The sequence below is a fragment of the Drosophila simulans genome, chromosome 3R (genome assembly GCF_016746395.2).
Source record: "Drosophila simulans strain w501 chromosome 3R, Prin_Dsim_3.1, whole genome shotgun sequence".
Lineage (NCBI taxonomy): Eukaryota > Metazoa > Arthropoda > Insecta > Diptera > Drosophilidae > Drosophila > Drosophila simulans.
In genome coordinates this window covers 10,666,520-10,734,817 of record NC_052523.2, presented here as the reverse complement: position 1 = coordinate 10,734,817, position 68,298 = coordinate 10,666,520, and the positions used below count along the sequence as shown (strand labels likewise).

Here is a 68,298-nt window from a genome sequence, read left to right as displayed (position 1 = left end):
AAACAAAGGAACATTCAATGATCCAATCGATGGGCTCGAGTGCCATGTTGGTTCCCCAATTCGCACAATACTCGTATCCAATTTAATTTCCACCTGCACACTTCTTACATTCCTCTGTGCAGTGCTCCGCCTTCGAATCGCAATGTCGAAATTCCATAATCAGCAAACAAATAAATAAACAGCTGGAAAACTTTTCAAAAACTTTTGCACCTTGTGCACATAAAGGGTTTCATTTTGTCTTGGCACGCCAACTTCTCAGCCAAATCAGCGATTTCGCAAGGCGAAATTTATTTAATTTGCATACGTATTTAGGTGCTAAATCGGTCCTTCTAGGTCTTTAATGCAGATGAAGTTTTATTGCATTTATCCTAATAGAATTTAAGTTAAGTATATTTCAAAGCCGCCAACTTTTGGAAATTATATTTTAACTAGCACAGCACTGGTTCTTTCGCCAGTTTCGTTTTTCCACACCACGCAAGATGTCAAAAGGATAAACATGCAAGTGTTGGTAAATAACAAAATGATTGTTGACCAAATCTAGTCTGTTTGTCATGGAAGTAATTGCCAAACACATTCTAAAAACAACTTTTAACACTCGGAAGGGCAGCGCTGCTGTATAGTTAGAATTTTAAGTCAATTGGGATATTGTAATTATTCTCGAATTTTCTACGGCAAGTGTTTCCCATTCCGAGGAAAGCATAAGATGTCGGCGGTCATCAATACCTTTCCTTCTATCCATAGACCAAAATGACCAAGAAGGAGTCAACCGTCCCGACGCTGTGCTGGGGATACGCCGGGATACGCGGGATGTTCCAGACTGGAGGCCCAGTGGATCCGCCCCCTTCTCGCCCTGAAGTGCGGAACAAGACGAACCTGATCCTCAACTACCTTCCGCAGGACATGACGGAGTCGGAGTTGCACCGCCTCTTCTCCAAGTACGGTGAGATCCGCAAGGCCAAGGTCATCCGCCACCGCGATACTGGCATAAGCTGCTGCTACGGATTCGTTGACTTCGTGTCGGAACGCCAGGCGGCTGCTGCCGTATATAACTTGAATGGCTACGAGACTCGCGGCAAGCGACTGAAGGTGGCCTTTGCCCGACCTACGGAATATGAAAACACCAACCTGTACGTAGCTAACCTGCCCACGTACATGGATGAGAAGAAGATACGAGAGCTCTTTGCCCCCTACGGCAAACTCTTGGATGTGACCTTGCTGCGCCACAGGTTCAACAATAAGTTCCGTGGCGTGGCCTTCTTGGATTTCGAGCTGGCCCGCGACGCCGAGGAGGCCAAGTACGGCATGGATCGGTACATGATCAAAGGCGCCTTCAAGCCCTTGAAGGTCAAGTTCGTGGAGCGCGCGAAAAGTGGCCCAACCTCCCACTATAGGCACAAGGACAAATCTTCCACACCACCCTACAAGCGTCGCCAGAGGACGTACGATCATCATGGGTCCAAACGTTTTCGCGATTCCGACTAATCATTGTGCGTATTTTTGACAGAACTTGCTGATTAATTTGTTTCTTTTCGATTGAATTAAAAATAAATAAATACCTTATATCCTATTTCCAAGGGAAACCTTCTTTAAAACCTCAGCCGAAGAACAAATTGTCATTGTGATTGTGCACCTTTGGCGGGTACCCAACTTCCTTTAGGTAGTCCAGTCCAACTAATTTCGGTCTTAACGCATTTATTCGGTTATGCATTTGCCCGCCCTCTGCTTTTGGCCTTACATAAATAATTCATTAAATTGCCGCAGGAGCTGGGCTTATCGTTCGCAAACAAGCCACTCCTACGGACATGAGATCCTCGGCTCCTAAAAAACATTAACAGCTTTATCAGTCGCCGGGTACCCTCGATTTGGCCAGGGGCCTCCAGTTGGCCAAAAAAGGTGCGTCCGATTCGGTTTCGGTTTTGATTTCGATTGCGGGATGCATGCAAAGGATTGGCGGTTCAAATAAATAATGAAAACAAAGGGCGCATAAATATTTGAAGATCGCAAACCGAGCGAACCGAAACGACTTACGAAAGTAGGTGGGAAACAAGTGAATTGAAAATTATTTCCAATTCGTTTGCTTTTCTCATTATAATTGAGGCGCAAAGTTGCCCCTGCATCGCGGAATCGGTATCTCCTCCTCCTCCGGTTCCCCAGCTGGTATCCCCTTCGACTGCTGCTCTTCTTTTGAGCCTCCGCTTCCAGTTCAGATTTAACTTACAGATTTAGCTTTACAAGGACACTTCCTGCACCAATGTGGCATGCACTTTTGACGGTCGCCGTTTAAATGAAGTTACATAAGCTCTGGGTTGCGTTTGGGCATAAAATATGGAGGATTTTGCCAATAATTACATAATATTAAACAAATTTTTGTATAGGGTTTTATAGGTTGTGTTGCTCTTTTGAATTAACGTGCCTGCTGGACTTCCTATGTTGCATAATACCACGCTTAATACATAAAAATTGGAAGAAAAATCAGTAGTTTAAAGTTCAGTAGTTTAAAGTTCAAGAAGTGAAAATAGTTCGCTTTATAAAAAACAAACAGAATTTTATGAAAATGTGTTGCACATGAATCCTAAAAATGAGAACAATTGAGTTCCAGCTTCATCTTGTGTTGGAAATGCAAATCAAATTTTCACATCTCTTTTGTTTACAGTTTTCATTTCAATTTTCTTGGAACAGTTGAGTTCTTCCCTAGTTGCGTTAGGAAAAAAAGGAGGAGACCTCCAAGAAAAAGGGCTGCAGCCTCTTGATAAGCAGATTATACGCTTTTCACCATTTTCATTATTTTTCTTTACTTGGCGTTCTGGCTGCGAGTGTTTCGGGGTTTTCCTTTTGCCATCTTGCTTCGTGTATTGTTTTATTGACATTTGTGGCATATTGTTTTCAACAGAAGTTTTTATAAAATGTGTTATGTGTAAATTATTTTCCAGTCCTAGGAAGAAGCTTTCAGTTCGCACACTTTTCGGTGCAATTTTTGCCAGTCTTAAAGTATTTTGCTCCACAATTTTCCCGCAGTGATTCCGACTCATTTGTCTTGCTTTGTCCGCGAGCATTAGGAAAACAGACTGGCCACAAATTGGCAGGGGTAGGAAAAGCGGCGGAGGCTAAAAAGCTTGTCAACCAAGACGCCCACAAGCGTCACGTCAGGATAATTAAGAAATTTTTCAGTTCCCGCCTCTGGACCCCACTTTTGTGGCCCTCATTGGGTCCTTCGGTGGTGCGACTTTCGCTATCGAAATAAATGGAAATTGATTGAATTCCATTAGGCCAGGAAGGAAAGCAGGCGAAATCGAACCAAGCCAAACCGAACTGCCGGCTGCCTTTCAAATTAGGCAAAAACTAATGAGCTATGCACATGACCATCGACAGCAGGCATTAAAAGTTGTCCAGCTTCCGAATATCATTTCCAGTGGGGGGAAGGACTGACTCCTCCCCAAGGAACACATTGAGTCATCAGCGTAATTCCGAGGGAGTTTCTTGGGCTTGGGGTTGAGTTTGACCGTTGCAGGTCCGGTAATTGATAGCCATTACAGGGTTCACTCGCCTGCAATGTGTAATCTATTGAGTTCTAGTAAATGAACCTGGAATATTGGATGTTCGTAGAGCAGCTGGCCAATGGATAGGGTGCTCCATTATCCTTACATTCTTGGCGATCGTGGCACCTGAGTACATTATGAACTTGGGCACCCGAAATGATAAAGTAGCTGCGTGGACCTCTGAAGGGTCATATATGTAACTCGCCGGAATCCGTGACGGGATTGTCAGTCAGGCAGTCCGTCACACCGCCAGTGGAATCAGTGCAACGCATGCGTGCCCCATTCATCATCGTCAGCGGCACACACTCGACTCGACTCTAACTCAACATATTGTTGCAACATATTTTACGTGAGGGGTTACCGTAGTAGCTCCAACCCCCCATAAAATACCCCACCTCAATGCTCAAAACGCTCCTGCTTGCGTGGGGATTTTTTCAATTTTTAGCGAAAATTACATCATCACTTATGCCGAATGAGATTTCCGTCCGCTCGCAGACTCGGTGAATTATTAAAAAATTTCTTTGTCAACAAATCACTTGGCTCTGGTGTGCGGGGGGCGCTTCACTAAATAAGGCGTAGGTCATACACACAGCACATGCGATTTACATTAGCCGCTCCCTTCCATCAAAAAATAAATATATACATATATGTGTGTATGTCTGAACTGAAATTTAAAAACGTCGCAAAGAAATTTGTTAACGTTGGAGGGTTGTTTTGCCAGGCTTTGTGGCGGGGTGGTGCCCCCCGATGATGTATGACGGCAAAGGTGGAAAATCGTTTCCAAACATAATTCTGTTTGCCTGACACCTACAACAGTCGCATAAATCTCGCAGCTCTTTAATGCTGATTCCGGCTGGGGAAGCTTAAAGTCCTCGTCCTTCGTCCTTCGTCCTAATTTTTTTTCTTTTGGACCCAGCGCCTGTGGCAGTCGTTGACAAATTCAATAATTTTTCCCATTACAAAGGGAAACGCTGGTGGTTGGGTTTTCCTGGGCGGCTGAGGCTTGTTTTTGTCTGACGAAAGCGACCAAAATTGATTGACGCTGATTTGAGTGTGTGGGGGCAGGGGGAATCCCTGGCTAAATTTAATTTCGCCCCAAAGAAAAATCACACGAAATCGACACCTGCCGTGGCGCCGGAAAATAATCAAAATAAAATATGGATTTTTCTTTGTTCCACGCACCCGAAGGCGAATCGAGTTAGAGACGGTGAGTAAGCTAGATGGCGCGATGGTCCTTCGAGCCGAGTCTACCAATCTGCAATTTGTCTTGCCGGATGTGGGGGAGTGATTGTGATGGCAGTGCGTGAGCTCGTGAGTCTTCTAAGCCGCCCGGCAAACAAGCGGAAGTTTCCCCACGATGCGTTAATACTCGAAAATTTGCGATAAGACCAGGCGGGTTGGCCCCAACCACCCACAAGGAGATAATGCAGGAAAGCTGCTTTCCCGGCGGCTTTGGAGCTATTCAATGGGTAGGGTTAAAAGTTGGCTTATAATAACAATAAGTTCATTCGCAGGTTTATGCTTCAGTTGGTCCAGAGCCAGTACTAAGCTGAAAAGATTTAGGATTTGAGTGTCTATTTAAATATATTGGGGGAACTTCCATCTAAGCTTATTGAATTAAACGTGATCTGACATTTTGACATCATCCTTGGCACTTTGGGAATTACTTTTTAGACTCTAATTATTGTTGTTTTGCAACTATATCAGGTATTAAGTTGTATCTTTAGATGGGTTTTACTTCCCTATTCCCTTGCCGATCCATTATTTGCCTTTCTTATCGATATGAAGAAATTGCACTTGGTAGAACGGAGCACAAAGTTCGGGCCACAAATAACGCCAAAAGTTGCCGAGATAAGCGCGGAACATTGGCAGCCGAAAATAATTTGCCAAACGCGGAATGCGAAAAGTTGAGCGGAAAGGGAAGCCCAGACCAAAAATTGCAGACACATTACCGCGCTTCAATTTCAATAATGTGGAACACTCGAGTGTGAACACAAACGTGCTCCGAAAACTATTTCTGGGCGAAATAGTTTGCCAACACATCTGTTGGCATCTCCGGCAAAAGAAAGGCCAAAAATTGGTATTATTGAACAGCAATAAATTTGACTAGGAACACAGGAAGTGAATGTGGATGGGTTGGGCTGGGCTTGGGTATTGGGAATCCAATTGGTATGGGCATGCCAGGGGATTGGGCAAAACAAAAACCAACTTTCAGGCAAAAATGGGCAAAAGTTTTAATTACCCATAAAGATGTTGGTACACGAAACAAGAACTACTACAAGGGGCAAATCTGGAGCGGACGGGATGGAATAGGATGACGATGGCATTGCCAAAGTGTTATGGCAAATGATTCGGTCTCGCCTCGTTGGAGAGCCTCAAAATGTAATCGACAGGAGCAGGCTGGCAGGTCCTAGAAAACACTTGCCTCGTAAAGATCATAACGCATTAAATTGGCCCACAAATTGGACTGCTCCACTCACTAGACTGGCCCATTTTTCAGAAATCTATGGCCAATAAGTAGGCAACGGCCAAATCGTTTTCTGGTCAGTCAGCCGCCTCTTCTTCTGTTGTTGAGTAATCACAATTTGGCAAGCCACTGCCCGGCATCCCGGCATCCCAACTGGCCAGCTCCTTTGCACTGTCATCCGTGGCCGGGATACACGCCCTCGAGATATCCTTGGCTGTTGTGTGTCGGGCTTTGAGAAGTTAAGAATTCAATTGACCACGAAATCAAGATTATTGTACGAGCTCGAGAGCTGAAGTGGGAAAGTGGGAAGTGGGTGGGCGAGTGGCCTTCTCCATTCTCTCTCTGGGCCCCGGGTGGCGTTTTGAAGTTTATCCCTGGGTAGTCGGATGTGCCGGTGGCTATCCGAAGTCCGCCGACCACTGACCACTGACTGACTGTCTTAACGGCTCCGAGAAGTGGCCATTGAAACCATCGAAGCCCTCGAAGTGCGGCGGCGGGGCGATGAGCTGGAAAGTGTCGGATAAATCCAATTTCGTTTGCACCATTCGACTTATTAAACTGTCAGTGGGGGATTCATTAGGTGTCAGGACAATTAGAGTCCAGAAAGAGTTGGAAGCGAGATGATTAACTGGGCACTAGAAACGTGGATAGTATGTGAGGTTGGTATCTAAATCTTAGATGCCATTATTAACAGAAATTGTGATAAATTGCGCCTTATTAAATTTCAAATAAATCTTAATTTATTATAGCTCACAAATGTAGATAAAGTGATTTTAACGCCGAAGAAATACAGATAGATCTTCAATTTAAATTAAATTATTGCGTAAACATGTGCTGGATGCTAGATCCCAATCAAATAGAAATCTAGTTGCTATTGAAGCGAAATGATTACTTAATTCCCGCTTTAATAGCTACGTCCAGTTGATTCCCAGGCCAATGAAATATCTATTTACACTTTCAATCATATTTCACTCGACAGTTTGCTCAGTTTCCGAAAACATTATGTCTGCCAGCACTCAATTAGCAGGCAGTTGGCGACCATCGACCAGAACCAGGACGTTGTCCGAGCCCACAACTCCGTCCAATTGGGCGATGTCCTAGTCCAGTTTTGGTTAATTGAAAGCAAACAAAACAAAACGCAGCGGAAATGCTGCTCAAACACGCTAGACGATGCCAGCGAAAGTGGCAATCGGTGGCAGCCAACCCCTAAATATTATTTATGCCCTCCCATATATTGACCATTCTCATTCATTTCGGGGCTTTTAACGCCTGGAACGGGCCATGTTTGCCCACTTTTGCCTGGGTGCGCCCACTGACAATATTTATTAACTCGTGACCAGTTTTTGGTGGGCCGAGCATTTAACATTCGCCGGCCGCTGATTGTTGGTGTCGCCTTGCACGGAAATTAGTGAAATTGTATCGTCCTCGACTCAGTCCGGTCGCCTCGAGGTTGTAACTTAATTAAGTCGCAGTCGATCTGGGCGGGGCAGCAGCTGCTCCTTTTGGGCCAGGAGTCGAGCAATTGACACAGTGACACCAAGAAGCCACCAACCATCCTGCGGTACACATAGCCGTGGCTGGTCAGAGTGCTTGCATAACTCATCTTGGAAGTTTAGGTTTTGGGAATTATGAATATTAAGTGAAAGGATTTTTTAGGACAAATGCTTTATATTTAGTCAATGAACTTGCAATGTAATAACTAAAATTAAATATATATACTGATGATAATTTGCATATAATTAATGTGTCTGCATATATATTTCTTGTTCATGCTATCAATTGTAAGGGTATTCAATATTCGACGTTGTCTGTCCATCCTTTGGCATTAATTTTTTGTGTACTACGGCCCTCTCGCCCTTTCATGTTAAGGTATCATAATTTTCGGGCATTTAACCTGGCCAACCCGGAAGCATTTGGCTTAAATGTCTGGTCATTTGTAAATAGTTCGTGTCGCAGCCGCAGACGCAACACTTGACGGAAATGGCCAAGAAATGAGCCCCCCGTTTGCCAACCGCACGAAAAATGTCACGACTTTCCCCGTTCCAGAGTTGTGAGTTACCTGGGGTGTGTTTTCCCATCCCGTTGACTTGGCCAGAAATTAGCACAACATTAAATAACACGATTTTGCCGCCGTGATAAGCGAGTCTCGCATATTTGTTTGCGTTGACCTGCCCTGTGACATGAGTTATGATCTTGTAATAATTGGGAAGGGGCGCTGCCCATTACCTTATGCATATTTTATGGTATACGCATTAATGGGCTGAGCGGATGAGTTATGTCTTAGTTGGCCATAGTTTGGACTAATTAGGTTAACGTCGTGTGGAGGAGAGTCCCGTTTTAAGCCTACTTGCAACTTAAAAGTTGTAGGGAAGTTCTTAAAATGGAAGCATTCCATGATGAATTCCATTCCTTTTCCTATGCCCATCAATCGTTATATTTTAATTTATCCTAATATAATTTGCTTAGATTGAACCCTATTATAAACCTATTACGGCCTGTATCTCCAAAGCACTTACATAAAAGTATTCCTCAATTAGCCAGACTCCCACTCATTTGGAACTAAGACCTAGGAAAACCTAACTTCTTTTCGGCCAAATGCCGGGCATTTGTTCCCACATTCAGGACAGTCAGTCAGTCTATTTGCCTTTGGGAGGCCAAGGAGTCCGAGGAGTCCGAGGAGCAGCGGTCGTTCATTTCACGGCCCGGATCATCAATAACTCATGCCAGGCCAATTTGTATACTTTGGACAGTTTTGTGTGCGGCGCTCCCTTCTTGACTTTTGGCCAGCAGTGGAGCAATGGAGCAATGAGCGGAGAATAGGCTCACTCGCCGAGACTGAAGCCACATTTCAAAAACAGTTTCCAGGGCATAAATCACTGGGATTGGGAGAATGGTGCTCCAGGAGTCCGAGGAGTTCGAGGAGTCGAAGTGGAAACGGGAACAGTTCGATTTGCCAGCTTCAAAAGTTTTCCCAGTTCCCTTCGTCGCTGTCTTCATTTCGATGGAAGTGTTTTTTTTGCCGGCCAGTCTTGGTTCTTTATCATAGGGTAAATTGATTTTTTGTTTTGGCCCAGTCCAGAAATAACGATAAATTGAGCAGATGTCACCGAGCGAGAAGAGAAGCCGAAACTACCGAACTGAGTTGAGTTATAGTTGTGTCTGATGTGTGGCTTTCAGTTACCTGCTCCGGAAGTTGGCCTCTGGTGGTCCTCTGGTTTTTGGGCGGCTTGGCATATCGTCGCCTAATTTGGGGAAAATTTAGATTTATGGCCAGCAGTTCGATTCGTCTAGCGCTTAAAGTTGCCAACCAAATTAAAGAGTTGAGCAGATCCCAGTTAATTATGATTAATGACCGGCTAATGACTGCTTTCGCTCCTCGCTGGCGAATCAATGTCACACATCAGCACTTTTCAGCAGCTCGGAAAAGTTGCAAATTTATTGAAATTTTCCGCAAAGCAGAAAGCAATCAATACCCGATATGTTTTCTCTAAATACGTTTAAATCCTAACATATTGCTGCTCAAAAAAGGAGAACAAACATAACGACAATTTCACGCTACAAATGTTTCGATTAAAAATTTCCCCTTTTTTTTGCCAATGTCGTTATGGGGTTGCCAATACTCGTAAAGCAACCACACCCCATCCACGTCACTCCACCCCGCCCCGCTCATATGTGAAAAATAAGAGTAACTGGGAAAACAAAGTACGAAGGATGCCGTGGCGAAAGGATCCTGCAACAAGGAATCCCCGCCAGCCACTCTTGCAGCGCCGGACTCCATTTGATATTTGCTGAAGCACGACAATGAATAATAACTACATGGAATCCATATGTTGGCTAAAAAGGGACGAGACCGAGGAAATCCAAAGGGGTTGACAGAAGCTGGCTTTCATTTTAAGGTCTTTCCTTTAGCTAGCATTTGATATATTTTTTGAATCCTTTCGATATGCGGCTGATTGTGGGGTGAGAGTTGAGAAGGCATACAAATTCATTTTGTAGTGAATATACTACCACTTTACCTCCAGTAAGCAAAGGCATACTACTCACTCATAATACAAACAAATTACACAGAATTAAGATACTGATAGTTGCCTTGTTTTTACATGTGCCACATCAAATCTTCTCTGCCGCACGGTAATTACTTAAAACAGTCTGCACAAAAATTGCAATAAAACTTTGCCAAATATTTCGTATCGGGGACAAAGTGGCCCCAGCATTTCAGTTTGCCGTTCCTGTATTTATTCGCCATTTGCCAGAGACCTGTTTCATATTTATCAAAGTCTGTGGCAAATAATTTTATTAACTTTTGCGCAAAACTTCAGCGATGCAATGTCCATGGAGTGGGGCAAAAGGGGCAGGTGAGGGTCAGACAGAGTGCGAACTGTTCGCGAAAAGTTGCAGTAGGTACAGTTTCGACGGAGGAGTCGAGCAGCCAAAGGGGCTGGAAGGACGAGATTGGGACACAGGAGCTGGGACAAGTTTGCAATACTGGCGCAACACTATCTGGAGCGCATATTTTATTATTATCCTTTCGCACAAATAAATATACTTTTGCGCAAATTACAAAAGAGCGCAACTAACTGGTGACTTTAAGTTGGAAAGGCAACTATATCTATGACCGTTTCCCCTGCCACTCCCCGCACTCCCCACTCCGGCGCCTTTCTGGACTGTGCGACAAAAAAGTTTCGTTCAGATCTAATCAAAAATTCACTTAAAAAGTTTGCACTGCCAGGACGAGGCTGAATGACTTCAAGTGCAACCTTGCCGTTGGTCGGGCATTGTTGCAGCTCCTTTGTTGCGTTTCGCAGGACTCGAGGATGTGGGATGGCGGCGGCAGGACTTCCACGACCGGCACTTAATGAAATCTTCCTGGCCCAGGTCCTTTTGCCCAGCCGGAGGAGTGTTGGAGTAAATAAAGGCAGCACGCTGGGCACAGCCTGAAAAAAAAAAACCAGCGAGGTGGGCGAGGATCAAGACTTTTTCCTCCATGATAACTACAAATATCTCCTAAAGTAGTAATGAATTTTCTGAAATCTATAATAAGTTGATGAATATCACAATGTGGCCACAAATCCAGACACATTTGATTGCTTCCGTTAAGACCTACTTATCAATCCATGTTGGCCAAATGGAGCACTCAACAGAGCTTAAGTCAAATCCCCAGCCACAACAAGGACACCATTTTGAATACAGTGCTGGAATCCTCGAATGCAAATTGCTGCACAATCAACGGCAATCGACAACAATGCAGCCGCTTGAAAATCATTTAAAAAATCCCTTAAACTTCGCTGCCACGCGGAGTGACACAAATGAAGTGTCAATTTTAATATCCCGAATGCAAAAATAAACCAGCAAATTGAGCAGCCGGCGGAGGAGGAGTCTGCCAATCTCCTGGGCACAACAATAACCCACCAGCTCCGCCCCATTTTCATTCGGTATTCCTGCTTTTCCGGCACAAATTGCATAAAAAATTTCGCGCACACTTAAAAAATTTTCAAGTGCAGTGCCAAAGTCACTGGCTGAAGGTGAAGGTGGGTGGGTGGATGGATGGTGGTCGTCTGGCTGGATTTTCCTTCATTTTCCTTCGCCTTCGTCCTTTTGCTCCTTTTAAATTTGCACAAAATTGCAAATAACTTGCAATCAAGGTGCAAGAAGTACGCAAAAGGGCTGGGGTTGGGAATGGGGTTCCAGTGACTTTGGAGTCACAACAAAATGGCGAAGCTCGAGAGTTGAGTTGGGTTTCATTTCGCCGGGAACGTCTGGGAATCAATTTAAGTTAACTCGAGTCTATTGTTTCATCGCCGTTTGGTCCGCTTTAAGTCCGCTCTCCACCGCCACCTCTAGGCCCACCAATCTCCTCCGGAGTCCTCAGCTTTTGTCGTCAACTAAGGAATTTTTATGAGCTGCCTTGCCGGCGTCCTTCTGTCCTTCGGCTTTCCGTCCCGCCAACTTTAGACCCGAGACTCCCGCTTGTTAATATTTCACCTAGATTGATACAGCAAAAAACCAGCGGAGGGATATATACACACATACACATACATATATATGAATATATATGTAGGGGATGGATCAGGGATCGGGACATCCCGCCAAGTGGCTTCGTCGTGGGCACAAAGCAGCTAGGAATTTCATTATATGCACCCCGGGCCAAAGGACAAAGACATGTTTTTAATAGTTTCGCATGTTTGTGCAGCAGGCTTTGTTTTTTTTTGGCCCCTCCGGAGGAGGCTGCATGATCCCCTCTTCACCTTTTAGTTTCCTCTTTCAGTTCCGATTGTGTGCAGTATGCGCAAAGTTGGCCAGATTTTTGTGCTTGCACTTTGAATAGTTGCATTTTTGAGCAGTTCGTGGTGCAGAGCATAAATTGTGAGTCTGTCAGGAGTTAGTCGTAATGAGTTAGGAAAATCTTAAAGATACAGACCCGCAAGCGGTTGATTATGACATTTACGGATTTACAACGAATCCCTAGCTAGCCAAAAACAATCCCATTAACTTATTTCCTTAGCCATTATTAGGAATTCTACTCGTCTCTAGCCCGAAAGTAGGCTGCAAAATGATTAACGTTTTGATTAGGATTTCAAAACTGGTTTCTCTTTTTTAAAAAACTATTCAACCATTGAACTCTGGGAGGAGAACCTTACTCATGAACCCAGAACCCAGGGCGTAACTCAATCGAAATGGAAACCTTGTTGCACATCTATTAAGAGCAAATGTCAAATTTAATTGGAACACGTACGCTGGGGTTCACTTGTTGGCTCCGTTTAACCCTTCCACCGATCCACCACATTAACTTTCGTTTTTAGCCAGCTTTCCCCGACTTCTGTTCCCTTTCATCCACTGTGTGTTTCGTGGGCGTGGCCGGGCGTCTGGAGAGTCTGCGGATACTTTTGCAGCGTCATCGCATGATTACGTCGATTTTGGGACCCAGTAATCATCTGGTGCACGAACACATATGTACACCCCAATCTCAGCTTCCGCATCCCATTACCCAGACGAAATCGACTAGACCAGGAGCAGAAGCAGAAGCAGAAGCAGGAGGTGGAGCAGGAGTGGCAGGAGCGGATTGGGTGCTCAGACCGGACACAATTATCGTGGGCCAAGAGGGCTTTCAATTTCACTTGGTTAGCTGCAAGTAAACAGCTTTGCGGCCCCACGACTTCAGCTGGCTTTGGGTGGCGCTCAAGTCGGGCATGCAACCATCGCAAGCGGCACGCAAACGCATCAAATCAATGAAAGTGCCCGGCTATCGATGGCTCTCCAGGACTCCCGACTCCGGCTCATTTGACCACGGTTTGCACTTCATTGGTTCGCCCAAGAACGGAGGCAATCGGAAGCCAAATAGCACAGAGAAAAAAATCTTCAATTACTTAAGATTGTGTGAATCATTTTCACATTAAAACTGTGGACTGAATAAATATTATTTAATCTTGGTATAAATAAAATCAAACTTAAAAGTGAGTTTTTAAACGTTTCAGAATTGAATATTACTTCTCTCAGTGATGCCAACAATGGATCGGTCTCGATTTAAGGCGTTTTCCATTCACTTTATTTTCCACCGGTTGAATTGGGTTTATGAAAATGAAAATTGCCAAGAAAATAGAGCAAGCAACAACATTTTTCTGCTCCAGCTCAGTTCATATTTTTCGGCATTTTCTCTTTGAATTTCGGGCTTCGTAATTGCAACTCGTATGAGTTTACTAGGCCAAAAGGCCCTCGATGCACACTTTCAATCGGAAAGTGCATAGAACTATAAGCTCACTCCCTACATTTCCCACAGATGCATTGGCATGATTTAATCGGAATACAAATCGCTTATCAGCTCAAAGAGATGATTCGAAAACAGCTAAGAGAATGGAAAGCAAGCCCACAAGTCAGAGGGAAATGATAGGAGAAAAATAGCTTACCACTTACCACTGGTATGATTAACAATATTTTAAATTACAAGTACGCTTTTAATTATCACATAATTAGCTTGAGTTGACCAGAAAGATAGCAGTTCTCGGCAATCACATTTTAATGACCCCAAAAAAAACACACGGCGTTGAAAACAAAAAAGATTGATAAGAGTTGGTACTGATAGTAGTAGCGAAAAGTTAAATATTCACTATGTAAATAGTAAAGTCTAAGCTAAAAATGGACTTCGCAGGCTAAAACCCCAGAACACTGCAATGGTGGTCATTAGAATAGCCATAGGAGCTAGACCACCGGATCCATTGCATTCGCCCGGCGATTGCATCTCCCACGCGATCTGGTTGCCCATGCCGTACGTCTCAGCAAGGCTCTCCGCCTTGTCGATCGTATCCTGGCTGACCTCACGTTGCCGGGTGAAGAGCTTGAACAGTGGAACTGGCGAAATGCTTCCGAATCCGCAGACAAAGGCGATGTTCTCGTAGTCCGTGAACATTAGTTTGTAGGTCACAGTGACCGTATCGTAATCGAGTTTGAAGATGCCGCCTTGCGTATAGTTGTCCCAGGGGAACTCAACGGACTCCTCGGTGAACTGCCACCCATTGTTGACGGTGCTGATGAAGTTCAAGTCCAACGAGAGGCTGTCCTTCTCGACCTCAGCGGGCACAGAGACATTCAGGCATTGCAGTACCTGGACATTGGGTACTCTAGCAGCCTCGTACCAGTAACCGGAGAGCTAAAAAGGAATAGTATGTTTCAGTAAATATACTTTAGGTTATAGCAACCCCGGGAAAATTCGATATTCCCAGGGAAAGGAATCAAACTTCTTCACTCACTCGCGTTAGGTTTAAGTGGAAACTAATACTTTCATTCCGGCAGTTGAGTGCCTCCGGCAAAACGGGCATTCTCATCCGAATCGCTCTGACCTCCAGTGGAATTCCACAGCAGCAGAGGAACATCAAAATCGGGAACAAATATTTCTGAGCCTCCATTTCGATCCGTTCGCGGTGCCGATTTTCAGACAACTAAACGACCTGCCAATTCCTCACAAGCTTTTGCTGCTCCAGTGACGCGCTTATCAGTGGTGACGATTTATTAATGAATACATATGCCGCAAATATGTATTGAATTTTCAATATGCGGTGACTCACTGTAATATCACCGATAAGACTTACAGCTTATCTACTGTTTCACGTGCACTTATATAGGCTGATATCCTGTTTTCTTGGAACTCTATTGTAACTACGGTAGTTGTATATTATACAAGTATTTACTTATAGGTATATGTATTTTGTGTGGATGATATGTATGATGATGGACGATGATGGCTAAAAGTTTGGTAAGGCTATTTTCCTTTTAGTTGTAGTTGCTTGCCCAAGTGGATAAGCCACAAAGTAGAATCAAACCCACTAGGGCTGCCAAAGGTGCCTGGCCACTGGGTTCCCTGCACTCCTCCACGGATTGCTTCTCCCAATAGATCAGGGAGCTATAACCAATATTCTCGGCCTGCGTGTTGATCAGCTCGAAGATCTCCTCGCTGACCTCGCGGTCTCGAGTTAAGAGCTTGAAGATGGGTATCACAGAGGTGGTCCCGTAACCACAGACAACGGCTATGGAAACGTAGTCGGTGGTCACCAGCTTGTAAGACACCTCACTAGCATCGGGATGAAAGATGCCGTACTGGGTGGAGTTGTTCCAAGGAAAGCTCACGGCTTCCCTGCTGAGGGACCAACTGTTATTGAGTATGGTGACGTAGCTCAAATCCAGCGTAAGATTATTGGCATTGACTGTCGAGGGAATCGAGACATTCAGGCACTCCATTCCCGGGACACTGGGCACTCGGAGAGCCTCATACCAGGTGCCGGCTAACTAAAAAAAAATCAATGATAATTATCAGACAGGAGTTTTCAGTGTTGGAATCTAGTTATCCTAGGACCTTTCTTACATCTGTTAAGTTGAACTTAAATCCAACATCGTCCTCCTGACATTTAAAATCCTGCAAATTTTCCGGCAGCCTGGGTAATGTAATTGCTTCAATTCCGCAGATACAAAATGCGAGTAAAAGCGATCGGATAAATGTTTGATCACTCATTTCGAACCGTTTGCTTCGTTAAATTAAAGGCAACTAAATGCCGACTCAATTCATCTGACTCCTTTTATTCTGCTGTGAAATGCTGTTGTCATTGAATAAATATAGAATGATTGCTTGTAAATATTTAACAACGTTATAAATAAACATATCTTACCGATCGTTGATCACTTGAAATTCTTTTAAGTTTTGTTTTTATGGACTTCACGCGTTCCCCATCTTAAATCAATAATAGCAAAAAGTGATTACAGATTTCTAGATTCCTCAATAGGTCAGGCTGGAAACCTATGCTATTGGCTCTATGATTTGATATGCAGAGTAAACAAATTCATACCCCAAATTAATTACCCAATTATAACTACCCATTTGTTGAAAAAGAAGCGGAGGAGTTCTTTGATGAGGAAGTATCTTTATAACTTGGCAACATAAACAGAAATATTTTCGCAAGCTTATACAATTTTTTTTCATTGCAAAATGTGGGTAAGAAATCGCTTTGCGGACTCTGAAGAAAAGTCAAAAGTTTGGCGAACTGGTTGTAGAAATCACGTGAAATTCGATTGTCGCTTAAAGTGAAATTGCACAATGTTTGTGATGAAATGTTGTCGCAGTAAAATATCGCTGCAACCCCTTACCCTCCCTTCCCTTCCAATGTTGCAGTTGCACTTCCTCTGCACTTGCAACTCGTTCTTTTTTTTGCCCAGATCCTGGCATTGCTGAACTGACGAAGATAAAAACGCAATCAAACAACAACAAAAAGACAAAAATGACAGCGGCATCTGTTTGTGTTTGTGCCACTGTGTGTGTGAGTAAATGCACTCGAGCACGCTCATCCAAAGGAGTCCGCAGTAATCCTGCCATACGGAAGCTCCCAATACCCTCGGTTAGGTAAAAGCCTAGGCAGAAAGCAGTTCAAAAGTGCATAGTACAGGCAATTTATTGATAATATGCACTTATCTGTTAATTATAGCTTATAATATCTACTTTGTACTGTTTAAATTTGAATCTATAATTGAAATTTATTACTCTATCAAAATCATGATTGCTAAGACAAATCTTCAATTTCTGTAGATCAGGTAGTAAAAAGTACGTTTGGTGTCTGGTGCGATAAGATTAGATGCCCAATTCAAAGAACCAGACACCTGTTCGCTTGAATCCTTTGCTTTAATCAGTTCAGAATGTTCTAATCAAAATACTTCGGCTATGGCTGATAACCACTCAAGTCCCGTAGAACAGGTGTGATTCAGTGATATTATGCTGAAACGTTCAATGAAAGAGTTCTGAACCGATAAAATAGGTTTATACATAAATGGCTTGATTAGTTGGATTGAATGGATTATATTGACTAACTATGTGTTCTGATCCATCAATCGTATTACCCAAAGAAGGAAAGCTCAAGTCCAGAGTTAATGCCAATCATTTAGCATTATATATTGAAAGTGTATTTATTTATTTTAATATTGACACATGTCTGCAATTTAGATAGCGTTATCATGAAGGGCTATTTAATAAGATTACACGCAGAACAGAAGTATTATACTTCTGATAAGGCCCGTTGCGATGAGATACTCCCGATACCCTGTAGAGTACTTGCAAATGGATAACTCTGCATCGGCGTCACATCGATTGTCCCTGCAGAGCAGCCAAGTTAACTGCGTTAAAGAGTTGTCATTGTGTTGTTTGCAGAGTTGTCCTTCGTCCGTGCGTGTGCTTGTGTCTGTGTATGTGCGGCTTTTGTAGCTGCAAGGATATTGCAGCTGCAACGTGTTGAAGTGGCGCCTCGGTAAAATTGTGTCAAACTGTGATTGCATTTTTGTGACTGGCATTCAATTGCTGTGGTGTTTGGCTTTGGCAACTCTGCCCATGTCCTCAACTCCCTTTACCCGCCCACTTGGGCATGTGGGCGTGGTCCGATTTGGGCCCTAACACTTGTCGCCTTCAGATGACCGATTGCGACGGTGTTGCTAGATAGAGATCGCTCATGCAGTTGTAGCTATACAGATACTGCTGGAAACCCCCGGTTAATTATCGTATAATCCCAGTGACAATCCTGCTACCCCAGATTGGCCTGCAATCCCCATAAAGACCCGAGAGTCGCGCAATTAACTGAGCGTCTGGCTAAAAAACTCCCCAATGAGGGAAACCCCTTGCCCGCCCAGGAAAAACAAAACAACCGACCGACCTCCCCTCGGTGCACCTTGTTCCAGCTTCTCCGGATATTTGGGCTATGATTATTACTTATGATAATTCAACTTGACGGCGCAAAAAGAACTTGACACCACCATCGAAGAGGAAGGCAAAATGATGTCAAGACAACGGCGAGTCCTTGGAAATTGGGGGAAAACAACCCCTGCCCGAGGGGTGAAAATGTGGCCAAGTGGGTTTTATGTTCCTCCGACGACTGCAATCGAGACTTCCGCTCCTTTGTGGCAACGGCGATTCCCTGGGCGAACATGAAAAACTCCAACTTAAATGAAACTGTTGCGTATTTTGCATTTGTAGTCCTCGTCCTCATCCTTTATTGTTTTCCGTGTTCAGTAGCTGTCTTCTACTCCTGGTCCTCGAGGGTGCGAGTGCGTCGCATTTGCACCTTCAATTAATATACTGGCAGTCTGAGTCCGGAACTTCAACCCTCGTCCCCCCGACTTTTGCTCTTTTTGTGATTTATGAGGGTGCGCTGGCAAAACAAAATTAAGCCGGCGGACGAACGACATTCGGCGTCAGCATCTTAGCCGGGCTTTCCCAGTAACCACATCCCCCCTTTGCCAGTTGCCACAGAGGTTTGAACTTTTAATTAAAAGTCACTTTTGATTTATAATTTGCAAGCGTATTCAGGCATTGCATAAACAAAGGGCGAGTGCTCGTTGTCCGCAGTTGACAGCCCAGCCATCAATGTGAAGGTGCGACCAAAGAGAGTTGTCATCCTTTTGAAAGTCGAAGAGATAGCACTTTGAATAATCGCATTTTAATTTTCTGGAAACAAAGTAAGTGAATACAAGGTACACTACTTTTATATAAAATACTCTTTGAAGCACACATATTCCCACTTTTGCATAGCAACATATTACTCATTAATAACCATTTGAATATGGGTATTGTTAAAGCTGTGCAACTAAAATTGTTCTGGTGGCGGGAGGTGATGCGATCTGTTGAAGTTCGATTGTATCTTCCAAATCGGATTTGAATCTAATAGCAACAGACTTTCTACTTCTGTTTATAAGTAGTAGCAGCGAAGGCTTCGCCAAGTCTGCATTCCCCGTCAATAAATTCCGGGAAAGTTCCGGCCACAATGGATGCGTAAAAAGGAAATCCACCACGCATATGGGTAACCCTGACAATCAAACGTTTGTTGCCATATTGTCGCATGAGCACGTGACGCCCAAAAGGATATAAATCGCTGGAGGGCTGGCGGGGGAGAAGAAGGCTGATGCCTAGTGACGCGTGTCCTGTACATAATCGGGATTTGCATGCATCAACTGGAACTGTGACGGCATTATGGCCCAAGGAAACACATCATCAAAAGAAGCTGGACCAGACTGGTCTAGACCATCTTTCAGATGATACACTCATAAAAATTGCACATTTTTAGTTAGGCTATGATTGAAATACCCTACACTCTGCTTTAGATTTATTATCGAGGGTAAACGCTCGCTTATTAAATGAGCTCGAGTTCCTTTGATCTGCCCAATGTTTAATGAAATTAAATAAATTAACCTTATTTTCCCTTGTGTACCGTTGCTCAAAGAATCGGGAGTCACTCGTGGCAACCACCTCTTCGAAGGATGCGTTGCAGGTCCTTTGATGCGTGAACTGTTTGCGGCAAATAAAGTGAGTCCTGGGGTGGGCACGGTGCTGGCCCATCCTCCGGTGACAGACGGCAACCAACCTTGACAACCGAAAGTTGCATGCGCTGCACATTGCCCCATTTGCCGCCGGCAAACCCGAGCGCGTGTCCTTCTAATAAGCCTAATGCATGGGAAAGCGGAAGGAGCCGGAGGTCGCACCGAAAAGAGCTGACAATATTGGTAATATTTTAAAGTGGACCCGAGCACACGACCCAGACGCCGCTTGTTGTCATAAAGAGACCTTTAATTAAATTCATATTTGGACACACAACATTGCTGATTTATGATCGAGGGGGTGGCAAGGGAGGCCGGGGTGAAAAGCAGGAGACAGGCCGCGTGTCGTCATCCATTGAAAAACAATCAAGGGAGTCATAATTGTTTATATTGCCTTGCATTAATCTAATTGGATTGCCATGGGAGTGCTGGTGGCAGACGAAAAGAGGTCTTCCGAAATTAATCTTAAAATGCCTGCCTTTTTGTTGGAAAAATTCCAGAAATAATATAGGTATTTGATCTTAAGGGAGTTCCTTTTCTTTTTATTTCACAATAATTTAATCTGCAGACCCACTTGGTTAGCCTTGGGAAGTGCATCAGGTAATCTGCGCCTGACCCGCTGCCAGGACATGATTTTCAGAGGAGCCATTTGAATGGGTAGCCTTGTCCCGAGTTGAAAGCATCTCCGGCATGTGTTGTTCATATTTGCATAAGCGTCAGCCCCGAGCATATTGCATCCTCCTGACCCCGCTCACCTCGATCCTTTGCTGCTGCTGCTGCTGCATCATGGTCATCATTACTCAACTACAGGGCCCTGAGTAAATACTCGTGGCGGGCACTTTACGACCTGGCCCGTCGGATGGAGATGGAGACGGAGATGGAGATGGCCGTAAACAGCAACTGCTCATGCTGCTCCTGCCCCGGCTCATCCTGCTCCACTTGCTCCTGCTGCTTCTGGCGAGCGAAAACGTGCCGAGCATATTGAAATTGCTCACCGAAATCCAGCGCATGCAGCGAGGCGGGAAGGGGCATTGGTGAAATTTGAAAAATGGTCAAAAGTTGTTTCCTGTTTTTACCTGGCTGACGGGCCCTACGGCCCACTTACCCAGAGCCATAGATATGTATGTGTGTATCGGTGCACGCCGACATATGCCAAAGATCACGCGCTGGCCCGAACATAACCCAGTTCCAGATCCGGTTCTCCTTCGTGGAGCACGTGAGTCCCGGCTAATCATTTGTCTTCCTCGACTGCATTTTCCCAGGGAGTGGCGCAGTCGAAAAACTGCAGCCGGGAAGCAAGTTTCCATTACGCACTGACAGTTGATTGCTAAGTTTATTATTGCTTTCGCTTGCGTTTCCGTATCCGTTTCCGCTTTGCGTTCGCTTATGAATCGCCAAGGATTCGCCGAGCTGCAACTATTTATCAAGTGTTGACCTTTGATGGCATTATGGAAGCTCGCAGCGTTTCCCAACTTATCCTTTAGTTTTCGCCTGCAATCATTTGTTTTCCACTGACACATTAGCAGAACTTCAGCGAAATGAACTTTAGTTTGGCGAGCAAATGGGATGCGCAAATCAATTTGAAATTGGAACTGTCTTGCCTTCGGATGAAAGGGTGAAGTAATCCAAAGTTCAACGATGTTATATTTAGGTTATATTTTCCGGAAACTATAATATTAAATACGTTTTATCTGGCGAACATCATTCCTGTTTCATAATCACATTATCCCCCATCGGCAGGGGACAAATTGACACATCCTTTGGCGAAAGTACTCAACAACAACAGCCAGGATGCCAGACACAAAGGACCAAAGCAAACTTAACTTGGAGTGGAGCTGTGACTGTGACTGCAAGTTGCATGAAATTATGCTTTAATCTAATTAGCATAATTTGGCTGCCCTGATGGCGACGACTATGGGTACAATGAGGATGATGATTATGATGATGGTGATGCTGATGGGTGTGATGACTCTGTTTTTGTGGGGCTCGAAGGAGCCATGTTGGCACAAGTCCTGGCTGGCGACAACAATTGAAATTGAAACTGCATTATGCACAACAATGGCGACAACAGCAGCAACAACTATTTGGTCGCTTTTTTCGCATTTCATTATGGCATTTTTGGTTACACTTTGTTCCGGCGCGTCTGTTGTCGTTTTTATGCTCGTATTTGCATTGCCTTTGTTGCTGTTGTTAATGCCATTTTGATTATGATTATGAAATTTTGTTGGTTTCTCCGCCAGCATCCTTCCGCCATCTGCCCCTGCAACGCCCCCCTCAGCACAACTCCTTTGCCATTGGCAGTCGCACTTTGGTTTACATGGCTCGTTGTCGGCGCACGCGGCGTATACGCAATGCTGTCCTTCTGCCGCGGCACTCGGCTGCAATTCCACTCGTCAGGGGACCAGAGCCGCCACTTAAATTCATATTTAAATTACATTTGTTTATATATAAATCCACCGCCGTTTTGTGAGCACTTTTATTTGCATTCGCCGGCTTAGTCGTCTGCCCAACAAATTTATATTTTCCCCCTTTCCGCAACGTGAGCTCTTATTTCTTCGCCGCGTCTGCTTACATTTGTATTTCCATTTCGTTTTCCAAATTAATTTACTCAACTTTCTTTTCAGCAATGCAGTACGAACACTATTTGCATATAATTTTCGTGAATTTATTGTTGGTAAAAATGATTTGGTTAATTATGGGGTAAAGGGATTCCTGATTTCTCGAGCAAGGATAATGGGTAACTTTTCTGATTGACATATATAATCATACTACAAACAAAGTTCAATTTTTAGTATGAAAATGACGTACAAAGGTTTCCAGTTCGAAACCTTTATATTATTTTACTCCCTCCAGACTTTCCTTTGACAATTTCCACGCAGGAAGATCATATAAATTTGTTGTCTGTTGTCTGCATCTCGGTTCATAAAAGTAAGCTCCTCATGGAGCCACCCATATAATTACACTTGCAAAAATTAACTGGAAAAATGGCAAGGACAAAGGATCCCTCGGCGGGGGACGAAGTGGCAGGAGGCAAATGGCAGATGCCGGATGCCGGATGGCGTCTGGTGACATTGACAGTTGGCGGAGTCGCTGATGTCGCTGATGTCCTTGCTGGGCCTCAGCCATATGCGCTCACGTATTGCACGTATCATAAAAAGGATAACAATATAATCAGCTTAATGAGTGGCTCTGGATGCCGCGACTCCTGCTCCAGCTCCTGCCCCAGCTCCTGCTCCTTCTCCGCATCCTGATCATGTTCCCGCGGATGCGACAGAGCTTTACTTTTACTTTTTTTATGCACTGCTTTGTTTTTTCCTTCGCAATGGGTGGCTTTTCCAAGGGGGGTGGCGGGCGTGAAAAGGGGTTTTGCCGCCGGCTGTGCGTTGTCGTTCTCCGCTGTTAAGCTTTGTGTAAGCAATGTACTTTGTCTGACACCCCCCCGCCAACCACCTCTCCAGCACCCCTCCCCACAATCGGCATTGATTTACACACAGGGTCTGGTGAGCAGGAGGAGTGGGGGTCGAAGTTTAAAACAAGCAAACGGAAACGGAAGTGGGCTGCACGTGATGCTCGTTGAGGTGCCCAAGAGGAAGTCGAGGACTCGTCCTGCTCCTTGTTGCTCTATCACAAACTCGACTCCTTCGTACGTGTGTGTGCGTAAGTGTGCGTGCTAGTGTGTTTGTGTGTGAGCGGCGCACAGCTGCTTTTTATTACACTTTCAATATGGGGTAACAGGATATGGCGGCATCTTGGCCTTGCAGCTTGTTTGTTTCCACTGTAAATTGGTTAAAAGTTAATCCGCAAATTTATGACATGCCAACAGCCATTTTGGCTGTCTAGGCCGTGCAGTAGTGTGCGTGAGCTGACTGACACGCGTGTGTATTAGGCTTTCCCGCCTCTTTTCATTTCCCCGCCATAATGGTTGTCTGACTAGCTGGCGGCTAAACGGATAATGGCAATTGCACTTTGAACTCGCAATTAAGAAAAGAATTGTAAATTTTATTAAAGAATAAGGGTTATCTGACGTAATTGGAAAACATTTTGCAAAGAAATGGGAAATTAATATGCGAGATGGGAACTGATAAAGTTGGATACATATCACTGTCGACGGCAGTCCATGTAGTGAAGAAGAGCACCTCAAGAGTATACTTTCTTACAAACAAAATATTCTGCAGTAATATATTAGTTTGAAAATAATAAATATAAAATTCTGAAAATTTATAACTTTAAGATGGAAATCTCTGTAAAGGTTTCTGCCCACCGCCAGCTTAAAAACGAATGTTCTTTCCTCGGATCAATTGCCAGAGTTCGAAGGAATGTAAGCTCTTTCCGCATGTAATCCTGGTAACCAGCTTATATCAAGTCCGGTAAGGCCCTTTCCCCTTCCCCTCGCTCTACCACAATCACTCTCTCTTTCTGGCTGTCAATTCCCACTGCTGGTCTCAATCATAATGTTGATTTTCTTGGCTTGATTGGCAAACGGTTAATGAGCATCGAGCTCGTTTCAGAATATGCAAAATATGATTTAATTATGGTAGCCGGAGGTGGCGGCGTTCAGCGGGCGTGGCAATGCACAGGGGAAATGCCTCAAAAGGCCAAATTAGGCATCCATTGTTGGGCAATTCCACCAGTGGCAGTGGCAGGATGCTTGCATCCTTTAAAAAACATACAGTAACCAGCTTCGGAGGTGGGAGGTACGGCCTTAAAACTGCGCCGCCATTTATTTAGGGGTGGCGAACCACCACCATCGAACCCACCGAATCCAAGGAACCACCGAATCCACCCTCAATGTCAGTCAGTCACCGTCAGTCAGCGTGCCACTTGTTCGCGCTGTCACGGTGAATCCTCCAAGGATTTAACCCAATTTATGAAAATTCGTTTTCGCTCTTTTTTGTGTGTGTGTGTGCCGTGGCAAAGCAAAATATTTGATTTTGTTTTGCACTTCATTTTTCAGCCGGCAGTGGCGGAGAAAAAAAGCCACCAGCCAGCCGCCAGGACGTGGAGTGTCAAGGATAACGTTGGCAATCTGATGGGCACGCGAGAGGGTTGCCCCGTCACCTCCTGAGCCATCATCCTTTGTGACAGGTTCACGCCGGCGTTACATTATTTTTGTCGCATCCGCATCAGCATTCGCTTGCCAACAAGGAAGCGGGAGCAGCAACAGGCCACATCCCGCTCGATGGGCTCATCCCGGCCAGGCTGTCACCTTAACCAGCTTAATGAACAACTCATTAATCATGCACATTTCGCATTCATATACTTGCCTCGCGACAAATCAATCCATCAATCAATCAATAAGAGGGGCCCACTTGGCCGCCCGACTTTCACCTCAGACAGCGAAACGCTTTTGTCACAACACTCTCTGTTTGGGAGAAAGAGGCTTTAAAGTGTTATATGCCGCATGATTGATGCGGTCGGGCTTCAAGCTGGTTCTAATTCCGTTCAGACTCGGGCTAAATTCGGAGTGGATCCGGGGATTTACGTCTAATGAGTGCAAGTCCGCCAGTTATGCCGCAAAGATTGATGGATTTGGAGAGGGGCCTGAATGTCGCATTACGAAATCGCCGTGATTGGGAAGTGGCATGTTAAATGGGTTCCCTGTACAGACAGCCCTGCTTAAAGCGATATTCAAGGAAAAGACCTCTAACTAAATCCCAGCAAACCGCAATTCTCTGAGAATCAGCTATATCAGCAAAAGCTGAATGCAAAATGAACGAAAACTCTAAGCTGCTGGAATATAGGTACAGATACAGATACAGCTGCAGATATACGCTCTGGACGCCCTGGCAGATACTTTATTGCAGTTTCAGCAGCAGCTCCTGCATTGTCCCTGCTGTTATCGCTGCTTTTCAAATGACATTTAAATATTTCCCACAAAGCCACAAGCTGTCAGGGAATATGGAATAGTGGGAATACGGCCAGGACTAAGGACGCTCCTGCCACAAGGAGCTGTAAAGATGCTGTCGGTCTGACAGCGCACAAAGCTCAAATTAGTGGCAACCTCGCCCTCGGCCGTCGTTTTCTCCTTTCGCTGGTGCCATCAAAATATCCATTCTGGTGTTATCAAGAGATGGCTGAAAAAGAATATTATATCTATGGCTTTTCGTGCGACATCAAAGTGCCTCATTTTTTCTGCTTAATGGATGGAAATTGCTTAATTACTTGTAAACATGAATTGCCAACACCTCCCGCTCCAAACGGGCCACTCCCGACCGACCTAATTCAATGCTATTAACGCCTTGACGCCCGCCAAAATTGAATATCAACCAACCGCCTGCGCCCAGGACACTCTTAATTTAATTAGAAGCCCGACGCACTCCGAGCTCTATGTAAATTTTGTCAACTTTTAAAGTGAGAACTTCAAACGAATTTCCCCAGGATCGGCCTCGAACTAGGGCATACATCATTTGCATTCTCTGTGGAGTCGAAGGCGGAGGAGTCCAAGGAAGATGTTATTTTTACACGCCAGATAGGTATCTGTGGATTCGAGCGGATGAAAGTTCCAGGAACGAAAGATTTAGGTCGAAAGAAAGCTGATAGGACGTAATCGAATTAAACGGCGATATGGCTTCTTCATAGAACGCAAACTTTTGGTTTTCGAACTAAATAAATTGTACTTTCAAAGGTGTTGACTCATCAATGCGAGTTCATTGAATATAAACGCAATTCTAACCCAAGTTCAAATTTCACATGTTAGTATACTGTTTAGTTCATATTTATTGGCAAAAATGAGTTTTTAAATTTTAATTTTTAACCATGAACGTCTGGAATACCCAGACGCCATGGAAACCAATTCAGCATGGGTCACTGTCTGCACAGCGTTATTTATTCTTTAGATAATCACTTTTTTATTTAATTTGGGGTCGTCTGTTTTCTGTTTTCGGTTTTTAATGACACTGACGTGTCAATGCGACAAATGGAAAATATAGAAAATATACAGCTTCCAGCTCCGTTTCAAACGAGCAATGTCCTTTGGCATTGAGTCAACTCCTGGCCTGTCCTGGGCTGTCCACTTCAGGGCCAAGCTGTCTAGCCATTGGATGAATGTCATCGTATTGATTTCAGAATCGGTTTTCTTTTTCGCCATTCAGCATTCGTTTGGGGGCTTTAAATTACTTTTCAAACTTGCAGAGAAATGTAGAAAAATACTTGAAGAAGTAAAAGCATTTCTAAATGGCGAATGCCATTTATTAAAATTAATTGGTTGTTATGATAATAGGCAAATAACGATATAATTATCTTTTTAAGATTTGCAACTAATAGGAACGTATATAGAACGTAATAGTTTGAATATGTTGAACGAATTCTTGTAGATTTTCTCTATGTGTAGCCAACAAATAGCTCTTGGCCAAGCCCGTAATAACTGCACTCGGAATCTGTTTATGATTGACATTTCGTGGCTGTTGTGTCTAGACTGAAGATAGAAACTTAACTTTGCAATTAAAATTTCCATTCCCAACAACAAGTGAGAACTGCTCCCGTGAGGCAATAATATTGCTATAATTCGGTTTAGCTTTTCCCTCAATGTCACGATAGTTCTGGCCCTTCGCACATATATAGCCAGCATACATAGCTCCCTGGATTGTGGGGGCTGTTATCTTTATCGCACTGTTAAGTGTCGGCACGCTTTAAAGTGACATCCGCACAGCTGCTGGTGGCCAGGATCGGGACCCAGCCACCCACTGGGCCACCCACTGGGGCGGCCATAAAGCTCTCGGCGATGTGTTGTCAGCCTGGCTCGAAGGCACTTTTGGTTTATGCCCGGCCGAATAAAACTTTAGTGCACGAATGACTGAAACGCCTCGCAAGGACTCGCCCACTCGCCCACTCGCACTTGACTCGAAACTAAAATCTAATAACACTTTTAGCACAAAATACATGTTAATGTTACCCCAAGGACTAGCCGCTGGCCACATAAAACCAAATGCAAAGTCACGCATCCAACTTCTAGGACCAAAAGTGGATGGATGGAGGTTCTGGGTCAGAGAGGCTTTCATATTTTTGTGCCGTGCAGAGGGGCCAATAAAACCGGGCTTGAACTGAACCAACCTGTGCCAAGTTTATGCGGCAATATTAGCAGTAGTAAAAGTTGAGTTTTTAGCCAAAGTCCAGGAATGCCTCGTCCCGCCCTGGTTTATTAGATGACCGAACCGAGGAGCTCTCGTAAACTTTTCCTACCACCGGGCATTAAAGTAGAAATGCCGTAAGAGAAACATGTAGCCAAGAAAAAAGGCGAAAAACTTTTAGATCCCGAAAAAATGCGCAACTTTCGTATATTTTTCCGGACATGGGCGTGGTATAAATATATTCCTTATATTTTGTTTAATATGCGGCCGCATTGAAAACTTTGTTGGCCGGCTGCAAAAGTTTCCCAGACTCGAAGTGAATCCCGGAATCCCGGAAAACAAGGCAAAAGTTGTAATTGTTGTTGAGGTAAGAGGTATTTGCTCGAGGAATTTGTGTTTATAGAGAGGCCAGGAATCAACGAGAATTCATCATTGATGAAGTGGACTTACTGGCGCTTTATTTTTGTGCAACCGCCAAGGAAGACAACTTGAATGGGCTCATTTGAGCTGCGAACGGATTGCAAATTGGCGATATGCAAATGCGGCCAGCGCTTCATTATCGCAAGTGCACACCGCAACACTTCAGTTGGGTGTGTGTGAAGGATGTGCGGATATTCCGGCCATATCCATATCCTCCCAGACCCCGATATGCGGCCATTTGACGGTCAGGAGTGGCGCTTCCGCCATCGCGGCCATTGGCATTTTTTATGTTAATTAATTCGGCCATTAAGGGTTGTCATATTTCAAGGGCCAGAGTTCAGCTGGTTAAATCAGAGAGCTGACTCCTCGCAATTAGCAAACCGAAATGATCTTAATGGGTAACCGAAACCTGTCGCTGCTCACTGATTATACACACTCCACCCTGGGCGACGACAAACAAGGCAAGTATCACTTTGTGAGTTGCCAAAGAAGCCGAAATCGGGTGAAACAGATACCAATCCGGATACACTGACAGCCGGCAAGGACGCACAGGTACGTGTAACCATGCCCTCGTTCGCCAGCAGACATTCCGTCCCAGCTTCCCAGGATACTGTCTCGGTCTAGGAATCGGAACGGCATCGGTATCATCGTCGTCGTTTTCGTCATCACCTGGCAACCGCCCATCTAATGAGACATCAAAGCAAGGGCAAACCTTCGATTTGATTTGTTTCTGGTTTCGGCTACTCGGGTCCTGGTTCTGAATCTGGCACTGGTTTTCCGAGGCTGGGGGATGAGCGTATCTGGCAGATACGTGTTCGCCTCAGATGTACGTGTTGCGGATTAAATGAGCCGCAAAATTCGGTTACATTCGCCTCGAATCAATAACACGGATAGAGTTTCCACCTTAAAGAGAGATTCATTGGGGTGAAATGGTTTCGAAGAAAGATTCTAGTGCTCCATGTGGTGTTTCACCTAGAATAATATGGGCAAATCTTTAGCTAGTGGCCGTACTTTAAGTTCAGATACACATAGTATGTGTATCTACTGAATATTCCCATTTTTATGGGTTTTGAATGAAAATATGTATAGTAACAACTAAAGCTTTTAACGGATATTTTTCACCAAAGATTGTATCCTCTTTATTCGGGCCATTGAAGGCTGTCAGCTGCTGTGCCAGTGGCGGTAACTTATGGCCTTGTTTAATGTGCAACAAATGAAGCAACAAGCCAGAATGGGTGCCCATGACCAGGACCAGCCCCAGATCCAGCCGAGTCCTGCGGAGGACATGCCGGCCATTCAGGACAGTTGGCAGCGGGAAATGCGAATGCATTTATTTATTTTAATTCCGCCACAACACTTCCGCTGTGCAATCAATGCACGCGCAGGCACAATGAGACATATAACCATATGCATACATGTAAATACATATCCATTTATGGAGGCAGCTCTTCATACATGTGCGCTTGTGTGTGAACTTATGCATGTCCTGTGTCCCGTGTCCTGCGTCCTGGGCCAAGGCAATCTCTGATCACTTTTCGCACACAAAGGCACAAAAACAATAAATGCAAATGACGTTGACGTCGAGGAGGAGAGCGCGTGGTGATAATGATGGAGTTGCGACAATGCCTTTGCAAACGATAATCTCCATGGTGGCGATGACGACGATGATGACCATGGTGGCCAGAACCAGACATCGCCGCGCCCACCAGACGCCATGATTGCTCCTGGGGCCACGCCCCCCCTTTGGCCATGAAAAATAAAGGGGGCGGACGCTGCAGCAGCAGCAGCAGCAGACACGAAATGCATTAAAAATGCACAATTTGCAGATTATTTTTAACGATTTTAAATACACATAAAAGTGGCCCCGATGCTCGTGTCGCGGTCTGCCAAATGGATCACAAACGTAGAGTCTGGTCTGGGGTTTTCAGATTCAGGATTCGGTGCTCTGGATTCTGGATTCGAGCGGAAGTTGCAACTGCAGCAGCAGCAGCAGAAGGGCGGAAGTGGATGTTGCAGATACTAAGCCGGCGGTTGGGGTTATTTAACCGATGGAATCAGAAATCAGCGAGAATGCAAATACTCGTAATTAAATGTGCCGACAGTCGGGCAATTCATGCATTCACAGTCATGCGGGTGAATTGAAAACTAGCATAAAAATCAAGTAGGAACCCAAGTAGAACTAAACCAACTTGCACATCTATACAATTTCCATTCAATTATGATTGACAAACAATGCAAACATTCCGGACTTAGCTGCTTGATTTAATTAATTTCAATTTTAAATCAGCTAAATTCCCCCTGAAAGCCAACTCAAAACCCGACTCGACGTCCCAATTCGGGGAATATCAGGGCAAAAGTTTAAGTCCTTCAGGAGTTGCACGATTCGCATTCAGGCAAGCCATGGCGAATTTCCCTCCAGCCAAGAAAAGCTGATTGCCTGGGTTTCCATTTGTAATTGTGGTTGTTTTCCCTCTATTATAGTGGTTCTTGTTGTTGCGGTTGTTATTATGCGCTGCACTTTAATTACACACTTGTGGTCATTTAAAATTATTTCACTGTAGTTGCTCGGCGGCAGCTGGCCCAGAATCCAGCTCTCCCCCTCAATTCACTCCGCCAATCCACCCAGCAGCATTTTCTTTGCTCATTTTCCCAGCTTATCTGCGCGAAATGAATACAAAATAAAACCCAAGGAAATGAAAATGAAAATGGCAAAGTTAACACTTGTTAAACTTTCAACGAGATCGTACTTCTTCTTCTACTGCCTGCCCCAGCCATTGTTGCTGGCATTTTTTTTCTTGTGAATTATACGAGGGGGGTGAAAGCTGCAACAAAGTGGCCAAGCGAATAATTAGCCAAATAACCGTGGGGCATAAGTTCAAGTGCAACAAAGTTTTCGTTCCGACAAAGTTGCCACCACCAAGTGATAGACAACTGCAACACTGGCCAGTATTCAAAAGCGAGTCGAAACTAGTTCACTCTACGTGTAGTCCCAGTGCAGCTGAAATGCAATACCTGTCCGCTCTGCCAACATGTTGCCAAAGTCGCATCTTGGCCCGAACCGTTCCGTTTTGACCCGGCCAACAAGTTGCCAGGCGGCGGCCAGCCAAATTGACAGCAATTGCAAAGGCGCTTGGCATGCATCGCATGTCGCCGGCGCGAGACTTCCCAAACCCATAAATTTGTTATAGCTCAGCGCTCAGGGGATCGGTTCGGATCGGGTATGTATATATATATACATATATCTGCCATTTAACACTCGCTCTTCAGGCAGCTGGAGTTTCTGCCCAGTTTTGTTGCGTTGGCGTTGATGTTTTGCCGACTTCGCTGCCGGTTGACAAATGTGCCAGCCACATGCGCCGCTTAACTAAAAGTGTCCATCCAGCCGACAGGGATTCATTCTGGATAATGGTCAGCGGCAGGGGGGAAGGGGTTAACTATCAAGTTTCTACCTACCACGATGCCGCCCAATCAATGCAGAATACGTGCGAAGTTAACTGACAACAAATCGCGGCGTTTAATCGGAAAAATTGCACTGGCAAGAGAGTTTAAGTTTATGTTAGCTTTAAATTCAACTAAAAAGAGGGCCAAATGTGATGTACTTAAGGTAGTAGTTTCGATTCTCAACATAAAAAGCATACTATTACACATTTTAGCTAATGATTCAAGGATATCTTCAGCGTCGAGTCTTTGAGCTAGCATAGTCTTGAGTCTCCCACTTGTTTCGTTCGATTGATTCATTGAATAGTTCTGCTGAAAGCGATTGCCAGTTACTTAAATGAATGTCCCATTGATTATGAAATGGCAATAAGCAAATGGATGGATTGAAATGGTTAGCGGATATTGACTAAATAAAGCACGCCAGCCATCCGCTGTATCTGCCCCAGCTCCCTTGTTTCCCTGACTAGATACAGATACGAATGCAGACCGCAGTATAGACCACAAAATGAAGCCATTCCGCCACCGTTACCACCAAAATCCCCTTTCAGAACCTTTTGGGAACCCACAAGCGTCCACAGCTGCTGCGGAATGGCCAAAGGCGATGTGGCAACGTGCGAGGTACTCGCGACTGTCAAATTAAATTAATAAACACAACAATTGGCGGCGGCGAAGGGAGGTCCTGCGAATCGTGCGAGTCCTGGCCAACTGTCCACTCCAGCAAATTTTGGAAGTGGGAATTGAGGGGGAAAAGGAAGTGCCACGATGGCGTTGGCAATTGCAAATGAAATTTTTATCAAATTGAGTTTGGGGCAACGGCACTGCGGCAAAGACTCAACTTTTGGCATGCCCCCGGCTACAACGATCCCCACACCCCCTTCCATTACCCCCACCCCCCTCGCCTGTCTCGGGCCAGAGCATTTTGTATTAATTACAACATAGCCAGCGGTATTGGCGCTCAAAAAAGTTTCAACATAATTGATTTCATTTTTATTCGCGCTTTCTCCGCCGGCCAGCGAAAGCTTTACGGATGTGCCGTAAAGAATATATGTATAAATCTATATATATATGTGCACCCCTATCCAGTCCGATACTTTTCACCAATTTCTGCATTAAAGTGCAAATAAATTGATTGAATTATTGGCTGGGCGAGAAGATGCGCCCTCTGTGCAGAAATTTACTTTTTAATTTACTCAGAAAACCGAGTAAAAAGGAAAACAATTGGAGCGGCTTAGTAATGACGATCCATTTATGGACTAATGTTTTCCCCTCAATTTTATAAAACAACAATAATTTTTAAAGAAAAATCCAGTGAAAAGTTAAAATATATAAACATGTTAGTAATCCTTGCACATTTTTACTTGTAATGATATAATACCATTAAATTTCGCATTTTATTAATATTAACTTAGAACACAAGACAAAGCTGAATATCCCATTTCCCTATAATCTCTACTTTCTGACTTTTTCTAAAAACGCTTATTGATACGACTCAATTTTGTACAGGGTATATAAGCAAATGGCCACCAGATTGGTTTTATTTTGTGTGAGTTTTTACAGCGCTTTCTCTTTGGCTGGACTGGGCACATTCTGCTATCATTGTCCTGCGGCAGTGCGTCGGGTTGGATATTCCTTTTTTGCACATCCGCAGATTGAGTTACGCCCGCTTGTCCTTTGCAACCGGCAGTCGGTGTCCTTGTCGTCGCCTATCAGTCGCACTCGTTCGAATCGGATTCTCATCCTGGCGGGGGGATCCTGCGATGACGGTGGCCATGGCCGTGAACAGGACATCAGCAGGACTTTTTCCTTCTGCTGCTCAGTTTTTCTCCCACTCGGTTATTGAAAAATCGGATATTGCGTATTTTTTAATTATGAACGAAAAAGACTGGATATTAAGTCCCATTTGGATTTAAATTTAATTAAACTTCACTTTGGGCATGTGGTTGTTTCTTTCTTGCTCTTTGAGGGATTCCGCACGAGTATCTCGGCATTTTAAGCAGTAAGTAAAATTTAAAGCGATGGCAAGAAAAGGCACGAATACACCGCCCCACCTCGATTCAATCTGGATTCCTCCTAATTCCCAAAACTTGTGCATACATGCAGAAATATTTTAACTCGCTCGAGCAGTGCAAAGTCCGTTGAACAAATAAACTTGAAAATACATATCATAAATGCATAGTTTTCGTTCTTTTTTCCGGGGAGACTGCCAGACTTTGCTATTCATGTTTGGCCAGACGCTCGAAGGATCAGGGGCCGGGAAAAGGACCACGGGACAATGGCAAGGACCAATGGCAAGGACAAGCTGCTGGTGCTGGTTCTGGTTCTTTGGCTGCCACTGCAGTGGCAAGCTCAAAATTTTAATGATATCAAATACATACAAAGCCGAGCCAGGACATGCGAGTATGCACATGTGTGTAGCTGGGCACAATGCAGTCGGCATTAAGTGGAAAAGGATGCGGCAGAGATACACTCACACATCAAAAGGCTGGCAGACATGCATGCGTAGATTTTATGTATTTGGCTCACGATTTAAGCTGCCCGAGAAGGCTGAGAAGGTGCTGGAGAAGACATTGCTGCGGCACAGAATCCGGCCACTGCGAGTGTGTGTCCTACCCACAGGATATGCGCCAAAAGCAGCCGACAATCAAGCCGGCTCGAAATGATGTACTTAATTCTTCGCAGACCCTTTTTTTCAGCGTCGTTTCTATTTAATAAACTGCATGCAGTTTTCCGCTCACGGGGAAATGCAAATGAAACTGCAAGGACGAAGCAGCGACGGAGAGCGAAATCCTTGGCGCTGCCACCAGCTGCACCGCAGGAGTCTAGAGTCTAGACCTTGACGGCCACATCGCCGTCCTTGTCGTTGGCGGTGTCGACTCCGATAAGCATACGCCCTGTGGGCGCGCCAGATATTATAATACGTGGCCATTATCCCGGCTCTGCCGGCGATAAATCACACCGGGACATCTTTGTGTGCCAGCAGCAGACGCAACACCATTGCAGACCACCAGCAATCCACCAACACTGAGCGAAAAAGAATCAATCGAATACGAAAATTTAAAACTTTTAGATCTCAATCCCCTAGTGCTTAAGCATATAATTTTCTTTCCTAATATATAATTTATTTAAATTTAATATTTTAAACATCAAATTTTGTAGCATATTTCTCTGTGAGTGTAAAAGCAAAAGCCATTGAAATGGTTGCCCTGGAAACTGGAGCAGTTGGAGTCCGCCAAGCAGACGTTTGCTGGTCATATCTGGCTCGCTGCATCGCGGGCACGCTCATAAAATGTTGCGCCTGCTCACACCCAGGAATCGGATCCTGCAACTCCACTCCACCACCCATCCCCATCTCCATCCCCTCTCTTGGGTCCTGGGTCGACAAATTTGCTTAGAATTTGAAATGCAAGCCAGACAATGGCCGCAGACAGACGGCAAGGACAGACGGAATGAGGATGCGCTGGCTATGAAAAAGGAATAAAAGCTGCCCAGCTCCAACTGAAAGTGGGAAGGCACTGGGATTGTCAGTCGGGATCTGCATTATTATTATTATTACAGTCGCAAGTTCAAGTTCATGGTTGACTCTGGACTGCTCTCGAAATGGAGACCATCATAATGGCGGATTGAGAGACTGGCGGAGAAAAATGAGTGGTGGTGCATCCACATAAATTATATGATAAGGCTGGAAGTTGAGTAGTTAAAATACGCACTTCAGATCATTTGGAAATAGCTTTAAGTGCTAGGAACTAGCTTAGTCTCCATATCCACGCATTAAGAATGTTTTTGACCTGATTTGAATAGAGTTCTTTAAAATCGAAATATGATATCCAACTGCCATACTCCCTACTAATTTCCTAATGCCCATCCCTACGCATCCATGATTGGCCCTTTTGGGGACACCCAGTTCGTCTTGTCACAATGCCAAACTCATCGTTTCATGGGATCCGCTGTTCTGTCTCCTCCGTGAAACTTTTGAATAATTCCGTGGACATTCAGCAGCATGCTCCATTGGCTGCTTCCCGAATGCTCTGATCCCTGTGCCCCATCCGCATCCACAACGTATCTGAACCTCGTACACCCTCCGGATAAACCGGGACCGTTTTATGGCCATGTCCGTGTCTGCTGTCTGCACTCGTGGCCTTCAGACGCTCATAAACAAGCGACACAAGTTGGACACTGCCAGCGGAGCATCCGCATTCGCAAGGGCCGGAGGAGTGAGAACTGGAGGGGATTGCGACTGGGATTCGTCGGATGGAGCGAGCGGGGGGATCTAATGTGCTGGGCGTGGCTTTGCATTTATTCGTGTGTAAAATTTTAATTGAAATATATATTTAAGCAGGGAAGAGGCGACAGCGACGAATGTCATTTGTATCTGTATCTGTCCCTGGCCTTGTATCTGCATCTCGCAGATGCGAACGCTGATGCGGATGCGCGTGTGCCTCGCTAATGTTTTCATTTGCATGCGAAGGACATCAGCCCGGAAGCGTGTTTATATGCAAATGTGTCCTGTGATTATCGAGGCTGCGCTGAAATGTCTGCTTCGGCTGCTCCTGCTGCTGGTGCTCCTCCTCTTCCATGACCACGTCTGGGTGTTAACTATTTGTTTTTGTGCGCTGATTTTGTTTGGGTATCCAGGGGCGTGTACTTTTGTCTGGCCATCGGCACTCTAAAAAAAAACTCGAGAAACAAAAACAAATTTTTGCTGCGCGAATTTAAAAGTTTACTTAAAGCTTGGTCTATGTGGCTGGCACATAAGCTTGTCGACCCATGGATAAATTGAGGGGCAACTGGAATACCCTTGCATTCAACACGGGCTTATTGTTGTCGTAATTTTCACCAAGAGCACAAAGTGCTGAATATGTGGGATCCAAGCGGTTGCAAGCAGTTCCTGGTCTCATAGACATCCGGTAAATGGGTCGCTCCACGAAGAGATCGGTGCTGAAGGCGCACAAGAAGACGAAGTTGTGGACGGAGTGCACGGTGAATCTCATAGCCGAACAGCCCACATGGGTGTTCCGATCTGCCATCAGGAGTAGGGCATTTGCTATTCCACTGAAAAGGCAATGATTAGCTGTTTGATATAGTAATTAATATTATACCCCACCTTTTCTCTAAAGTTGTCGGCATATAGAGACTCATTTTCATGTTTATATAGTCCGCATATCTGGTCCAATCCTGTATAATCCGCAACATGAGTTCTAGGTCCTCGTTGTCGTTTAAATTACCCAAATAGTAGGTGGAACCAATATTGGTACCCACGTAATAGAATTCCAGTGAGTTCAGGCAAAACTTGTGCGTGGAGCACGTGATGACCGCCAGTCGGGCTAGATCCTCCAGTTCAATTGAGTAACTCAATCGGCACATTCGCGCCGCCGCTGCCTTCAGATACTTTTGCTTTCCGCTCGCCGTATAGTTGCGAAACTCATTGAAGGCACTTAGCAATAAATTTCGGTAGGTCGTCATGGAAAGAGTTCTGGCATTCGGTGGACACATGACGCTCAATTTCTAAGCAGATACACAATTTCACGGATGTAGTTTCTTCAGATTGTACTCTACTCACCGATGGGTTATGGCAGGCGAGGTTATTTGTTCCGCAGTAAGGCAGCTGGCAAAAATCAACCAACTTACTGCATCCAAAGGGAGTGAAATTGAGCAGTGCTACGAATACGAACCCACTTAGCTCCATTTCCTAGTGAAGACTGGAGTTTCTGCTAGGGAAAATATTCCTATTTATTGCCAAGACAAAGTATATATTTCACTGTAGTAACAGTTTCTTCTAGGAACACAAAAAGCTGCGGCTAATGGTTAGTGTACACATGCTTTCTTGGGAAGTTATAGAGCTTAGAGCTACCTTGTTTAAAGCTAGCAACCATACCTCGTTTGATATTATTAATTATAACTGGTATGCTATATCCCGAAACCACAGGGATCTTAAACTCCCCCAATTAAAGCTACCACATTCATTATAAGTGTGTCAATTGAACAATGTCGTCAGGGATGTGCTCATTAAGGGCACAGCAGTTGGCGATATTTGAAAAATCCATTAGAGGCGCCTGTCCTTCTGCCACGACCGCAAGGCAACTGTTGCCCCCGCCTTCCCTTTCCGCTTCCGCAATGCCCCGCCCCCGCCCTTTTGGCCAGATCACACTTAACGCTCCGTGTGGCATAAAATTTCTATACAACAATTTATGTTAAAATTAATGAAGACCTCTTGGCGGGGTGTGTCCGCGTGTTGAGGTGTTAAGCATTAAGCAAGAGCCCGGAAAATGTAAATTCCGAATGCCTGGAGCTCTGGACAGGGGCTTCTGTTGACCCAGGCCGACGACTGGCTGGCAATGAATGTCATTTGGATTAAGCGTTGGATAAGTTTTTAATTTATTGTGCAGACAACACAATGTCGGCTAGTCTAGAGTCGGCGGATCCGCCAGGTTAAGTGGGGGTGTAAGTGCAGGTTATCTTGGCGTGCTTATCGGAGCGTTCCCATCGCGGCCACGTGCCATGTCCCACGGCCAGGGATACGAGTCCATATACTTCCTCTCCACCTAGTTCAGCTTGAACTGGCTGGGCTCGGTGCCCGAGTGGAGGACCAGGTGCTCGGGGGTCATCGGGGCGGTGAGGGTAACCCAAGACTTGGGCACGCCGGCGTCATCGCGAGCTGATTGCAGGGCCTGCTGCAGGGCAAATGCGACTGCGATGGACAAACAGATGGCTGGCTCTCCGGTGGCTAAGGATAAATAATTGCTAGTTAGTTGGCTTTACAACCATGCTGTATATAGGTACATACCCTTGGACCTCATGAAGCCCGCCTTGTTGGGACTCTTGGGCAGCAGCTCGATACGCAGATCAGTGGGTATGTCCTTCGCTCCTGGCGGCTTATACGTCCAGGTACGATTCGTAAGACACTCGCCCGTCTTTGGATCCGCAATCACTTGCTCGCTAGTCCAGTAGCCCAAGCCCATCATGAAGGCGCCCTCGATCTGGCCAATGTCCACATTGGGATTCAGACTCTCGCCAGTGTCCTCCAGGATGTCCACTCGGCCCACAATGTAGTTGCCGGTGAGGACATCCAACTCCACCTCGGTGAGGCAGAGACCGCATACGGAGTACGGATCCATGTCGCCCTGCTTGCACTGATCGCTGGCGATCAGATTGATCTTGCGGTTGTAGGCCTCCTGGATGAGGTCCTGCCAATTCTCGGGCTTCACCTCCTCGCGCACGGGCTTCAATCGCTCGTTGAGAGTCTCGCACGCCTTGCGGACTGCAAAGCAGAGGGTTTCACTTCCCACGGCCCCTCCGGTGACCATGGAGTTGGCTCCATTGATGGTATCGCTGGCCTCGATGCGTACCTGTTCCATCGGAATGCCCAGGGTGTGGGCCACCACCTGTGAGATCTTGGTGTTCATGCCTGGCGAAGAGATACAAAAGTTTAAGACCAGCTTCTTTACCTAAGGAACATCACTCACCTTGACCCATTTCAATGCCTCCATGGGAGACCACCACGGTGCCATCGCTGTGGTAGATAGCCACCGTAGCGGGGTATTGTCCGAAGTAACCGATCTGGTACTCCATGATACACAGACCCAATCCGCGCTTGTGCCAGCGGTTCTCCTTGTTGTGGGCTATAGCGTCCGCCTTGCGTTCCCTGTACTTGGTACTTTCCAGGAATCGCGGCATCATGTCGCCCATTTTATGGGCGGGTAGCAAATTGGCGAAACGCACGTCAGCCGGATCCAGTCCAGTCTCGAAGGCGATGTGCTCGATGATATTTTCCATCATGGCAATGCCCTCCACGGAGCCAGGAGCACGGCACGGAGTATTCGATGGCGAATCTGTGCAGACTAAGTAGCCATCCAGTTTGTAGTTGTCGCTGAACTCGTAGCAATTCTTGGATAGCAAAACGGTGTGACCAATGGGTGATTCGTTGGACAGATATCCAGCATCCTCGTAGAATCGACTTACGATACCAGAAATCTTTCCGGATTTCTGAACGAAGAAGTCGTAGTCGCAATGGAAGGCCCAGCGTTTGCCCAGACTGGTCATGATGGACTCCAGGGACTGGACGAATCTAATGGGTCTGTTCAGCTTGTGAGCAGCCAGAGCAGCAGCGGCAGCAGCCAAATTGCATCGTGTGGCCTTGCCTCCATATCCACCTCCAATACGACGCGTCTTTACCTGAACATCGTTGGACTTGAGGTTCAGCACATTGGCGATGGTGTCCTGGGTTAGGTCCATCCACTGGGTGGCAGTGTACACCTGCAAGCCGCCCTCGAAAGGCAGAACCACTGTTGTCTGCGGTTCCATGTAGTAGTGGTACTGGAGTCCCATATCCAGTTGGCCGGAGGAGCTCACATCGAAAGGTTCCTCTAGCTGGAGGACCTCGATGGTGGACTTGATGGGCTGCTCCAACCGCTTGTTATTGCCAGCTTCGGATCCAACTTTGTCTAGCACTGCCTTCAAGGTGGGTAGTATCTCTTCCGCTCCGCCCTCGTAGGTCAGTTTCACCAGCTCTGCTGCCCGATTGGCCAGCGAATTGGAGTTGGCTAGAATTATGCCCACAGGCTGACCATAAAACTTAATCACTCCTGTGGCGAATAGTTCCTCATCATTGGGGAAGAAAAAGTCGTCGCGGATTTTGGGCCCAACGTAGTTGGGTCCCGGAATGTCCTTGGCGTCGAGGTACGCCACCACCCCGGGTAGATCCAGAGCTGGTTGCGTATCCACTTTGGTGACTTTGGCGCCCACCTTCTTCGCGGTGACAAACGCAGCCCACAACTGGTTGTGCTGGGTGGGCAGATCGTTGGAGTAGGTGGCTTCGCCAGAACACTGGATCAGACCCTCGTGCTTCTCCGTTGCCTTGGTCACCGGGTAGTGCTCCTGGAAGGTCTCAAAACTCTGCTGGCCACTTGACACGGGACGTTTCAGGAGAGAACCGCCTGTGACGAATCGACTGCCCAAACCCTGCTTTCGCTGAGCCGCTACCTTCAAGAGGAACTTGTAGAAAAGACCACAGGCCAACTTGCGTCGGTAGACAGGTGAGGCATCCGGAAGAACGGCATCTGGCTGGAGCAGGGTGGACAGCTGCCCGAAGGCCTTCTCCACCAATCCGTTCTCGAAGGGATTCTTGCCCTGAATCAAGTTCTCAATCGCTGTGGCATGCACGAATTCGGGATGGATGCCACCGAAGCAAATGCGAGCTGATTTCACCTTGGAGTCTGCCGTGAATTCCACGAGGAAAGCAGCATTCACATAGGCATGGGCATTCTGCGCACGGGGCATAATCTGTTAAAAGAGTACAATTTAAGTGTTTTAAATTTTAAATAATTTGTAAATGAAAGAACGACTATCTTATCTGCTTTGCGATAATCACGACAAATTGGCGTACTTACTCGCTTATTTCGCATTTGTAAAAACTTACAAGCTATTGACAAAGTCGCATTACTTTCGTTGATAAGAAATTATACTGCACTTCACTACTTCGCATACACAATAATTTGCACTCACCTTGTAGGAGTCAAATGCAAACCGCTCCTTCGGATACGCGCGCAGCACCAAACCACGGATAATCTTTCCTTCCATGGAAGAGCCAAGATAGCTGGTCAGGCTGACAGTCTGCTGCTTGTCCACCGCCTCCTGGACAATCACTTGGGCATCTAGGGCCTCCAGGACGATGAACACATCCGAGGGGAACTCCGGGTGGGCATGCTTGATGGACAGGTTGCCCGCCAAGGTGCCGGCCTGGGTTAATGCGAAATGGGTTGATAAACACAAGGTGCTCAAGGTGTTTTCATTGTTGGCCGATTAGATAAGGCTCGAGGGCTTACAAACCTCTTTGATTTGACTTACATTGCGCACTGGAACATTAGCGATCCAATCGAGGTGTTGCCACACCTGAGACAAGTACTCGAAGCCTTTCGTCTTCTCCAACTGGCGGCACAGCTCCATGGTTTCGCTGAGGCTCAAATTTCCACCGAGAGTTAGGGTTGAGTTATCCGCGCTCAGCTTATGACCCTTGAGCTCCGCCAAGCCGGATACATCGATGAATGCCTTAATGTCCGGACGACGTCTATAGACGCCGTGAGCCGTGTTTCCAGCCACCAGCATGTAGGGCAGCTTCTCCTTGACTGCTCCCTGCAGAGCGGCAAAAAGGTCACCCAGGCTCTCCGGCCAACTCCAGCGGCTGCCATCTGGATACAGTTGGCTGCTCTTGGGCTGCTGCTTCTTGCAGCTGCCGGAGCAGGCTTGGCCAGTCTTGGGACACTGTTTGGTGCTCAGGTCTTCAATGTCAATGCACTCAGCAGGCACCTGGATGTTGCTGTTCACGGCAAAGGACTTCATGGCGTCAAGAATGGGACGATAGCCAGTGCAGCGACAGATGTTGCCTCCAAAGGAGTTCTCCACCTCCTCCATCGTGACCTTGCCGCCCTTGGACTTCAGCAGGCCGTACATGTTCATCACGATTCCCGGCGAGCAGTAGCCGCACTGGGTGCCGTTCATCTTGGCCAGTCGCTGCTGGATGGCATGGTAGCCGACCCGCTTGTTGCCCAATCCCTCCGAGGTGGTAACCTCCAGGCCCAAGCACGTGTTCAGCAGCGTGAGGCACGAGTTGACCGCCCAGGTGCGCGGCTCTCCGGTCTCCGGATGAATCCCAGTCAGGGTGCAGACGCAGACACCGCATCCGCCCTCCTGGCACATGAACTTCGTGCCCGTTAATCCGGCATACTCTCGGATGAAAGTGTTCAGCGAGATATCAGCCGGCAGGGCAGCCAGGTTGACTAGGGGTATAAACATAAGGGGGCATCAGTGCCTACACAATACATGTGTTATCTTATCAAGTAGCCTAATTTCTCACAACGTGTCAAAGAAAAATACTTTGCGATGTGTGCTTTTTATAAGCTAACGATTGCTGAGCTATTATTAAAATATTTTAAAAGAAAAGGTTTGTAGTTGATATTCAGTGCCTCATAGTTTGTAGAAGTGCTCTGATCGGCTAATCAAAATAAGTGAGCAAAATGAAATGGAACCCTATAAAATATTATAAATACAATATATAAATACAACTGTTTTGGAAACGAGTCTAGCCATTTTTTACTCATTAGTAATTCATCAACTTTAATTCCAAAGGAAGATATTTAATATTGTTTTTCTTGGGTCACCATAATTATGGTAGTTAATTTATAACACATCACCATGACAATACACTTTTGGAAGAATAAAAAACTTTTTTACTAGGTCGTCAAAACTCTCATCTAACTAACTAGCAGGTATTTAGTAGTCGAATTTCTCGACCCTGGCGTTCCAGTTCGTTGTCTCGGCAATCTTGTAGATGCCAGCCCCCATCAATCCATAGGCAATTAAACTGCCCACACATGCATACCCACCTTCGTGGCTGGTGCCGTTGATTGTAATTCTTCCAGCCATTATCTGTGCCTTATATAAGTCCTCGAATCACTTAAAAGTCGTCCGTGAATAGTTGTGAAATTATTTGCAGCCTTTCTCGCCTTCAATTGACGCGGGTGTTCAGAAATATTTGAATGGTAGTGGGTTCTGGAAACTACGTTATTTCACCATATGTGGCAATGAGTCCACTTGACAGCCTCGTTTGATTCCACGCCGAACTGCGAGCGACTGAGGGTATGGGCCTTCCGTAGCCCCATATATATAGTGGTTCTCCGGTCCCCGAAAGAGACTCCCGCTTCTCCCAAGTTCAAGTTCACCTGCTCCCCGCTCTTAACTGCCATGTTCTATATACTGCGCTCACCATTCAGCATTAGATCATCGTAACACTCTGAAACGTTATCGTCTGCCGGTTTCAAATACTCTCCCTCTTTTTCGAAACTGAGAGCTTTATCAGTAAACGGTTTCTTTGGACGATTTTGTTTTGCTCATATTTCTAAACAAAACGGCGAGATTATGTTCGGAATAGGGGAACTAGTCCCATAAACAGAGTGGGTGCCTAATGAGCAAAAAATTTCTTCTAAACACATATGTATGTACATATTTAAACATAGAACTCCAATAGGAATTATATAAACAAGAGAACGATTCTTCATTCTTCAAATTATTTTCACATGATTGTATATTTATCCAATAAGAATAGTTACATAATACAGATAAAAACAAAGAAATAAAAGATTGAACAAAAAGAATGAAATATCGGAAATTACCCAAATCTAAGACAGAACTTCCTTTCACTGCAACGCGAATGTTTCCACCTGGCTTCCGGAGTTGAGGACGACCGTTTCCGGCGTCGTAGGTGCCCCCAAGCGAACCCACTCCCTCGGAAGACCCGCATCGTTCCTGGCCGACTGTATGGCGTGTTGCATGGCGAACAGAGCTCCGACAGCCAGGCACAGAGCAGGCTCACCCGTGGCCTTGGATCGCATGAAGCCCACCGGGTTGGGACTTTTCTGGAGCAACTCGATGCGGAAATCTATTGGGATATCCTTGGCGCCTGGTGGGTGGTAGTTCCAGGTGCGGTTCGTCAGTATCTGACCTGTCTGGCGATCGTAAACCAGCTGCTCGGTGAGATAGTAACCCAAACCCATGACAAAAGCGCCCTCGACTTGACCCACATCGATGTGTGGACTTAGGCTTTCCCCGGCATCCTCTAGGATGTCAACCCGGCGGATCAGATGGTTGCCCGTCAGAATGTCCAGTTCCAGTTCGGTGAGACTCAACCCGAAGATGTTGTAGTTGGGTATATCGCCCAACCGGTAAGATTCCGTGGCGATGAGAAAGACGGACTGCAAAAAGGCCGCTTGGAGCACCTGCACCCAGGTGGCCCGAGGTCCAAGTCTTTCCTTCACCGGAGCCAGTCGCTTGTTCAGAGTGTCGCAGGCTTTTCTCACTGCCAATCCGATCATCTCGCTGGTCATCGAGTTGGCCGTCAGCATGGAGTTGGCTCCGTTGACGGTATTGCTAGCCTCCACTCTCACCTGGTCCAACGGAACACCCAGCACGAAAGCTGCCACCTGGGCCGCCTTGGTGTTCACTCCTTGGCCAATCTCAATGCCTCCGTGCGAGATCACCACCGACCCGTCCTCATGATAGATGGCCACTGTGACCGGATAGTTGAAGGCCACGGTCGTGTTCAGCGGGAAACTCATTAGGGCCAATCCCAGACCTCGTTTGCGCCATCGGTTCTGCGAGTTGAATAAGTTAATCTGGTCCCGCCGCTTGCGGTACTCCGTGGAGGCCAGAAACTTTGGCAGGAGCTGCACCATTTTACTTCCGGGCTGAAGATTAACCAAACGAACATCGGCAGGATCCAGCTGGCAGGTGAAGGCTATGTGCTCCAAAGCGGTCTCCGTCATGGCAATTCCTGTAAATGTTAACGATATATAAATACTATCAACCTTTTAAAATGGTTTTTGCTTTACCCTCTGCAGAACCAGGAGCTCGACACCAAGTGGAGCTGGGTGCATCCGTTCTGATGGCACTGCCTTGGGTCCTATAGTTCGCGTCAGTCAGATTGTAAACATTCCTCAGAATTGGCAGAGTCAGGAAGTCAACCACGTTCTCATTTAGATTACATCCGGCATCCTCATAGTAGTTATTACTCAACATGATAATCGATCCATTGGCTCTGGCTCGGAACTCGTAGTCTGATCTGCAGGCCCATCGTTTGCCAATGCTCTCCATCATGGACTCTATGGTCTGGACAAATCTAGCAGGCCTCCTCAGCTTTGAAGCCACCAAAGCCGTGGCGCAAGCAACTATATTGCCCCTAGTGACCTTTGCACCATACGCTCCACCCACTCGTCTAACTTGGAGCTGAATGGAGTTCACACTAACACTCAACATGTGGGCAATCGCTCCTTGGGTGGCGTCCATCCATTGGGTGGCGCAGTATACCTGCAGAATGTTATCCAGCGGCACCACGATCGTTGTTTGAGGTTCCATGGTGAAGTGGTATTGGGACCCAAGCTCCAGGATCCCCCTTCCCAGAACATCGCCGGGTGCAAGAGGAGGCATCTTTAGGGGTTCCACAGGATCCTTCTTTGTGCTCACAATCCGATCGGTTTGCTTTTCTGCTAACACTTGGTTCATGGTCGTGAAGATCTTTCGCTGATCCCGGGCATAGGTGACCACAACTAATGTTGCAGCATAGACAGCCGCATCGTGGGTGAGAGCTGCGATGACTCCCAACGGTTGATCAAAGTACTTGACCCGACCGGCAGCAAAAATCTCGTCAACCTCAGGGGTAAACTGATCCACCAGAACAAAGTTGTTGGAGCCTGGGATATCCTTGGCCGAATAGAAGGCCACCACTCCCTTGCACTGAAGAGCAGCGGAAGGATCAATCTGCTCGATGGTGGCACCCACTCGTTTTGCAGTTACAAAGGCACAGTGGATGGCATTCGAGGTGGTCAGCAGGTCGTTCATATAAGTGGCTTCGCCAGAGCACTGAATGAGACCTGGAAATCCAAAAAGATAATAATAATACTACGTATGGAAAATGGTTTTCTTGAACTATGTACCTTCTAGTTTTTGTACAGGTTGCGTGACGGGATAGTTTTTCTTAATCGTCTCAAAGGATTGGCTTCCCGAGGAAAGTGGTCTCTCCAGTAGCAAGCCTCCAGTGCGAAATCGTTCTCGAACTCGTTCCTTGGGTGCGGTGGCCAGCAGAAACTTGTAAAGCAAGGAGCAGGCTAGCATCTGGCGATATTCCGGGGAAGCCTCCGGCGGACGCTCCTCGGGTTGCAAGCTAGCTGGGAGTTCCTGAAAGATCTGCGCAACTGTGGCGGGATCGTACAGATCCCTGCCAGGAAGCAGTTGCTCCACTTGGTCATCGTGTATGTAATCTGGTCGGATGTTGCCGAAACATATGCGTGCGGAGTGGACAATCCTGCGCTGAATGTCCTGCCATTCAATGAGAAAGCCTGCATTCACATATGCGTGAACACTCTGCGCTCTGGACAGGATCTGTTGTTTGGAGAGGAGATTTAGTTAACTAAATATATATTTTTAGGAATTAGTTCAACCACCTTATAAGATCTGAACAGGAATCTGTCCTTTGGATAGGCTTTCAGGATAAAACCACCCAGCACTAGCTTGGAGGTTGTATCGCTCAGATAAGTCAGCAGGTTCATCACCCTTTGCGTACTGGGATTATCGTAGACCAGGACGTGGACATCCAAAGCCTCAAATGTGATGAACACATCGGAGGGAAATTCAAAATGCTGCTTCTTGATGTTGATGTTGCCCGCCAACGTGCCATTCTGTGGAAAATTAATTATAAATTATTTACTAAATTTTAAGTTACAATTTTATATATTTTTCTAAATACAATTTCTCCCAGTGTCTGCGGCGACTTGAATTGATTTACTATCTTTGTTGTGAAAGTAAAATGGGTTTTTAAGCTAAAATGTTCTCTGTGGTAAGAGTTGCTTTCTTTTGTTAAGAAATTGGAGAGTAACAACTCAAGGCAATGACTTCGATTTAAGAAGTAAATTAACTTTGCAATTTAAATGAACAATACTTATACGGTGACATAATAAATCGAAAAGTTCATTGGCCTTAAAATATGTTGTTAAATAAGTGTTAATATAAATCGCGGGAGAAAGAGCATTCAGTTGTCAGAAACTACTATTATTTTCGCTAATCTTCGTCTTGGCCAAGCGCCAAAACGAGTTTCTGGATTTATGGAGCGCTCTACTCACATTTCGCACCGGCACATTGGCAATCAGGTTGAAGTGCTGCCACAACTGGGCACAATACTCGAATCCGGGCCTCTTGGCAGCCAGCAGGAAAACCTGCATGGCATCCGTGAGAGTGACATTCGCGCCCAGCAGCAGATGATCCGATTCAATGCTGTACTGCCTCAGCTCCGGCACCATGTTCACGTCGATGAAGTGTCGGATGTCCCTAGGTCGCCGGTAAACTCCATGGGCGGTGTTTCCGGCCACCAGCATGTAGAGATCTCCGTTCGCCACCTGACTAAGGGCTCCAAAGAGCTCTGCCAGGGACTTGGGCCAGTACCACTGACTACCCCCATGATCCCTTACAGGTGGTCTCGAGCAGCTGCCCTTGCAGGATTGTCCAGTTCGCGGGCAGAGCAGCTCGAAGGAGTCCTCGATGTCCACACATTCCGGCGGCACCTCTATGTTACTGTCCACCGCGAAGGACTTCATGGCATCCAGAATGGGTCGATAGCCGGTGCAGCGGCAGAGGTTTCCGCCGAAAGCGTCCTCCACCTGCGACATGCTCACCTGCCCGCGATGTTGCTCCAGCAATCCGTACATGTTCATCACGAATCCGGGCGAGCAGTAGCCACATTGGGTGCCATTCATCTGAGCAAGGCGCTTTTGAATGGGATGGTAGCCACTCTGCTGGTTGCCCAGTCCCTCGTCCGTCATGATCTCCGCATCGTCACAGGTGTTCAGGAGCGTCAGGCACTGTGGAATGGTCAGATTTAACCCAGCGTTTAATTATATTTTAATTCTAGTAATTACAAATTTAACTTTTTATTGCTCGCTGTGGGGAGGAAGCCACTCCTCGAAAAGCGACTTCTTACCGAGTTGGCTGCCCGGGACTGAACCTCCTGGGTGACCGGGTGGCGCCTGCGGATGACGCAGACGCAGGAGCCACAGCCGCCCTCCAGGCACATGTACTTGGTGGCCGTCAGGTGCAGGTGCTCCCGGAGGAAGGCGTTGAGGGTGGTGTCCGGTGCATAGTCAGCCGCCTGCACCTCGTACGGAAAGCCATTCACATTGAACTTGATGCTCATCGCTGCACAGTCGTCGGTCGAATGGAGCTCTTTTGGCCATTCGTTTCTATTTCAAAGCGCTGCTGAAACCTGATTACCCGTTAATTAGGCTAAACGGGTTGGAGCAGATTAAAGTGCCATCTAAAGCATACACTGAGCGAAACCGTGCACTCTGCGAAACTAACAATGTTTTTGCTCATGCGTTGCGATGAACGCTTTTTTTGATAAAAATTTAAATTTAAATTTGTTTTCGTTATTTTGTGATAATTTCCAGAATATCATATTTTATCGTTTTGTGTTAAAATACAATACGAATGAGTCAAAAATTGGTTAGAGTTGTTAATGTCACGTTTGATTGATAATCCCACCACGATATTTAACTTGATTATAACAATGCAACCAAATGCATTCCAATATAAAAACTTTAATAATATTTCATATATATGTATGAAGATAGAACAATATGTATATGTAAATGGTGCAGAAGCCCATCAAAACCATATATTTACTTAAGCCTAAAACTGGCTGCCTCATGTCCAGCATTGACCACCAGAGTTTCCGGAGTTGTGGGTGCACCCAGACGCACCCACTCCCGCGGTAGTCCTGCATCCTGACGGGCTGAATCCAGGGCCTGTCGCAGGGCGAAAACCACACTCACTGCCAAACAGCAGGGTGGTTCTCCAGTGGCCTTCGACCGCATGAATCCCGCTCCAGAGGGATTGGGTTTCTGAATCAGCTCAATGCGAAAATCAATGGGAATGTCCTTGGCACCCGGCGGCTTGTAGTTCCAGGTGCGGTTGGTGAGCAGGCGACCTGTTTCCCGATCGTACACCAGCTGCTCACTCATCCAGTAGCCCAGGCACATGACAAAGGCACCCTCAATCTGACCGATGTCTATCCAGGGACTCAGGCTCTCTCCGGCATCCTCCAGGATATCCACGCGTTTGATCTGACTGTTTCCAGTTAGCACATCCAACTCTATTTCGGTTAGAGCCAGTCCGTAGATATGATAGTTCTGCATATCGCCCTCCTTGTAGTGATCAGAGGCAATCAGGTTGATCGATTTGCCATAGGCAGCTCCAACTGTTTCAATCCAACTGGCATCCTTCTTCTTCACCGGCTCCAAGCGACTGTTCAAGGTCTCACAGGCCTTCCGAACTGCGTAGCAGAGACTTTCGCTGCCCACTGCTCCTCCGGTGACCATCGAATTGGCTCCATTGATGGTGTCGGAGGACTCCACCTTGATGAAGCTAAAATCGATGCCCAGGGTGTAGGCAGCCACCTGTGCCACCTTAGTGTTCATACCTATAGGAAAATCAATATGTTATCAATAAAATAATATCTTAAGTGGGCTGTTTACTTACCCTGTCCCATTTCAATGCCTCCGTGGGTAACCACAACAGTGCCATCCACATGATATATGGCCACTGTAGCCGGGTACTGGCCAAAATAGAAAATGGGATAGTCCATCACCGCCAATCCGAGACCTCGCTTCGTCCAGCGATTCTTGGCATTATGCGACTCAATTTCTTTTTTCCTCTGTGCGTATTCCCTAGACTCAAGGAACTCGGGAAGCAACTCGGATATCTTATTACCCGCCGCAATGTTTGCAAGACGAACTTCAGCCGGATCTTTCTGAACTTCGAAGGCAACGTGCTCGATGATGTTCTCAATCATGGCAATACCCTCCACAGATCCCGGAGCACGACACCAAGTTGAACTGGGCGCATCTGTTAACACCGCATTTCCGTTGTTTTTAAAGTTATCGCCGTTCAAATCATAACAATTGACGGCCGTGAAGGTTGAATGACCCTCAATGGGACTTTCATTGGGACTCCAGCCAGCGTCCTCATAAAAATCATTCGTCAAGCCCACAATCTTGCCATTATCCTTAATGTGACACTTGTAGTCGGAGCGACAAGCCCACCGCTTGCCATTGCAATCCATCATGGACTCCAGGGATTGAACAAAGCGAACGGGACGGCTTAGCTTGTATGCAGCTAGTGAAGCTGCACAGGCCACCTGGTTACCTCGGGTGATCTTTGATCCATAGCCACCTCCCAATCTACGAACCTGAACATAATAAATAAGGAATTAGTTTCAGGCGATGATAATTTAGATATTACACATACCTGTAGCTGAACATCCTTGGCCTTCACCTGCAGCATATGGGCAATCACAGACTGGGTGTGATCCATCCACTGAGTGGCCGAAAAGATCTTGAGACCATCCTCAAAGGGAATGGCCACTGTTGTCTGGGGCTCCATGGTAAAGTGATACTGCAGACCCATCTGGAAGATGCCTCTTACTTCCTTGTCCGGCTGGTCCGAGAACTTGATCTTCTTGGATGTCGATTTCGATGCTGGAACTATGCGAGAGGAATCCGGAGTTGCAGATGCAAATACATCTCCTAAGCTCGGCTGCAGCTTGAAGTCGGAGCTGGGATTGCTGTAGCTGATCCTGACCAGCTTCGAGGCTCTGTGTGCCTGGTCAGCAGTTAAAGCAACTATTACACCAGCTGGCTGCTCTGAGTGGCGCACCAATCCCGAGCAGAAGATCTCCTCCACCTCGAAACCAAAACTGGGCTCACAGAAAGTGTTAGTGCCGGGAATGTCTTTGGCACTGTAAAAGGCGATCACTCCAGGTTGCTTGAGGGCTTCGGAGGCGTCTATTGAATCAATGGTGGCTCCCACTTTGGTGGCGCCCACGAAGGCGCAGTGCAGAGTATTAGAAGTGGTCAAGACATCGTTCATGTAGGTGGCCTCTCCGGAGCACTGTATCATGCCCTCGACTTTTTCCACCGCTTGGGTGACGGGATAGTTCTTCTTCTGGGTCTGGAAAACTTGCAATCCAGAGGAGAGAGGCCGCTGCAGGATCTGCCCTCCGCTTCGGAATTTCTCGCCCACCTCAGCTACGGGTGCGTGCTTTAGGAGGAACTTGTAGAGCAGTCCGCATGCCAACTTGGAACGGTAAGCGGGACTGGCATCCGGCAGCACTTCATCAGGCTTAATCAGATCCTCCAGTTTTGTGAATGTCTGCTCCACCAGACTTGATTCGTAGGGATTCTGTCCCACCAGCAGTTTCTCAATAGCTGAGGCATGGATAAAATCTGGGCGGATTCCACCGAAGCAAATTCGAGCAGACTTCACCTTGTTGTCGGCTTCCAATTCTAGGAGAAAAGCTGCGTTGACATATGCATGGGCATTTTGGGAACGAGGCATGATCTGCGGATGTTTAAGTAGTATTTAAGATGATGTATTCCAAAGTTTGGTTAAGTATTATACCTTATAGGAGTCATAAATGTATTTGTCCTTCGGATAGGCAGGAAGGACAAAGGCTTTGAGCACCAGCTTCCTATCATTCGTGCCTAGATATTCAGAGAGTGACATTTCCTTTTCATCAGCAGCGTTTTTTAAAGCGACCACCCTAACATTCAGGGCCTCAAAGGATATGAAGATATCCGAAGGAAACTCGGGATTTTGTTTTTTGATCGAAATATTGCCAGCCAAAGTTCCAGACTGTAACAATACGAAAATAAATGTATTACTCAAACTAATCTAAAAAAATGTACTTACGTTTCGCACTGGAACATTGGCAATCAAATCAATGTGGTTCCACAGAACCTCCAAGTACTCAAATCCTGGCTGCTTCGAGGTAGTACGAATGATTTCCATGGTCTGGGTGAGACTGAGATTAGCTCCCAGCTTCAATTGCTGTCCCTCAGAGCTGTGCTGATGCAGTTCTTCCACTCCGTGCACGTCGATGAAGTGCTTGATATCCGTCGACCTTCGGTAGACCCCATGAGCCGTGTTGCCAGCCACGAGCATGAACTCCTCCGAATCCTTCACCTTGTCCAGGGCCTCGAAAAGTTCGCTCAGACTCTTGGGCCAGTGCCACTGAACACCATCTTCGTAGACCAAAGTGGACGGAAGGCAGCTGCCACTGCAGGCTTGTCCGGTCTTGGGGCAGTTCCGGGGCTTTAGATCCTCAATGTCCCCGCACTCGGCGGGAATCGCAATGTTGCTGTCCACCGCAAAGGACTTCATGGCATCCAGAATGGGACGATATCCAGTGCAACGGCAGATATTCCCACCAAAGGAGTTCTCCACATCCGCCATGCTGACCTTGCCTTCGTTCTGCTCCATCAAGCCATACATGTTCATCACGAATCCCGGCGAGCAGTAGCCGCACTGGGTGCCATTCATCTTGGCCAGTCGCTTCTGAATAGGATTGTAGCCGGTACGCTGATTGCCCAATCCCTCGGCGGTCACGATCTCCAGCTGGGCGCAAGTATTCAGCAGAGTGAGGCACTACGGAGAGGTAATTCATTAGCGATCGTTTGAGTAAGTTGCACGAAATGTGCTCCAACCGAATTGACTGCCCAGCTGCGCTTTCCATCGCGCACCACGCAGATGCAGGCGCCACATCCTCCCTCCTGGCACATGAATTTGGTGGCCGTGAGTTGGGCATGCTCGCGGATAAAGGTGTTCAGGGTGATATCCGGCGGAAGGTTGGTTAGATTCACTGCGGAGTACAACGAGTGGTGGAGGAGAGATGAAGCATATATACGAATGTGTATAATTAATTACAAAAACCTGAATGTGAGCTTGTGAAAAACATCTAACAATGGGCCTCAAATTTGCACTCTAATTTGTTTACCAGCTGTGTGTACGTATGTATATACATATGTAATTCCGATTAATGTTATTCGAGTTCCACAGCCACTTGATTTCGAGATCTGGCGAAGTTAATGATACACCTGCTTTGAAGCTAGAGGCGTTGCAACGTTCAGAAGTAAACACCCTCATTAGAAAAATTCTAGTATTTAGGGTATCTATGTGTATATGTAGCTATATAGCTCACTGATAAGTTATGAGTACCAAGCACTCGATGGTGAAGTATTGCCGTGAACTGATTTTCTGGCTCATAATCGATAACCACCTGGATACATATGTAGCTACATATGTATAACTCACCTGCATAGGGCAGCCCATTGATTGAGAATTTCGTAGTCATTCTGTTAGTTTTCCAGCAAAAACGGGGTAGCAAAAACTTAAATGTCAGCTGCTGAAGTGTTTTCTATAAATAATTCAATTAGTTGCGACTTGGCCAGAGGCGGCTTTCCATTATTTTCCACTTGCTGCTCACTTTTTGCTCCGGTCGCTGCGAGTGTCGCTGTTCGACTGACTGACTGATCAAAACATTGGGGCTCGAGTAGGTTCCTCCGTTTTTCGATTGCGATTTTCTCGAATGCCGTAAACAAAAAAGTTAGTTTCGACACACTCCGTGAGAGCCAACAACGATTTGAGCAGCCTGTCGAGCTCGACGATCGACGTTAATTGCAAATTGTGGACTGGTTGCTCCTCGACTCCAAGCCTCTATGAGCAAAAAATCCAAAAAACTGGCCGAATTTTGCTTGTTGCTTCGCCACCCAATTCGTCGGCAAATTTTCGATGTTTGTAAAAATAGCTGTGAAAAAGGGGGGCATAGCATCGGCAGATGTACACTTTAGATACCCTTCCGCACTTTAAAGCTTCCAAATTAACATAAAGACTTTTAAAAAATATTAATGTATTAATTGTACCTCACTTATTAAATGCAATTGCTAGGGTATTCAGTAGTCGCCAATGAAATATATACACAAATATTGCTGAGTCACAAAATTACTCTATCAACAGAGAAAGACTTTGTTTAAACTAAGATTGCATTTTAATTTCATATGCGAATGATTTGATTAGATACATATGTATTAAATATTTTTCAAGGTATTGTATAATAATGACTATTCGAAATGGACAGACTCGCAAATATGCTTTAAATTCGTGACGAGCGTGATAAGAACTGTAATAAACCGGCAAAGCGAATCACGTGTACACTAAAAATAAAAGAGAGTGCCGCGATAAACATAAAGAGAATGTGTTAGCCGGCCGGCGAAAAAACATACCGTTTTTTCTCTCTGTTCGGAATTCGGAGCTTTCAAAACAAATAAATCATTTTGAAAGCTTCGCATATAAAAAAAACTTTTAACGATAAACTAGAATATCAAGCTTTGGATGACATAATACATTGAGAAAAACGTTTAGTTAAGCAAAATGAATAAATATTATTTAAAAAGGAATGAAAATGGGGTTAGAATTAATTAATTGGAAGTACAGATATGATAGATTTTGATAATTGGATATAAAATGTATATTTCGGATTATAATATTTTTTACTTGGATATATGAAATTGATATTATTTCAACTTGAACTCCGAAACTTGGTGGCCGGCATTTAGTAGCAGAGTCTCTGGAGTTGTAGGTGCCCCCAAGCGAAGCCACTCCCGAGGAAGTCCTGCATCCTGGCGCGCTGATTGCAGAGCCTGTTGAAGTGCAAAAATCACACTAACAGCCAAACAGCAAGGAGGCTCTCCGGTGGCCTTTGAGCCCATGAAACCCGAACTACTCGGTCGTGGATTGTGGACCAGTTCCACGCGGAAATCAATGGGAATGTCCTTCGCACCCAACGGCTTGTAGTTCCATGTGCGGTTGGTTAGCAGGCGACCATTGTCGCCCTCGTAGATGAGCAGTTCGCTGAGCCAGTAGCCCAGGCCCATGACGAAGGCGCCCTCCACCTGGCCGACATCTATCCAGGGACTCAGACTCTCGCCAGCGTCTTCTAGGATGTCCACCCGTCTGATCAGAATGTTCCCGGTCAGCACATCCATCTCCACTTCGGAAAGGGCCAGTCCCAGCACTTGGTAGTTCTGCATGTCGCCGGTCTTGTAGTGATCCGAGGCTATGAGGTTGATCAACTGGGCATTGGCCGCCTCCACAGTCTCCACCCAAGTGGCCTTGGCCTTTCTCACTGGCTTCAATCGGGCATTGAGCGTTTCGCAGATCTTACGGACTGCGTAGCAAACACTCTCGCTTCCGATGGCATAGCCAGTGACCATCGAATTGGCTCCATTGATGGTAGTTGAGGACTCCACTTTCACGTAGCTCAAATCGATTCCCAGGGTGTAGGCCGCCACTTGAGCTATCTTCGTATTCATACCTATAAAGAATAAAAGGGGTAATTAGTATAAGTCCAATGAAAGACAGCTCCCTTACTCACCCTGACCCATTTCTATGCCCCCATGGGTAACCACAACAGTGCCATCCACATGGTAAATAGTCACCGTTGCCGGAAACTGCCCAATGTAGATGACGGGGAAGTTCATCAAAGAGAGACCCAAACCTCTTTTTTTCCATCGGTTGTTGGCATTGAATGCCTCGATCTCCTTCTTCCGGGAGTAGTACTCCCTAGTCTTGAGGAACTCTGGAAGGATGGTTGCCATCTTACTCTTCTTACTAATGTTTGCTAGTCGCACTTCGGCTGGGTCTTTCTGGATTTCGAATGCCACGTGCTCGATGATGTTCTCCATCATAGCAATGCCCTCCACCGATCCAGGAGCACGGCACCAAGTGGAACTGGGGGCATCCGTAAGAACAGCATGACCACTTAGCTTGAAGTTGCTATCGGTGAATTCATAGCAGTTGGCAGCTGTGAAAGTGGAGTGTCCTTGCACAGGACTCTCATTCGTGTTCCAGCCAGCGTCCTCATAGAAGTCGTTGGACAGCCCGACGATCCTGCCACTGGTCTTCACGTGACACTGATATTCGGAACGACAGGCCCACCTTTTTCCATTGCAATCCATCATGGACTCCAGGGATTGTACAAAGCGAACGGGACGATTCAGCTTATGGGCAGCCAAGGCGGCTGCACAGGCAACCTGGTTACCTCTGGATATTTTGCAGCCATATCCACCACCCAATCTGCGAACCTACAACGAAAGTACTTAAATAATACTAAACAAACTTAATTAAATTATTTGTGTTACCTCTAGTTGCACATCTTTGGCTTTCATCTGCAGGGTATGGGCAATCACTGATTGAGTCTGATCAATCCATTGGGTAGCCGAGAAAACCTTTAGTCCATCTTCAAAGGGAATAATAATAGTGGTCTGCGGTTCCATGGTGAAGTGATACTGCAGTCCCATTTCGAAAATACCCCTTACTTCCAAATCAGGCTTGTCAGAAAACTTAACTTCCTTAAGCTTTGATATAAGCAAGGGTATAATGCGAGAAGTATCTGGAGTTTCGGAGGAGAACACATCCTTCATGCTCGGCATCAACTTGTAGTTGGAACTAGGGCTGCTGTAGCTGATCCTGACCAGTTTTGTGGCCCTTTGTGCTTGGTCAGCAGTAAGAGCCACGATTACACCCACTGGCTGTTCGGAGTGGCGCACCATTCCAGAGCAGAAGATCTCCTCCGCTTCGTAACCAAAACTGGGCTCACAGAAAGTATTCGTTCCGGGAATGTCCTTCGCAGTGTAGAAGGCCACCACTCCTGGATGTTGGAGAGCTTCCGAAGCATCGATTTGATCGATGGTGGCTCCCACTTTCGTGGCACCCACGAAGGCGCAGTAAACGGAGTTGGAAGTGGTCAGCACATCGTTCATGTAGGTGGCCTCTCCGGAGCACTGGATCATGCCCTCTAGCTTCTGCACGCCCTGTGTCACGGGGTAGGTCTGTTTATTGGTCTGGAAGAGCTGCAAGCCGGAGGAGAGTGGCCGCTGGAGCAGCTCACCGCCGCTCTTGAACTTTCCGCTGACCTCCGCATCGGGGGCGTGTTTCAAGAGGAACTTGTAGAGCAGTCCGCAGGCCAATTTGGAACGGTAGGCTGGACTTGCATCGGGTAGAACCTCATCCGGTTTGACCAGACTCTCCAGCTTGCTGAATGTTTGTTCCACCAAATTGGATTCATAGGGACTGTGACCCACCATTAGCTGTTCAATATCTGTGGCATGAATGAAGTCCGGTCGAATTCCACCAAAGCAAATACGGGCAGATTTCACCTTGGAGTTGCCATCCAATTCCAGAAGAAATCCAGCATTGACATAAGCATGGGCGTTTTGTGCTCGTGGCATGATCTACAGATAGGAGAATAGTTATATAATATTAAGTTATTTAAGGTTGGTTTTGATTTGAGTTACCTTGAAGGAGTCGTAAATATACATATCCTTGGGGTAGCTAGGTAGAATAAAAGCCTTGAGCAGCATTTTTCTATCCGTATCACCTAAAAATTCCTCAAGAGTCATTTCTTTTTCGTCATCGAGGCCTTTCATGGCAACAACTTTGACATCCAGAGCTTCGAAGGATATAAATATATCGGATGGAAACTCGGGATGTTCCTTTTTGGTACAAATATTGCCCGCCAAAGTGCCCGACTGAAACTTAAAATATTAAAATGTTCTAATAACATATAAAGTTGCTTACATTTCGAACAGGAACATTGGCGACTAGGTCGATGTGGTGCCACAGGACCTCAAGATACTCAAATCCTGATTGCTTCGAAGTGCTTCGTATTATTTCCATTGTTTCGGTCAAACTGAGACTAGCCCCCAATGTAAGTTTTTCCTTATCTGAACTATACTGATGCAAATCCTCCACTCCATTCACATCAATGAAATGCTTTATGTCGGGGGATCTCCTGTAGACACCATGAGCTGTATTACCTCCAACCAGCATGAACTCGTCCGAATCCCCGACATTTTCTAGCGCCTCGAATATTTCCGCCAGTGTGCTTGGCCAGTACCACTGGGATCCATCCTCGTAGATTAGTTTGGATTGCCGACATGTACCCTTGCAGGCTTTTCCCGTTCTTGGACAATTTCGAGCCTTCATGTTGAGATCCTCAATATCAACGGTCTCTTCGGAAACATCAATGGTGCTGTCCACAGCAAAGGACTTCATGGCATCCAGAATTGGACGATATCCAGTGCAGCGACAAATGTTTCCACCAAAGGAGTTCTCCACCTCCTCCATGGTCACTCTGCCGCCATGCTGCTCCATCAACCCATACATGTTCATCACGAATCCCGGCGAGCAGAAGCCGCACTGGGTGCCGTTCATCTTGGCCAGCCGCTTCTGAATGGGATGGTAACCCGTTAGCTGGTTACCCAGTCCCTCGCACGTAATGATCTCCAGCTGGGCACAGGTATTCAGCAGCTTGAGGCACTGAAAATCGATGAGCAGGAGCACAGTTAGAGCTGGAATGATCTGGCTGCCCTTCGACCCACCGAGTTCACTGTCCAGGTGCTCTTCCCATCGCTCACTGCGCAAACACAGGCTCCACATCCTCCCTCCAGGCACATGAACTTCGTGGCCGTCAGTTGGGCGTGCTCCCGGATAAAGGTGTTCAGAGTTATGTCCGGTGGGAGGTCGGTAAGGTTAACTGGCACAGATCGGGATTAATTGGCAAGGCGAGAGATACTCATTACACGTAAAGGATCCTACGCCTAGTGTCTTGTCATACCTGTATACGGTTGTCCATTTATGGTGAAGGTGGTCGACATTCACTTTAATTTATATTTTAGTTATTGAATAAACTATCAGTTTTGGTCGCTATAACACACTGCAGTTACGATCTCCGCTCAACTGGCACTTGCTGGCTTAAAACCTCCATTTATTGCATTTTATCATCTGCGGACTAATTTAATATTTGCCTTTGTCAGCTTCTAAATAAAGAGTAATTTGCTAAAAAACGTTATAAATGGCATATTCCCGCTTTAGTGATTTCATTCATCTAAAATGTTGACATTTTTCGCCTTTGTTTGGCTGCAATTTCCATTATTTGATATACCGATTAGCAGAGGTAACTGATTCCATTAGAAATTCAATGCTTTGTGTTTAAAGGATTTAATTTGTGGCTGTATTCAAATGCAGTTTTTCATTTGCCAACTCATCATTAGTCATTTTATATCATGCACTTTTTATCCCAAACAAGGCTTAATGTTTTTCGTTATTGGCTCCTTTATCGCCATTCGGATTTTGTATCTTGACGCGACTTAATTAATTAAATACATGTTCCCTCCTCGTTGTTTCTTTTATTAACCGTTTCCATAAAAAAAGGGGAAAATAAGCCGAATAAAACTGTCAACTCATTGGTAAATCATTTGTCAAAATATAAATCGATGTTTCCTTTTCGAGGAACGCTTGGACGACGGGTCAGCCACCAAAAAATGTTACATAATCATGCACAAAACATGCAGAACAAGAACCAATGCGCCGATCCAACAACAAAGCAGCCGTTCCGCCTTGGCACCTTATCGATATTCAAGAATCGTTCTCCAAACACAAAATAATAATCAAAGCCGAACAGAAATGAGGGAAAAATGATGAGGAGGCCTTAAACAAGTAAAATTAAAATATGAATAACGCAATCTCTTCTCACATGGCTAAGCATTTTGGTAACTCCAATCGAAGGAATCGGACGAATCGGAGGCAACCCGCTGTCAAACAGGTAAGCAGAGGGTTAAGTCGGCGGAGTTCGGAGGAGGGGTTCATCTGGAGACCCCGACACTGACCCAGCCGCTCCTTGTTGTTGCCGTTGTTGTCGGGGGAGTGTCCATTGTTGTTTCTCCTCTTTTTTTTTGGAGCTGTCATGCATAATAAAATTCCAATATATTCGACCGTACGCCTTCGCCCTGTCTTCGTTCTCGATTGCGGATCCTTATCAAACAAGAAAAGTGACGTGAGCACCTCCATCTGCCCCATCTCCGACTTCAGGCGCATTCGCAGCTTCGCATTCGAATCCAGAGCCCGACCCAAAAGATGATGCGGAGAGAGACCTGGTCGCCAGTCGAGACATACCCACACCCCGGCCAAGTGTTGGGCTTTATTGGCCAACGGCCATTTGATGCTCAGCAGTGCGGCTCGGATGATGACACTGACCCACTGATAGTCGGTCAGGCCAAAACCAGGGCCAGAACCCTGTCCACAAGCCCAGGCCAAGCCCAGGTCAGGAAGGCAAGGTGAGATGCCTCCCAGCTCATACCATAAATATGCCAGCTCGAAATGTTCACTCGCCTCGGGGCCTTGAGATTAGCCAAAGTTTCTGGGGAAACTTTTCACACAGAGATAGTGATAGTGAAAGAAAAAGTGAATAGATGAAGTCCAAACTTGTGGAACTTCATTCTGTCCATCATGCAATATGGCAAATCCCACGGGTGGCAGCTTTAACATATCTTGATATAGTTGGGTTCCTAGTTCCAATATTTAGAGGATTATTTAAAATGAATATTTCTTTTAATAAGAATGTAATAGGTATTTCTTCTAGTATCCTAAACCATACTTCTTTAATGTAAGTTTGTCATCAACCCTAGTTTAAACAATATTGGACAACCAACCAACCAACCAACCAGCATATTATTATGTTAAAGCGAGAAAAGCAGGGGCGACTGAAATAAATGGGTAGTCCTCCATTGTGACACTGTTAACCCTTTGTCACTTCCATTGACAGTTCAATAATGCGTCATTTGGTGTGTGTCAGGGCTGTGGAGATGGGGCTCACGAGTTCTCCTCTTGAGGCAGTGAAAGGGGATGGAGGGCAACATCGGCTGTCACATCAAACTGGACAAAAGGAGGACTGGAAACTGCCAGCAGGTATCAAGAATCCTCCTTCGGATAGGAAAGGGCAAAGCCGGGTTTATTGGGCAGCTTAGAATGAAATGGGTGCAGACTAAATACATCTTATGTGAAACTTATATATCCGCTCAGTGGTATTACTCACTGTAACCTAACTTTATGACTAAACACTATAAAGTAGTTGGAACTAAGTTCAGATTTTCATATCCCAGTTTTTATAATTCATGCAAGACAATTATGTAATTGTTTCACAAATAAGTTTCTTTTAATTAAAAATGTTAATAGTTTCAAAAGAGCTAAGACTAGTAAGCCTTAAAGTTTGCTAAAAATATAGATATTTTGTAATATTTAATTATTATTTTAATACTACATATAAGAGCATTCAAGTTCCCCTGTCATCTGAACATATTTGATTGCTGGTTTGCGATTTTGTCTTCGCTTGGCCATCTCCTTGGCTTTCATTGGCTTGTTGGCTCGGAACTTGGACTTGGACTTGCTCCTCCTCCTGGCGAGTCTCTTGTCGCCTGTCGGATGTCACATTAAATTCGCATTATTTGCTTGAAATAATTTCGCGTTTATCGTTTTGGGCCAGCTTCCTCGTCCGTGTGGCGCATGTGGCACGAGGGTTAAGGAGTTGCAGGACGTAGCCCACTTTAATGACTTTTGCTGCATTGAATGGCTGCTTCTTTATGGGTAGTGTGATAAATGACTGCACTTGGTTAAGTTTTGTGTGGCCGAAATGCCATTTAATTGATTCATCAGCGCTTCATTATTGATTAGCAGTTGTTTCGGTTTCGGGTTACCTTCTGATGGAGCCACCCAGGTGCAAATGGGATCGGTTTGTGACCGAAAACGGGTTGGGTCAACCTGCACCTGCCGAGCCTCCCTCACAGCTCTACGAAAAACTGTCGTCGAACTCATTTGCGGCTGACAAATGGAAAATGGAAAGCACTACTACTCAACATTTATATTTTACGAGTTCAGCGGAAAATCCATAAAAACTCTTTGAACGGAACCCCCGTCTCTCCGTCTATGGGCGACAAATAAACAAATAACGAATTTTATATTTAAGTGAAATGAGCTTTGCAGCCAACAAAGCAGACAGCGGAAACCTAATTGAAAGAAGCCACGCAAATTGAGTTAACCAAGCGGAAAACCAGGCCATTAAATTTCAGCTACGGGGAGTGGGAGTTCGGGAGTTGGTCGGCTCCATAGACATGGACATGGTTATGGAATCGAACCTGCAGCAGAGGCAACTCCACTTCAGCCGCTCCGTTTCGATTCGATTCGATTCGATACGATTCGTTTCAATTCCATTCGATTTATGGCATTCGCAATTGTGTGGCAATTTAATAGCAATTTGCTGTTGAACCCGAAAATTGACGAAAACTTTGATGAAATGCAATTGGAAACTTGTCACGGCTCCACTGACTCGCTGGACTTCCGCCCCAATCGTAACAATGGTAACAGCAATCATAAAAATAACGAACAATATCGATCAGAAATCGAAAGTTGAGTGGGTTGGTTTTTATGGAAGAGACAGATGACAATTATCTCGATCAGGAGTTTATTTGATATCATATTGAATTTTTAATGGGTGTCTTAATAATAAAGTGCCCACTTAAGATAAAAGGAGCGTGTATTTTAATACCTGTCTGCGTCTTTTTTTATATAGTTGTCCCCCGTTATCTTACTTATTTTCGGCTCCTATTTGATTTGTCTTTTTTTTTCGTCTGGGCCTACACAAATATTCCTTTTTGCACAACTCGCAACTTGGCAAGGCGCCTACCTAGCAGATAAAATCCCAGATATCTCAGACGACGACGAACAGAAAACATTAAGATACAAAGATAATATAAACAAGACGGTGGATAATCGAAGGAATTCTAGTCGAAGAAGAGATGCTCTTAAATTAAGATTGCACAGGATATTAAAGAACACATGCTTATATCGATATATGAAATTATATTAAGTAGATTAGGTTGTGTGAAGTCAGCAAACATGACGTTACGGGCATTATTTGTTATTATATCGCCATACATTTTTCATAGAATCTAAAGTAATGTATGGGGTCCCTTTATATAAAAAAAGGATGTGATTTTCTTCTTTGGCTTATTATTATTTAATAAGCAATTTGTTGCTATCCGTGGCTTTGGCTTAACCTCTGGTTCTGGTTAGGGTATCAGGTGAATGGGACAGAAACGCACATAAAAAGTAGGCGCGATAAATTATTAAGTGACTGTGACGTGATGACTCCCATCCCAGCTTCCCTGCTCCATCTCAGATCTTCCTGGCATCCCCCTGCTCCGCCTGCTGCTCTCTTGGCGGCTGGAAGTCATCCTCCTGTGGTGTGGAGTTTGTCACCCCAAACAAGCTGGCCTTATCTCCGGATGACGGGCGTTATTCTGTTTGGCTTTATTTCATTTATTTTGGGCTTTTCTTTCGGTCTGGTTAACTGTGGGAGCCAACAACTTAATTTGTGATTTATTTTTCGCTGTTGTTTTTTTTTTTTTTTTTGCGAGAAATAGTTGCCCGCTGTGGAGTTGCTTAATTTATAAAATGCGAAAAAAATTAACTGACGTTGATAATAAATCAATTTCCTGCCTACACATTACATTATACAGTTAATAATAAGCCGGCATGGACCGGGCCCACGTCTGGAGTTGGCTCTGGGTCTGGGTCTGGACTCGGTTCCAGTCACCTCGCAGTCTCCGTCTCCCAACTGGTCCTCGATCCTCCTCTTCCACTTAACTGCAGCCAGTCGCAGTCTGCTCTTTATCTCGCAAATCCATTTGCATCTCATCAAGTTTTGGCTTAACACTCGGCTCGATTGGCCTGACTGGCGATTCGCATTCGCTGGATTGCGTGTCTTCGCCAATTTGTTGGGAGATTAAACAAATTTCCTGCCAACGGCCACGCAATTTGTGCCCATATACGCGACCTACAGGTGGGGATCCTCGACTTTTGTCTGGATGTCATAGAGCTTGTTCTTTGGAATCACTCAATGCTTGTTAAATCCTGAAATTACTTCATAAGCCATCTATAATTTAACTCGAATTGGGTCAATAAAGACTTGAAAACAACATTAGCTGCGATAAACTTTGTTAAGATTAAAATTTAATCCCTATACTAAATATGCCCGAGGCTTGGAAAAAATTATAAATGAATCCCCGAACCATATAATGGAGTTTCAGTTTTAAAGAGATCCTTGCCCCACCTTTTGGCCAAAAGGGTGGCCCGCATCTTAGCCGCTTGAGGCACACGTCGCTCGTCCTTTTTTAATTAAAAACTTGCAGACTGCTTAATTTTGTTTGCCCAAATCCCGGGACAACAATGAAACTTTTTTCCAACTGCCTAAGAGGGACTCCAGATCTCCGACAAATCCTTTCGCGAGAGCCCCGAGTGAGCCTTTCAATTTGAGCAAGGTAACGAGCAGCGGAGTGCCAGGACGATGGAATGAGCGCCAAAAGGATAGAATGAGTTTTTACACTTTCCAGCAGCGTTTTTGGAGTTTCGGCGTTTCCTCAACGTTTCCGAAACTACTTACGATGCCTTGAACTTCATTTCCCGGCCAGGACCTTTTCTGGCCTTTGGCCATAAATCATTGCCTCAAAGAAAGCAGCCAAAAAAAAAAAGAAGAGAAATCCGAGGAAAAGGGGTAAATAAAAAGGTAGAGGCGGAATTTTTTCATTTTATATGAAAAGCTCTGGGCGAGCAACAAGTTTGAGTTTGTTTTCATCTTTGTGGGCGAAAATAATACAAGGCGCGCCTTTGGCTGCTTTATTATTAACCAAGGTAAATAGCAAAAGGGCTAACACACAAAAAGGTAGCTGCCAAGGACTCTGGACCGCTCGAGTGTCCTTCCTCGCTGGATATTAATGAGTTTTGGCGTTGAAATTAATTGCATTCTGGAACTTTGGGCAGATTTCCATTTCAATGTCGACTGAGAGTTGGGTAAAAGGAGAGGTGGGGGCAGCAATCCTCACCTGCCGGGGTTTATCAAATATAGGAGTCACAACAGCTAAGGAGTGGCCAAAAGGACGATAGTTTGCTCTGCAGACCCTTTACCTCTTTTTCGGCTGACTCTGCAGGCGGTCTAAATATTAAAATTTACTTTATGCAAAAGTGAAAAATAAATGCGACAGTCTTAGATTTGATGTCCTTTCAGTTGGTCGACCTTTGTCAAGACCACAAAACAGGACTTTTGCTTTAGCCTAATGAGCTGCTCGAAAAGTAAGCATCCTTTAATATGGAGTGAGAATGGTCTTGTCAATGAAATTGTACGAAAAGTTTGCAGAACTTCAAAATGTTATATTCACCAAATTTTTTCTTTCTTATCTGACCAATACTTTAAATCTGCTTAAAGGATAGCAGCTTTAGGCAAATAATTTAATATTATTTGAGTCCTAGAAATGCTTTGGTGCGATATGTAACTCACAGTTCTGCAAATATCATGCCTCGGCACTCTTCAAACGTTTATTCAGAATTGGCATTTAACTCTTCCACTCTCTGTAATAAAGTGGTAAGAATTTTCCAAAAATTCCCAGTGCCCCGCCTGTGTGCAATTCAAGTACTCTATTGTAATTCCTTCCACACCGCCCAACCGCCGCGCATCCTTGTTTATCATTTATGTTATATGCCAAACTTAATGAAAGGGCCGGCTGAAACGTGTAAAGTGCTTTTGGTGTCTGCCGATGGACCCACAAGCATTATAATGAAATGGCCCCATGTTAGGGATAACAAGTATGAAATGGGCGGCATTTGCTGGCTAGTCCAGCGTGATGTAATAGCGAGGGGATATATACCGGGGTGTGGAAAAAGGACTGCCCCTCCTGCCGCTCCACTGCCGATTATTCTCTGTTTCTCTCTGGTCATCAGCATAATTTAAATGCTTTTTAATTTCGGGCAGCTAAAGTGCAACAACAGCAACATTTGACAGCGGTGTTACCTTGGACAACATCCCCCACATCCCGGGGATTTTGTGCCCCCAGTCTCCATTAGAGCATTATGGCTTCCAACTAGGCCGTGGGTTTTAAGTGGACTTTTGATGCTGTCGCGTTTCTCATTACAAAAGCTGAATCAATATTAAATTTATTTTAACAACGAGCACGTACAACACTTTTGGGGATGGAGAGGGGGGTTTGTGGGGTCTGTTTGTTGTGGTTGTTTGCATCATAATTTTTGGTCTAGGGTGTGGGCCAAAACCAGGGATCCCTCAATAAACAATTGTCTGCGGGTTTGGCGGCCACCGCGTGCATTCCACAATTATTAGCCAAAGCCGGTGGATATTCAGATGGCCAATAGAGCGGAAGGTTCAGCGTTAGTTCTGAGCTCTATAACTAGGGTTCCTTCAATCACTTTTGAGCAGTAATGTGTAAGACTGAGGAAATACTAAGACTTATTAAGTAAAAATATTAGTATTTGATCATAGAATTATAAATATTGTTAGTATTGCAATAATATGTATAGTAAGTTCGATTTTATTCTTAAAATGATTGAGAGTTTATGTTGTATATATTGAGAGTATTACCACAGTCCATCTAGTAGAGCGAACTAGTTCCCAGTAACTTAGTACAAATCTGGCCATCAGGTAAATGGACCTGCTGCCATATCTCAGCTTTCCCTTTGCCACACCCTCCCCTCGACCATGGCAATACTTACCCTAATGCTTGCATATAAATTGGCTCACGTTTCCTTGGCTTTGAGGATTATTACACTTAAATTAGCAACTTGGGAGCTCAGCGCGTGCAATTCGAAGCAGGAGGAGTGGCTGGTGGGTGGGGAAAGGGAGGTAATATTGCATAAAACATGCGTTTCGGGGGTTGCTCGACCATCCCGAGATGGTTACGTGCCTCAGCTACGATACTCCCCATTCTCATTGCCGTCAAGTATCCGCCCCGTGTATCTGTGGCTGCGTCTGTGAGTGGGTCCTTTTCCCCCTGGAAAATCTGACAAAATCAAATTGTTGCCATTTTTACGCATTTCATTTAATTTGAAGAACGTCCGGGCGGTCGAAACACCTGTGGGACCGGGACTGTTGGCCAGGATTCTGAATCGAGGATGCCCGCTTCTGGGTGTGGGCCACTTTAAGTGGCACATTTGACGTTTTATGGGGGAAAATTATGGTGGGCCGGAAAAATGAAATGTGTGTGCTCATGTAATGAGAAAATTTTTGTGCTTTTGTTTAGCTTAAATTAGCTCGAGTGATGAGTTTTCTTTTCTACTTTTCCACTTGGTTTTATGAGTTTTAGAAATTGGAATGGACTTGGGGTGTAAAAATATATATCTATGTGTATATAAACTCAAACTCTTTTATCACCAACTTCATTTACCGACCACTGTTCCAGACACTCAAACAGAGAGAATGATTTGAGCTTCATTTGCTTACATTAATTGAAGTTCTTTGGTATTTGCTCAGGAGGACCCGAGAATCCAAAGCCAGAACAAAGAAACACTTTGATGTCACCTCCCCGATGGCTTTCGGTTTTAATTAATTCTATTTTTTTCCCAGATGCAACTAGTCGGGTATCTTTGGTTTGTACTGAATTTTACATTAATCTAGCCATTGGGTTTTGCCATCAAACGATTTTTAATTCCATTTCCCTCATGCTCCTCGATTTTCAGGGGAGTGGAGAAGCGGAATGTCATTTGTAACAGAGACATTGTTAGCGGTGATCCAGCGACGACTTTTGTGGTCAATAATGAGAAATTCCTTTGGCTGCGCTTTGTAATCATCGAAGGGAAGGCGAGGCGAACGAAGAGTCGGGTCCGGAAAAATCCGTGGCAAAAACAAAGGAAAGTATTTGCAGTCAATTCAATTAAGTAATGGCAACGAGCCACACAAAAAGTGCGGTTAAGTGAGGAGATATCCCCTACATTTTTTGTGTACCGAATAATTTGAATTCTTGACATTGCCTTCCGCTTCCTGTTGGTTGGGCCAACACATACGCGTTTGTGTTGTGCTCCTGACATTTAAGCAGGCCATGCACGAACCAGAAAACCCCGAAAATCCTAAGACACAGAGGTTGTCAGGAGGTCCCTGGAGTGTCATGGAGTTGAGAACACAAACACTCTTGGCTTCTGCATCCCGGGGTTTTTCCGAGCACTGTCTTGCCAGGAGTTTTCTTTGCCTTTGTCTTTCGCTCAAGTTTTTGTTTTGACGCTTGCTTGAATGTCAGTTACATGTGCATAAAGTTATAAGCCGAGTCCACTTCACCGGCATGAATATGCAAGTCAGGAAGACATGGCCATGGTAAGTGCGGTTGTCTGGGGATCCGGGGAGCATCCTGAAATATTATTTGGAATTTAAATGGCCTTAACCGGGCTAAAATGCTGATATGAGCTACTCGAGGCAAGAAGCTAAAATGCTAAATTCGTTGCAGCTCTA

General features: G+C 45.5%; 8 protein-coding genes across 11 annotated transcripts; 1 reads left to right on the top strand and 7 right to left on the bottom strand.

The window, feature by feature from the left end:
• Positions 1-523: 523 nt before the first annotated feature.
• LOC6727946 (sex-lethal homolog) lies at positions 524-1,567 on the top strand. Its single transcript, XM_016175378.3, has 2 exons — positions 524-671; positions 742-1,567. Exon 2 carries the CDS (start codon positions 748-750, stop codon positions 1,480-1,482), a length of 735 nt encoding a protein of 244 aa, XP_016034548.1. The 5' UTR covers positions 524-671; positions 742-747; the 3' UTR covers positions 1,483-1,567.
• Positions 1,568-14,041: 12,474 nt separating this feature from the next.
• LOC6727943 lies at positions 14,042-14,950 on the bottom strand. Its single transcript, XM_002103262.4, has 2 exons — positions 14,745-14,950; positions 14,042-14,644 (listed from the first exon to the last, which is right to left on the bottom strand). The coding sequence occupies exons 1-2, from the start codon at positions 14,898-14,900 to the stop codon at positions 14,123-14,125; spliced, it is 678 nt and encodes a 225-aa protein (XP_002103298.1). The 5' UTR covers positions 14,901-14,950; the 3' UTR covers positions 14,042-14,122.
• Positions 14,951-15,054: 104 nt separating this feature from the next.
• On the bottom strand, positions 15,055-16,058 carry LOC6727942. Its single transcript, XM_016176651.3, has 2 exons — positions 15,854-16,058; positions 15,055-15,777 (listed from the first exon to the last, which is right to left on the bottom strand). Exons 1-2 carry the CDS (start codon positions 15,998-16,000, stop codon positions 15,265-15,267), a joined length of 660 nt encoding a protein of 219 aa, XP_016034547.1. The 5' UTR covers positions 16,001-16,058; the 3' UTR covers positions 15,055-15,264.
• Positions 16,059-36,025: 19,967 nt separating this feature from the next.
• LOC6727940 (allergen Tab y 5.0101) lies at positions 36,026-37,477 on the bottom strand. Of its 2 annotated transcripts, XM_016176650.3 has the most exons (4): positions 37,315-37,477; positions 36,859-37,259; positions 36,479-36,806; positions 36,026-36,420 (listed from the first exon to the last, which is right to left on the bottom strand). In XM_016176650.3, exons 1-3 carry the CDS (start codon positions 37,438-37,440, stop codon positions 36,491-36,493), a joined length of 843 nt encoding a protein of 280 aa, XP_016034546.1. In that variant the 5' UTR covers positions 37,441-37,477; the 3' UTR covers positions 36,026-36,420; positions 36,479-36,490. The 2 variants fall into 2 exon arrangements, with proteins under 2 accessions (XP_016034546.1, XP_002103295.1); XM_002103259.4 differs by having other exon boundaries at positions 36,026-36,806.
• Positions 37,478-38,105: 628 nt separating this feature from the next.
• Positions 38,106-43,397, bottom strand: LOC6727939 (indole-3-acetaldehyde oxidase). Its single transcript, XM_039296039.2, has 6 exons — positions 43,133-43,397; positions 41,598-42,526; positions 41,256-41,489; positions 39,218-41,033; positions 38,539-39,159; positions 38,106-38,478 (listed from the first exon to the last, which is right to left on the bottom strand). Exons 1-6 carry the CDS (start codon positions 43,170-43,172, stop codon positions 38,297-38,299), a joined length of 3,822 nt encoding a protein of 1,273 aa, XP_039151973.1. The 5' UTR covers positions 43,173-43,397; the 3' UTR covers positions 38,106-38,296.
• Positions 43,398-43,855: 458 nt separating this feature from the next.
• LOC6727938 (indole-3-acetaldehyde oxidase) lies at positions 43,856-48,653 on the bottom strand. Its single transcript, XM_016176648.3, has 6 exons — positions 48,271-48,653; positions 47,417-48,151; positions 46,742-46,975; positions 46,235-46,679; positions 45,134-46,171; positions 43,856-45,075 (listed from the first exon to the last, which is right to left on the bottom strand). The coding sequence occupies exons 1-6, from the start codon at positions 48,481-48,483 to the stop codon at positions 43,943-43,945; spliced, it is 3,798 nt and encodes a 1,265-aa protein (XP_016034544.1). The 5' UTR covers positions 48,484-48,653; the 3' UTR covers positions 43,856-43,942.
• Positions 48,654-48,843: 190 nt separating this feature from the next.
• LOC6727937 (abscisic-aldehyde oxidase) lies at positions 48,844-53,821 on the bottom strand. Its single transcript, XM_016176647.3, has 8 exons — positions 53,611-53,821; positions 53,439-53,541; positions 52,832-52,986; positions 52,038-52,772; positions 51,747-51,980; positions 50,595-51,686; positions 49,827-50,535; positions 48,844-49,767 (listed from the first exon to the last, which is right to left on the bottom strand). The coding sequence occupies exons 2-8, from the start codon at positions 53,476-53,478 to the stop codon at positions 48,968-48,970; spliced, it is 3,765 nt and encodes a 1,254-aa protein (XP_016034543.1). The 5' UTR covers positions 53,479-53,541; positions 53,611-53,821; the 3' UTR covers positions 48,844-48,967.
• LOC6727936 (indole-3-acetaldehyde oxidase) lies at positions 53,611-58,917 on the bottom strand. Of its 3 annotated transcripts, none has more exons than XR_006541824.1 (8): positions 58,801-58,917; positions 58,565-58,719; positions 57,762-58,502; positions 57,479-57,712; positions 56,324-57,415; positions 55,558-56,266; positions 54,047-55,497; positions 53,611-53,987 (listed from the first exon to the last, which is right to left on the bottom strand). XR_006541824.1 is itself a non-coding variant. In XM_002103255.4 (7 exons), exons 1-7 carry the CDS (start codon positions 58,838-58,840, stop codon positions 54,698-54,700), a joined length of 3,771 nt encoding a protein of 1,256 aa, XP_002103291.1. In that variant the 5' UTR covers positions 58,841-58,917; the 3' UTR covers positions 53,611-54,697. The 3 variants fall into 3 exon arrangements, 1 of the variants encoding a protein (XP_002103291.1); XR_006541825.1 differs by having other exon boundaries at positions 53,611-53,931; XM_002103255.4 differs by having other exon boundaries at positions 53,611-55,497.
• Between the last annotated feature and the right edge of the window lie 9,381 nt (positions 58,918-68,298).

Excerpts from the sequence above, each read along its gene's own strand:
- LOC6727946 (XM_016175378.3), top strand. The coding sequence starts at position 748 with ATGACCAAGAAGGAGTCAACCGTCCCGACGCTGTGCTGGGGATACGCC.
- LOC6727943 (XM_002103262.4), bottom strand. The coding sequence starts at position 14,900 with ATGGAGGCTCAGAAATATTTGTTCCCGATTTTGATGTTCCTCTGCTGC. Across the intron at positions 14,645-14,744 it reads TCCACTTAAACCTAACGCGA|CTCTCCGGTTACTGGTACGA; the intron begins GTGAGTGAAGAA and ends ATTCCTTTTTAG.
- LOC6727942 (XM_016176651.3), bottom strand. The coding sequence starts at position 16,000 with ATGAGTGATCAAACATTTATCCGATCGCTTTTACTCGCATTTTGTATC. Across the intron at positions 15,778-15,853 it reads TTAAGTTCAACTTAACAGAT|TTAGCCGGCACCTGGTATGA; the intron begins GTAAGAAAGGTC and ends ATTTTTTTTTAG.
- LOC6727940 (XM_002103259.4), bottom strand. The coding sequence starts at position 37,440 with ATGGAGCTAAGTGGGTTCGTATTCGTAGCACTGCTCAATTTCACTCCC. Across the intron at positions 37,260-37,314 it reads TCGCCTGCCATAACCCATCG|AAATTGAGCGTCATGTGTCC; the intron begins GTGAGTAGAGTA and ends GTATCTGCTTAG. Across the intron at positions 36,807-36,858 it reads CCGACAACTTTAGAGAAAAG|TGGAATAGCAAATGCCCTAC; the intron begins GTGGGGTATAAT and ends TTGCCTTTTCAG.
- LOC6727939 (XM_039296039.2), bottom strand. The coding sequence starts at position 43,172 with ATGGCTGGAAGAATTACAATCAACGGCACCAGCCACGAAG. Across the intron at positions 39,160-39,217 it reads AGGCATTGAAATGGGTCAAG|GCATGAACACCAAGATCTCA; the intron begins GTGAGTGATGTT and ends TCTCTTCGCCAG. Across the intron at positions 38,479-38,538 it reads GGGCTTCATGAGGTCCAAGG|CCACCGGAGAGCCAGCCATC; the intron begins GTATGTACCTAT and ends ATTTATCCTTAG.
- LOC6727938 (XM_016176648.3), bottom strand. The coding sequence starts at position 48,483 with ATGAGCATCAAGTTCAATGTGAATGGCTTTCCGTACGAGGTGCAGGCG. Across the intron at positions 48,152-48,270 it reads AGTCCCGGGCAGCCAACTCG|TGCCTGACGCTCCTGAACAC; the intron begins GTAAGAAGTCGC and ends ACCATTCCACAG. Across the intron at positions 46,172-46,234 it reads ACCTGTACAAAAACTAGAAG|GTCTCATTCAGTGCTCTGGC; the intron begins GTACATAGTTCA and ends TTGGATTTCCAG.
- LOC6727937 (XM_016176647.3), bottom strand. The coding sequence starts at position 53,478 with ATGACTACGAAATTCTCAATCAATGGGCTGCCCTATGCAG. Across the intron at positions 52,773-52,831 it reads GCAGCTGGGCAGTCAATTCG|TGCCTCACTCTGCTGAATAC; the intron begins GTTGGAGCACAT and ends ACCTCTCCGTAG. Across the intron at positions 49,768-49,826 it reads AGGCATTGAAATGGGACAGG|GTATGAACACTAAGGTGGCA; the intron begins GTAAGTAAACAG and ends ATTTTCCTATAG.
- LOC6727936 (XM_002103255.4), bottom strand. The coding sequence starts at position 58,840 with ATGTCGACCACCTTCACCATAAATGGACAACCGTATACAG. Across the intron at positions 57,713-57,761 it reads CCAATGTTCCTGTTCGAAAT|TCGGGCACTTTGGCGGGCAA; the intron begins GTAAGCAACTTT and ends TTTAAGTTTCAG. Across the intron at positions 57,416-57,478 it reads ATATTTACGACTCCTTCAAG|ATCATGCCACGAGCACAAAA; the intron begins GTAACTCAAATC and ends TCCTATCTGTAG.